Source organism: Ranitomeya imitator, chromosome 2 (genome assembly GCF_032444005.1).
Source record: "Ranitomeya imitator isolate aRanImi1 chromosome 2, aRanImi1.pri, whole genome shotgun sequence".
NCBI classification, from domain to species: domain Eukaryota; kingdom Metazoa; phylum Chordata; class Amphibia; order Anura; family Dendrobatidae; genus Ranitomeya; species Ranitomeya imitator.
This window is the reverse complement of record NC_091283.1, coordinates 333,286,031-333,358,119: the sequence shown is the minus strand read 5'-3', so window position 1 is coordinate 333,358,119 and position 72,089 is coordinate 333,286,031. Positions and strand designations below refer to the sequence as shown.

General features: G+C 45.7%; 1 protein-coding gene across 2 annotated transcripts; it reads right to left on the bottom strand.

Moving 5' to 3' along the window:
- Positions 1-14,680: 14,680 nt before the first annotated feature.
- On the bottom strand, positions 14,681-46,113 carry LOC138663594 (zinc finger protein 271-like). 2 transcript variants are annotated; one of them, XM_069749854.1, is made up of 7 exons: positions 45,968-46,113; positions 44,625-44,774; positions 44,316-44,495; positions 44,110-44,233; positions 43,929-44,026; positions 43,640-43,730; positions 14,681-17,436 (listed from the first exon to the last, which is right to left on the bottom strand). In XM_069749854.1, the coding sequence occupies exons 2-7, from the start codon at positions 44,700-44,702 to the stop codon at positions 15,509-15,511; spliced, it is 2,499 nt and encodes an 832-aa protein (XP_069605955.1). In that variant the 5' UTR covers positions 44,703-44,774; positions 45,968-46,113; the 3' UTR covers positions 14,681-15,508. The 2 variants fall into 2 exon arrangements, with proteins under 2 accessions (XP_069605955.1, XP_069605956.1); XM_069749855.1 differs by having other exon boundaries at positions 14,681-17,433; positions 45,968-46,078.
- Between the last annotated feature and the right edge of the window lie 25,976 nt (positions 46,114-72,089).

Here is a 72,089-nt window from a genome sequence, read left to right as displayed (position 1 = left end):
ACGGCTACAGGAACCCCTGTTAAACATGCACTGAGGATTAAAGCCCTGATGAAGGCATTGGAGCTACCTGTACAGATTGCGGTGATCAAGGTTAAAGCCCATGGGAAAGTTGACTTGAAGGAGACTAGAGGAAACCACTTAGCAGACCAAGCTGCCAAAGCTGCTGCCATGAAGAATGTCTCAGCAAAGTGGGAAGAGGAAGAAGCAACACCAGAAAAACTCTGCTGGAAAGACACCTCTACATCTGTGATGCCTGTACTTACCAGAGCACAAACAAAGGAACAAACCACCACGGAAGCTGCACAAGTTGAAGAAGAACAAGACTTTGAGAAGTCTGAAGCCAAGCCTGAAGCCCGGAGGAAGAAGAAAGAGCTGATAGAAGACATGGAGATGGAATACCCTGCTACCGGATCTGTCTGGAAGCCAGCCCGGCCACCTGAAGAAAGATTATGGGAAGAACAGAAGTTGATTTCCAAAGAAGAAAAACGACAGTGGGAAGCTGCAGGAGCCCTTCATGGAAATCCTAGGTTTGCCGGACAACACCTATTTCACAGACTCTACAAAGTAGATGGGAAACCCTGTCTACCCAAAAGGATGTACCCAGCCGTTGTAGCATGGGCTCATGGATCGACTCATCGAGGAAAGAACCAAGCTCTAGCTTGAATCAAGAAGCTTTATTGGGCCCCAGGAATCTCTACCACTGTTACAGCTTACTCAAGAGCCTGCCCAGTATGTGCCACCTGCAACCCAACGGCCACCGCTAAGGTGCCGCTTCAGCATCTTGCCAAACCAGACTATCCTTGGCAGAGGATCCAAGTTGATCATATTCAAATGCCCAAGTCAGGAAAGTATGAGTACGCCCTGGTGGCTGTGGATATGTTTTCTGGATGGCCTGAAGCCTACCCAGTGACCAACATGACTGCCAAGACTACAGCTAAGAAGCTCATCACTGAAATTTCGTGCAGATTTGGAATCCCTGAAGTCATTGAATCGGATCAGGGCCCAGCCTTCACTGCTAATGTCTACGAGGAACTGTGGCACATGTTAGGGACAGGTTTGGGCCTACACACCCCTTATCACCCCTCCAGTTCAGCCAAAGTTGAGAGAATGAACTCTACAATTAAGACCCAGTTGCTTAAAATGAGTCAGGACCATCCACTCCCATGGCCAGATTTGCTCCCCGTGGTCTTATACCATATCAGACACACCCCACAGGGAAAACACGGCTTGACTCCTTTTGAAATTCTTTTTGGTGCTCCGCCAAAGATAGGGGATATTAGGCCCCAAGAGTTGTCAGAGACAAATGATAAAGTTGTACAATTTGTGATTGCATTGTCTAAAGAACTGTCTAACACCCACCCTACAGTCTCTGCTTCTCTTCCAGAATCCACAGGTGACGTGGTCCATGACTTTATGCCAGGAGACCTGGTGTATGTGAAAAAGTTTGTGCGCAGAGATTGTCTTCAGCCAAGATTCGAAGGACCTCACACGGTGATCTTGGTTACCCCCACTGCTGTAAAACTTGAAGGAAAGAGCACTTGGATCCACGCTTCACACTGCAAAAGAGACCGAACCAGTGCTTAGTCACAGTGGTGGTTGAAGGGAGATGTTGCTGTTATTTTTGATTTTGAGCGTGGGGGCTATCCTTACCCCTACCTCTTCGGCCCCTATTGTAAACAAGAATACAGGTGCCACTATTCTCTGGGTAAATCTAACGGCCCCGGTAAATATCTGGAGATTTGATTTCTGTGATGTTGTCAAGTGCCCCGAGACTCAGCGGGTGGTAGAGGGAATTATCCAGTTTTATATGTGTGTTACCAGAGAAAACAATAATAATTGTCATTATTGGTCAGATGCTGCCTGGAATACGGGGGATGATTGGGGATATAGACCTAGCGAAGCCATATTCTCTAAGGATGGGATGGGTAGGAGTCTTCGTGGGAGAATGCATCTAACAGCCCTGTTACAACCACCTAGGGGCTGTACATGGGGTAGAAACTGTCACCCCCTCCTCTTAAATCTTGAAAGTCCCCAACCAGCTGACCTGCAGACGTTTGTACTGGGAAGGCATTTTCATAGTGTATTTAGTATCGGATACTATGGGAATTTAGGCCATATACAGCTCCAGGATATTAGCTTCAGACCAACCAAGGCCCCCGTTACCAGTACAGCTAAAACAGGCCCAGGTGAACGTTTGCAGAATATAGTTAACGAAGTAATCCCCATTCCAGGTCTCAGTTGGCAAGAAGTTTTCTCCATAGAAACACAAACAGGCCCAAGGAAAAATTTATGGTTAGAATGGGTAAGATACAATGTACGAGTCCAGAATATCTCTGTAGGATGTATTGCTTGTGCTGCAGCGAATACACATCTATACACACATGCATTGTTTTTTCCTGATGACAATACCACTGCCTGTGTTATGAAACTGTTGAAGGGTCTAAAGCCCACTGATTGCTCAGATTATGTCCCACTAATTCATGAAGCACCTAAACTAAAGGTCCCAGGAGGGATAACCGTATTAGCTGATAATTATACCTGCTATAATTCCCACGACACTACAGGTACACTAGTAGGGGTCTTCGAGACAGGTTTCTGTAAAGAGAACAATTCCCTGGATACTGACTTGCTAGCTAATCATACACAGTATATGTACGACATTTATTGGTTATGTGGAGATGGTAAGCTTCATCCTAGGTTGCCTAATACCTGGACAGGTCAATGCACCCTTGTTAAACTAGCTATGCAGTTTAAGATTTTACCTTGGGATCCGGAGACACCTGATGAATATACCAGAAAGAGGAGAAGTCTCGATCAGCTCCACATGAGTTATGAAGAAGATCCATTAGTATATGTCGATGGCATTGGAGTGCCAAGGGGGGTGCCTGACCAATTTAAAGCCCAGAACCAGATCTATGCTGGCTTTGCTTCTATAATCCCACAGGTGCAGATTAATAAAAATGTTGATTGGATCAATTATATATATTACAGTGAACAAAGGTTTGTCAATTTTACCTTTGATGCTTTCCAGGGTATAGTTGAGGAATTGGGCCCTAACACTAGAATGACCCTCCAGAACCGACTAGCCCTTGATATGATCTTAGCTGAGAAAGGAGGAGTCTGTGGGATGGTGGGAGAGGAATGTTGTACCTATATCCCTCAGAACTCTGGGGTAAATGGAAAGACCATGATAGCTCTCAAAAAGATAAATGGGTTAGCAGCAGAATTAAAAACTAATGCTGGAGTAGACACATCTTTCTTTTCCGGTTGGTTGGGTGGGCTCAAAGGATTCCTCCAACAAGCTTGTCTGGTACTGATTGCCCTTCTTGCAGTTGGATCGATAATCCTCTGTTGTGTTATTCCCCTGTATAAAAAGATTATCACTAAGGCAACTCCGACTGGCACCTTCCTCAACCAAGAAGTAGACCCACCAGAGTGCGATGGCACTGATCCAGGGGAGATCCCTAAGTATGTCCCTCTCAAGAAGATAGACAAAACCCCCAATTCTCAGATGATGCTAAGAGATTTGGTTTAGGGACAGCGGGAGAACTCCATGTGAAGCTAGTGAAGGGTTCAGCTGCCTGGAGGCCTCTCACAAGGGGAGAGCTTCTGAGGTGTCTGGATGAAGAAATCCACCTCCCCTTTCCCCATCACATGGACAGTCTCGAAGGATCTTTCTTTTAGGGAAAAACTTAGTGTTTAGGGGGGATTGTCAAGGTAAAAATATATGTCTTTATACTCTTTTGTACTTTTATATATTCTTATGCTGTGAAACAATAAGCTTTTCCCTTTATGTTTACTAATGCAAATTTGACTGTATTTAAGATGGCTGCCAGTATTCACCTTTGCTGCAGATTCACTTTGCTGAAGAAACAAGTTTCACATTCCAGAAGCCAAGGATCATTTCTCTGTAAACCGAAACTTAGCATTATGCCCTCGTTTTCGTTCTTGCCAAGAATCTACTTTCGTTTCTGAAGTTAAAGTATCGTCCCTGGAGAAATGGAAACTTAAAGTGACGTGGATGAAGGAGGATCTATCATATAATGTCAAGCCAACCAGAGGAACTGAATACTAGATAAATTCCCTAAACCCCGCCTAACCCTGCCCTCTGCACACCTTCCCCCAATGGACTATATAATGTTATGTATATGAAATAAACAGTTCAGTTGCTGAGACGTTACTACACTTTGTAGACATACGGGCAGGCGCTGAGTTTGAACCAGATTTTGTCTGACTCATTCTTCGCTCTGGTACCACTGCCTTTATCTTGATTTGGAATGACTGGTGAAGGAAGGGTATTGTCGTGACGACCCCGACACCAGCACCCCTGCATGGTGTCCCTTCCCCCTCCATACTGCAGCGTCCAGATGTTACTCCCATAGGGGTGGAGCTGCATATTCATCACTGTAATGGGCGGCACCACGTGACCGCACATACAGGAGAAGCTGCGGCGAGGACAGGAAGCAGCGCCAGCGAGGGAGCCGGGTAAGTATTTTATTAACAGCGGGGGGGGGGGGGAGGGAAGGAGGCGCACAGGGGGTGGGAGGGGGTTGGGGACAGGAATCTTTTTTTTAAACGCACACAAAAAAAGAGTTTTCAAATCTTCTCTCCAGCGAACGATGCTGGAGAGAAGAAATGATTAGCGGCTTCAGCACCACGCGGGGGGGCCGGCACTTACAGTAGCGCTGCACGGCACACGGACTGCACACGGACAACATTCGTGTGCGGTACGTGTTTTACACTGACCCATTGACTTTAATGGGTCCATGTAATACGTGCGCTCCCACGAACACTGACATGTCTCCGTGTTTTCAAAACGGACACACGGTCCGTGAAAACACGCTGACATGTGCAGAGACACATTGATTTTAATGTGTCTACGTGAGTCAGTGTCTCTGGTACGTGAGCCACTGACGTGTGAAACCGGTCTAAGAGAGGATGATATTCAGGAACCCAGTGAGCAGCCATTTTGTTGGTGACTGCAAAGTAAGGCCGGGATCACACATACGCGAGATACGGCCGAGTCTCGCAGGTGAAAACCCAGCTCTGGTGCCGGCACTCCGGAGCGGAGCGTGCGGCCACACAGCAATTCATGGAGCTGCACGCTCTGCTTCGGAGTGCCGCTGCCAGAACTGGGTTTTCACCTGTGAGACTCGGCCGTATCTCACGTATGTATGATCCTGGCCTTATACTGACAAGTAGACAGTCACAGAGGATGGCAGACAGCAAGGATTCTGGGACATATATGGTGGAGGGAGCAGGGTGACAGCAGCACAGAGTATTTCAGGAGAGCAGTGTGCTGGTGTATGGAGGCACCATGTTTGGTGCACGGAGCAGCCAGGGATTGTACATAGAGCGCTGTCTTTTATACACATGGATGGACCGTCTGCTCCACACAAATGCAGGAAACATTTCTGTGGATTGACGGCCTGTTCTGATACAGACATTGCATGCTAAGACCCCATTCCCCTCCTCAGCTCATCTCCTGGCGATGTGTGAAAGTGAGTTGACAGGCGTAGTCAGGGTGACGCTGAGGGGAAATGTAGCCATATAGTAATGATAAAAATGAGACCCCTCTCTTCAGCTGCCTCACCAGCCTTCCCCTGACAGCACCTAACTGAAGGTCATGCTGCCCCTCTACTACCCCAGACCCGTGTGCAGCTGCTCAACCAGAACCACCCTAGATTGGGTCCCCTTTCTGAAGATAATACTGCCATAGTGTTCTCACATAATACCGCCATATAGATCACACATAATACTGTCCTATAGTTCTCACATAATACCATCATATAGATCGCAAATAACGACGCGATAGTGTTCTCACATAATACCAACATAGAGAGCACATGTAATACCGCCATATAGAGCACACATAATACCGCCATATACTTCTCACATAATGACGCCATATAGATCTCACATAATACCGCCAGTGTTCTCACATAATACCACCATATAGATGACACATAATACTGTCCTATAGTTCTCACATAATACCATCATATAGATCACAAATAACGACGCCATAGTGTTCTCACATAATACCGACATATAGATCACACATAATATAGTTCTCACATAATACCATCATATAGATTGCAAATAACGACGCCATAGTGTTCTCACATAATACCGACATATAGAGCACACATAATACCACCATATACTTCTCACATAATAACGCCATATACTTCTCACATAATACCGCCATATAGAGCACACATAATACCGCCATATATTTCACACATAACGACGCCATATACTTCTCACATAATACCGCCATATACTTCTCACATAATGACGCCATATAGATCTCACATAATACCGCCAGTGTTCTCACATAATACCATATAGATCACACATAATACTGTCCTATAGTTCTCACATACCATCATATAGATCGCAAATAACGACGCCATAGTGTTCTCACATAATACCGACATATACTTCTCACATAATACCGCCATATACTTCTCACATAATACCGCCATATAGAGCACACATAATACCGCCATATACTTCACACATAATACCGCCATATACTTCTCACATAATGACGCCATATAGATCTCACATAATACTGCCATATAGAGCACATGAAATACCGCCATATACTTCACACATAATACCGCCATATACTTCACACATAATACCGCCATATACTTCTCACATAATGACGCCATATAGATCTCACATAATACTGCCATATAGAGCACATGAAATACCGCCATATACTTCACACATAATACCGCCATATACTTCTCACATAATACCGCCATATACTTCTCACATAATGACGCCATATAGATGTCACATAATACCGCCATATAGATCACACATAGCAGGGGGAGAGAGTAGTGCATAGGAGAGGATTAGATACATGGCTCAGCAGACTGTATCACACAGGACAGGATCAGATACTCAGCTCAGCAGTCAGTATCACACAGGAGAGGATTAGATACACGGCTCAGCAGTCAGTATCAGACAGGAGAGGATTAGATACACTGTTAGACAGTATCACACAGGATAGATTTAGCTACACGGGTCAGCAGACAGTATCACACGAGCGGATTAGATACACGGCTCAGCAGACTATCACACAGGAGAGGATTCGATACACGGCTCAGCGGTCAGTATCACACAGGAGAGGATTAGATACACGGATCAGCAGACTATCACACAGGAGAGGATTAGATACACAGCTCAGCAGTCAGTATCACACAGAATAGGATTAGGTACATGGGTTAGCAGTCAGTATCACACAGGATAGGATTAGATAGACGGGGTCGGCAGACTGTATCACACAGAATAGGATTGGGTACATGGGTCAGCAGACAGTGTCACACAGGAGAGGATTAGATGCACGGCTCAGCAGACAGCATCACACAGTGTAGGAATTGATACATCGCTCATCACAGTATCACACAGAATAGGTTTAGATACATGGCTCAGCACAGTATCACACAGTATAGGATTAGATACATGGCTCAGCACAGTATCACACAGGATAGGATTAGATACATGGCTCAGCACAGTATCACACAGTATAGGATTAGATACATGGGTTAGCAGTCAGTATCACAGTATAGGATTAGATACACGGCTCAGCACAGTATCACAGAATAGGTTTAGATACATGGCTCAGCACAGTCTGATGTCCTGATGAGGGGCTGCAGTGAGAGGCAGGACAGGAACAGCACAGAGCCTCCCCCTCCCCCCTGTTACCTCTGCAGCTCATAATAACGACATCAGACCGCAGCACTTCATCCTCTCTAGAGAATACAGCCAGCACAGCAGGCAGCATAGAAGAGGACAGGGAATGCCCGCTGATAGTGTGAAGGGGGAAACAGATAGAGCTGCCCCTCCAACAGCGCAGCTTTCACGTGGAGCTCACAGATACACAGCAATCACAGCTCCAGAAAGATGGCGCCGATCTCCTGCCTCTGCTGTGATGTGGACAGCCCAGGGGGCGTGGCCAGATCACAGCAGGGAGCAGCTCAATGATAGGTATGGGGTCGGCATCCGACCGCAGACTCCTATGCCCAGGGCAGCCGTATTTGCAGAGTGTAAGTGTCGTGCAGCTACACTTACACTCCTGCAAAGCAAAATGGCGGCTGTTATGATCTGGTGGTTTAGGAACAACATGAGACAAGCTCTGAAGGAGGTGGTATCTGTACTGACCGCAAACCCTGAACCTAGCAGCGCAACTAAAAATAGCCGTGGGGGGTACATGATGCTCCCTAGACCCCTCGGCACAGCCTAAGATCTAACTTCCCCTAAAGATGGAAACAGGAAACCTATCTTGCCTCAGAGAAAATCCCAAAGGAAAGATAGCCCTCCACAAATATTGACGGTGAGAGGAGGGGAAAATAACATACGCAGAAATGAAATCAGATTTTAGCATAGGAGGCCAGTCTAGCTTGATAGATAGGACAGGAAAGGATACTGTGCGGTCAGTATAAAAACTACAAAACAATCCACACAGAGTTTACAAAATCTCCACACCTGACTAAAGGTGTGGAGGGTAAATCTGCTTCCCAGAGCTTCCAGCTAACAGAAATAATCCATACTGACAAGCTGGACAAATATAGAATGCATAGAACAATAAGTCCACAACATGTGGACTGAAATGAGCAAAGCCAGAACTTATCTTTGCAGAACTGGTCAGGAAACCAGGAGAATCCAAGCAGAGATGTGAATCCAGCCAGGAAACATTGACAAGTGGCACAGGCTGAAGAAAGAGCCAGACTTAAATAGCGGAGCAGAAGAGACGATAAGTGGAGGCAGCTGATGACATCTAACTCCAAGGAGCAGCCATACCACTAGAAACCACAAGAGGGAGCCCAAGAGCAGAACTCACAAAAGTGCCACTTACAACCACGGGAGGGAGCCCAAGAACGGAATTCGCAACAGTACCCCCCCCCCTTGAGGAGGGGTCACCGAACCCTCACCAGAGCCCCCAGGCCGATCAGGATGAGCCAAGTGAAAAGCACGAACCAAATCGGTAGCATGGACATCGGAGGCAACAACCCAAGAATTATCCTCCTGGCCATAACCCTTCCACTTGACAAGATACTGAAGCCTCCGCCTCGAAAAACGAGAATCCAAAATCTTCTCAACCTCATATTCCAACTCTCCCTCAACCAACACCGGGGCAGGAGGGTCAACCGAGGGAACAACGGGCACCACATATCTCCGCAACAAAGATCTATGGAAAACATCATGAATGGCAAAAGAGGCAGGAAGAGCCAAACGAAAACACACCGGATTAATAATTTCAGAAATTTTATCAGGACCAATAAACCGAGGCTTAAACTTAGGAGAAGAAACCTTCATTGGAACATGACGAGAAGACAATCAAACCAAATTCCCCACACGAAGCCGGGGACCAACACGCCGACGGCGGTTAGCAAAACGTTGAGCCCTTTCTTGAGACTTCAAATTGTCCACCACATGAGTCCAAATCTGCTGCAGCCTGTCCACCACAGAATTAACACCAGGACAATCAGAAGGCTCAACCTGCCCAGAAGAAAATCGAGGATGAAAACCAAAATTACAAAAGAAGGGTGAAACCAAAGTAGCCGAACTAGCCCGATTATTAAGGGCAAACTCGGCCAACGGCAAGAAAGACACCCAATCATCCTGATCAGCAGACACAAAGCATCTCAAATAGGTCTCCAAGGTCTGATTAGTTGGCTCAGTTTGGCCATTAGTCTGAGGATGAAACGCCGAAGAAAAAGACAAATCAATGCCCATCCTAGCACAAAAGGCCCGCCAAAATCTAGAGACAAACTGAGAACCTCTGTCAGAGACAATATTCTCCGGAATGCCATGCAAACGAACCACATGCTGAAAAAACAATGGAACCAGATATGAGGAGGAAGGAAACTTAGGCAAAGGTACCAGATGGACCATTTTAGAGAACCGGTCACAAACAACCCAGATAACAGACATCTTCTGGGAAACAGGAAGATCCGAAATAAAATCCATGGAAATATGCGTCCAGGGCCTCTCAGGGACCGGCAAAGGCAAAAGCAACCCACTAGCGCGGGAACAGCAAGGCTTGGCCCAGGCGCAAGTCCCACAGGACTGCACAAAAGCACGCACATCGCGAGACAAGGAAGGCCACCAAAAGGACCTAGCAACCAAATCTCTGGTACCAAAAATCCCAGGATGACCAGCCAACACTGAATAATGAACCTCAGAAATTACCTTACTTGTCCATCTATCAGGAACAAACAGCTTCCCCACTGGACAGCGGTCAGGCCTATCAGCCTGAAATTCCTGAAGCACCCGCCGCAAATCAGGGGAGATAGCAGAAAGAATCACCCCCTCCTTAAGAATGCCAACCGGCTCCAGGACTCCAGGAGAATCAGGCGAAAAATTCCTAGAGAGGGTATCAGCCTTAACATTCTTAGATCCCGGAATGGATACGAGACCACAAAATCAAAACGGGAGAAAAACAGGGACCATCGAGCCTGTCTAGGATTCAGCCGCTTGGCCGACTCGAGGTAAATCAGATTCTTATGATCGGTCAGGACCACAACACGGTGTTTAGCTCCCTCAAGCCAATGTCGCCATTCCTCAAATGCCCACTTCATAGCCAACAACGCCCGATTGCCGACATCATAATTGCGTTCCGCAGGCGAAAACTTTCTGGAAAAAAAAGCACACGGTTTCATCAAAGAACCATCAGACTCCCTCTGAGACAAAACGGCCCCTGCCCCAATCTCAGAAGCGTCGACCTCAACCTGAAAAGGAAGAGAAACATCCGGTTGACGCAACACAGGGGCAGAAGTAAATCGGCGTTTAAGCTCCTGAAAGGCCTCAACAGCTTCAGAGGACCAATTCGTCACATCAGCGCCTTTCTTCGTCAAATCAGTAAGGGGCTTAACCACACTGGAAAAGTTGGCAATGAAACGGCGATAGAAATTAGCAAAGCCCAAAAATTTTTGAAGACCCTTCACAGATGTGGGTTGGATCCAGTCATGAATAGCTTGGACCTTAACAGGATCCATTTCTATAGACGAGGGAGAAAAAAATAAAACCCAAAAAAGAGACCTTCTGAACTCCGAATAGGCACTTAGACCCCTTCACAAATAAAGCATTATCACGAAGGATCTGGAACACCATCCTGACCTGCTTCACATGAGACTCCCAATCATTGGAAAAAATCAAAATATCATCCAAATATACGACCATGAATTTATCAAGATAATTGCGGAAAATATCATGCATGAAAGACTGGAACACAGATGGAGCATTAGAGAGCCCAAATGGCATCACAAGTTATTCAAAATGGCCTTCGCGCGTATTAAATGCAGTTTTCCATTCGTCCCCCTGTTTAATACGAACAAGATTATATGCCCCTCGGAGGTCAATCTTAGTAAACCAACTAGCCCCCTTAATCTGAGCAAACAAATCAGTAAGCAAAGGCAAGAGGTATTGGAATTTGACCGTGATCTTATTAAGAAGACGATAATCAATACAGGGTCTCAAGGAGCCATCCTTCTTAGCAACAAAAAAGAAACCCGCTCCCAATGGTGACGAAGAGGGCCGAATATGCCCTTTCTCCAAAGATTCCTTAACATAGCTCCGCATGGCGGCATGCTCTGGCACAGACAGATTGAAAAGTCGGCCCTTAGGGAACTTACAACCAGGAATCAAGTTAATAGCACAATCACAGTCCCTATGTGGAGGAAGGGAACTGGACTTGGGCTCATCAAATACATCCTGGAAATCCGACAAAAACTCAGGGACCTCAGAAGAGGGGGAAGAGGAAATTGACATCAAAGGAACGTCACTATGTACTCTTCGACAACCCCAACTAGTCACCGACATAGTTTTCCAATCCAGCACCGGATTATGTTCCTGTAACCATGGAAATCCCAGTACAACAACATCATGCAGGTTATGCAACACCAGAAAACGGCAATCTTCCTGATGTGCAGGAGCCATGTACATAGTCATCTGTGTCCAGTACTGAGGTTTATCCTTGGCCAAGGGTGTAGCATCAATGCCCCTCAAAGGAATAGGGCTCTGCAAAGGCTGCAAGGAAAAACCACAGCGCCTGGCGAATTCTAAGTCCATTAAGTTCAGGGCAGCGCCTGAATCCACAAATGCAATGACAGAAAAGGACGACAATAAGCAAATTAGGGTCACAGGTAAGAGAAATTTAGGCTGTATAGTACTAATGGTAACAGACCTAGCGACTCTCTTAGTACGCTTAGGGCAATCAGAGATAACATGAGCCGAATCACCACAGTAAAAACACAGCCTATTCTGACGTCTGAATTCCTGCCGTTCTATTCTAGTCAAAATCCTATCACATTGCATAGGTTCAGGACTATGCTCAGAGGATACTGCCATATGGTGCACAGCTTTGCGCTCGCGCAGACGCCGATCAATCTGAATGGCTAGAGACATAGATTCGCTCAAACCGGCAGGCGTAGGAAAGCCCACCATAACATCTTTAAGGGTTTCAGAAAGACCTTTTCTGAAAATAGCAGCCAGAGCCTCTTCATTCCATTTAGTGAGCACAGACCATTTTCTAAATTTCTGGCAGTATAACTCTGCCACTTCCTGACCTTGACACAAGGCCAACAGGGTTTTTCTGCATGATCCACAGAATTAGGTTCGTCATACAATAATCCGAGCGCTTGAAAAAATGCATCTACATTCAATAATGCCGGATCCCCTGTTTCAAGAGAAAAAGCCCAGTCTTGAGGGTCACCACGCAGCAAGGATATGATGATTTTCACCTGCTGAATGGGATCACCAGAAGAACGGGGTTTCAAAGCAAAAAACAATTTGCAGTTATTTTTAAAGTTCAAAAACTTGGATCTGTCCCCAAAAAACAAATCAGGAGTAGGAATTCTGGGCTCTGAAGCCGGAGTCTGGACAACATAGTCCTGGATACTCTGTACTCTTGCAGCAAGTTGATCCACACGAGAAAACAAACCCTGAACATCCATGCCAAAACATATATCCTGAACCACCCAGATATCAAGAGGAAAAAAAAAAAGACAAACCCGAGCACAGAAAAAAAAATGGTTCAGAACTTTCTTTTCCTTCTTTTGAGATACATTTAATTCATTTTTGGCCACTTGTACGGTTATGATCTGGTGGTTTAGGAACAACATGAGACTGACCGCAAACCCTGAACCTAGCAGCACAACTAAAAATAGCTGTGGGGGGTACCTGACGCTCCCTAGACCCCTTGGCACAGCCTAAGATCTAACTTCCCCTAAAGATGGAAACAGGAAACCTATCTTGCCTCAGAGAAAATCCCCAAAGGAAAGATAGCCCCCCACAAATATTGACGGTGAGAGGAGGGGAAAATAACATATGCAGAAATGAAATCAGATTTTAGCATAGGAGGCCAGTCTAGCTTGATAGATAGGACAGGAAAGGATACTGTGCGGTCAGTATAAAAACTACAAAACAATCCACACAGAGTTTACAAAATCTCCACACCTGACTAAAGGTTTGGAGAGTAAATCTGCTTCCCAGAGCTTCCAGCTAACAGAAATAATCCATACTGACAAGCTGGACAAATATAGAATGCACAGAACAATAAGTCCACAACATGTGGACTGAAATGAGCAAAGCCAGAACTTATCTTTGCAGAACAGGTCAGGAAACCAGGAGAATCCAAGCAGAGATGTGAATCCAGCCAGGAAACATTGACAAGTGGCACAGGCTGAAGAAAGAGCCAGACTTAAATAGCGGAGCAGAAGAGACGATAAGTGGAGGCAGCTGATGACAGCTAACTCCAAGGAGCAGTCATACCACTAGAAACCACAAGAGGGAGCCCAATGGCAGAACTCACAAAAGTGCCACTTACAACCACCGGAGGGAGCCCAAGAGCGGAATTCACAACAGGCGGCGCCCAGTGGCTGAAAAAATAATTAATAATAAAAAAGATATTAAAGTTAAAAAAAATTAATTTTGTATTATAAATAATTGTTTATATAAACAATCATTTTTATTGCAAAAAAACAAATTGCAGCACCTTTCCTTTAACAAACTACAAAGAGTTTGGATTGCCTCACGGCCTCTTCTTTTGATACCTACAACTTAAGCATGTATATCTAACTCAGTTTAGCGCTGCAGCGCCGGATATACTGAAAAAAATATCTACTAGATTCAATAGCAGCAGCAAAATACACGACCTGCTTAATTTCAAACGTCTATCAGAAACTCTCACTGTCTTGCATGGGAGACCATCCCCTGGCAGCTAAGGAAACAGATGTGAGGTTTATTAGTTTTGAATCCCCGATGGCTGTAGGTCTTTCGCAAACATTGTATCAAGCTCGCAAACCTATTGCACAACACTGGCCAGACGCTCAACCACCAACAGTTAATGAGTTAATAAATAAGCAAAACAATATAATTGTTTATTGGGGATCCTGGTTGAATGTTCCAGGCCTACCATCTGGAGTACTCCTGAGAGATAACATATGGCAATTTCTGGCTTCATGAACACTTGTAGTATCATCAATCCAGGTTTAATGATCTAAGTAGGATGAGTACACATGCAAACTCATTATGAAACTGAATGGCAGATATTCTAATGTATATAAAACATTAAAAAATAATAGTATGAATACAGATTTATCTGGAGTGCTATAAAGGGAGGGGGGTTGTATTAGTTTGAATGGAAAAAAAAAATCGAATCCTTGGAAGAAGATGACAACTTTATTGCATTTTCTGTATAACAATAACATATAATGATACCATGTAACATTGAAAATATATTTATTCTGCTGATGTCTCTTTGTAAAAACTATTGTCTAATTTCCTTAATAAAAATGATCTAATAAAAAAAGTATGTCTTACAGGCCAAGAAATATAGTAAGTTCTAAAGTAATTTCCCTTTCTCATTCAATTATACATCTGTCTGTTGTATGTTTTTGTACAATTTGTCAATAACATATATAGTTTCTGAGTTATTTTTGATGGTCAACAAAACACTATTTTCCAGTAATTCATTTTTCACACTTTGGGTATGATAATGTCTTCTCCTCTGTGTGGGATTTTGACTTCTCATTCCTCATGTTTGGTCCTGTCAAAATAAAAACATTTCTATAAACCTCCCATGCTGGAACAATTCCAACGGTGTCAACACTTGCATTTCGAGGGCTCAGGTTTTTATGTCATATGAGCACTGCATCCAATTAGCGGTGGCTTCACTGTTTTCACCTTCATACAAATCGAACAATAAGAGGAAGCCAAAGAGAAGTCACAGCCCTGGCTTCCTGTTCATGTTCAATACGTCTGAGGGCGGGGACAGTGAAGCTGGGGCTGATTGGGCACAGGGATTGTGTGATGCAACAACCTCATATGAGCGCCAAGAACGCGAGTGACAATACCACTGTAACAGCACCGGCGCGGAAGGTGAATATGAATTTTTTATTTTAACAATGCCAAACATGATGACAATTCCATTAAGAAAGTATCATTTCCATTTAAAACATCTCCCACATTAAGAACATGAAAAAGGCTTCTACCCTGTGTGGGTTCTCTGGTGGTTGTCAAGAACCGATTTCCGGTTAAAACATTTCCCACATTCTGAACATGAAAAAGGCTTCTCCCCTGTGTGAATTCTCTGGTGGTGATCAAGATGCTCTTTACGGGTAAAACATTTCCCACATTGTGAACATGAAAAAGGCTTCTCCCCTGTGTGGGTTCTCTGGTGGTGATCAAGATGCCCTTTCTGTTTGAAATATTTCCCACATTGTGAACAGAAAAAAGGCTTCTCCCCTGTGTGAGTTCTTTGGTGTATAACAAGAGGTGATTTCTTGTTAAAACATTTCCCACATTCTGAACATGAAAAAGGCTTCTTATCTGTGTGAGTTCTCTGGTGTGTAACAAAATATGATTTCTGGCTAAAACATTTCCCACATTCTGAACATGAAAAAGGCTTCTCCCCTGTGTGAATTCTCTGGTGCTTAAGCAAATCTGATTTCTGGTTAAAATATTTCCCACATTGTGAACAGGAAAAAGGCTTCTCTCCTGTGTGAGTTCTTTGGTGTATAACAAGAAGTGATTTCTTGTGAAAACATTTCCCACATTCTGAACAGGAAAAAGGCTTTTCCCCTGTGTGAGTTCTTTGGTGTATAACAAGAGGTGATTTCTTGTTAAAACATTTCCCACATTCTGAACAGGAAAAAGGCTTTTCCCCTGTGTGAGTTCTTTGGTGTATAACAAGATGTGATTTCTGCTTAAAACATTTTCCACATTCTGAACAGGAAAAAGGCTTCTCCCCTGTGTGAGTTCTTTGGTGCTTAAGCAAATCTGATTTATGGTTAAAACATTTCCCACATTCTGAACATGAAAAAGGCTTCTCCCCTGTGTGAGTTCTCTGGTGCTTAAGCAAATCTGATTTCTGGTTAAAACATTTCCCACATTCTGAACAGGAAAAAGGCTTCTCCCCGGTATGAGTTCTGTGGTGTATAACAAGATGTGATTTTGTGTTAAAACATTTCCCACATTCTGAACAGGAAAAAAGCTTCTCCCCTGTGTGAGTTCTTAGGTGTATAACAAGGTGTGATTTCTGATTAAAACATTTCCCACATTTTGAACAGGAAAAAGGCTTCTCCCCTGTGTGAATTGTCTGGTGCGTAAGCAAACCTGATTTATGGTAAAAACATTTCCCACATTCTGAACAGGAAAAAGGCTTCTCCCCTGTGTGAGTTTTTTGGTGTATAACAAGAGATGATTTTTTGTTAAAACATTTCCCACATTCTGAACAGGAAAAAGGCTTCTCCCCTGTGTGAGTTCTTTGGTGTATAACAAGAGGTGATTTCTTGTTAAAACATTTCCCACATTCTGAACAAGAAAAAGGCTTCTCCCCTGTATGAGTTCTTTGGTGTATAACAAGAGATGATTTCTTGTGAAAACATTTCCCACATCCTGAACAGGAAAAAGGCTTCTCCCCTGTGTGAGTTCTCTGGTGCTTAAGCAAGTCTGATTCTTTGTTAAAACATTTCCCACATTCTGAACATGAAAAAGGATTCTCCCCTATGTGAGTTCTCTGGTGTTTAACAAAATCTGATTTCTGGTTAAAACATTTCCCACATTGTGAACAAGAAAATCTATTCTCCGCTGTGTGAATTATTTTATGTTTAAGAAAAGACTTTTCAAGGGGAAAGCTATTTCCATATTCTGAAGGTGAAAACGGCTTCTTTAATTTAGGAGCAGTTCGTTTTTTAATGCTAATTTTGTGACTTTGATTTTCTTTAGTAGTTGGTAATGAATCAGAAGGCAGGACCTGTTTCAAAGGATCAGATGACAGATCTTTGCTGTGAAGGGATGATGGTATATCTGGAGTGATGGCATTCACTTCAGTTGTGACCTGTGTGATCTCAAGATCATCTGATTTAAAAAGTGAAGATGTCAGCTGTCCCTCTGATCTCCTGGTACAGTAATCTGCTAAGAATAAAATCAATTATTATTTTTCAATGAAATATCCTCAAACTTAATATTTTTGAACAGTTCTACTTAAAGTGTCATTAAAAATGGCAAGTTATGTAAAAAATTTCAATTATTCACCAACAAAGTGACAGTTCACAGTCTAATAGGAAACCTCATGGCATGAACCAGTGGAGCGTGGTGTTCAACTGTTTGTTCATTCTGCCTCCCAAATGTGGAATAAAAAGCCAAACAATGTTATGTAGACAAAAATAATACCAATGAAAAGTTCTACTCATCTTACAAAAAACAAGTCGCCCCTCAGGTCCATCATCTGTCAATGGAAAAACAGAGGTTTCTACATTATTAGTGGCCTGAAATGTAACATGGCTTCCATAAACCAATCTAGCAAAATCCACTCTCGCAAAGTCAAATTTCCCCCTCACTTCTGAGTCTTGCTGTGTGCCCAAACCACATTTAGCATCCATGTATTTGGCATTACTATAGCGAGAAGAACCTACTTAATTTATGGTGTGTCTTCTGGAGCACAATCTGGGCACTATGTGTTGGGTAATAAAATGGTATATTTTAAATTTTTACTCTCCAAAATCCACTGCGCTCTAATTACAGGAAAGTGGCTGTGGAGTCAAAATTGTCACTACTCCTATAGATTAATTCACTGACGGTTATACTATTTAAAATGGTGTCACTTTATGTGGATTTCTAGTGCTCTGGTTTTCTGACATTTTGTCATATTAGGGCTTCTACAAATGCTGTGTCCCATCATCTCAGGGATCTGCTCCTATGATGTCTGCTTATTTATTCTGTAGGCGGTGCTAGTAATGGAGGAGACATCAGAACCAGTTCTGGGGGCGCAGACTGTCGAGCCACCAAGTTTAAGTTGCCTGCAACTTGTGATACAATCCATTCTGGCAGGGTACCATCCATTCTGGCAGTTTGGATGTGCACGCTGTCCAGCTACAGTAATCTTCTCCCTACTTCAGCCAACTGGAAAGCACCGCACCCCACTAAAGCATATTGCCAGAAGCTGCAAGATACAGGCTTGTTCTCCTCTGGTTCAGTACTGTGTACTCAGCTCCCAGCTTGTATATTTGTTTCCTGTTGTGACCCTGGCCTGTTTACTGACTACTAGTGATGAACGAATATACTCGTTATTTCTCGAGCATGCACGGGGGTCCTCCGAGTATTTTTTAGTGCTCGGAGATTTAATTTTCATCGCTGCAGCTGAATGATTTACATCTGTTTGCCAGCATATGTATATGTGGGGGTTGCCAGGTTGCTAGGGAATCCCAACATGTAATCAATCTGACTAAGAGATGTAAATTATTCAGCTGAGGTGAGAAAAACTAAATCTCCGACCACTAAAAAATACTCGGAGGACCCCCGAGCATGTTCGAGAAATCTCGAGTAACGAGTATATTTGCTCATCACTACTGACTACTCTTGTGTCCTGATTTTGTATTTTCTCTTCCCTCACGGTTGTAGCCAGACTACCTGACTATTCTTCTATCAATCTCATACTACAGAAAAGCAAGTATCAATGTGGCCCAAGCCTAGGGGTCTGGGTCTAAGTCCAGATGTGAAGGGGTTAAAGAAGTTAAAGGATGATGTTCAAAACTGTAACTATATAACACATCTACTGAAATAATCAAGCTGAACAGTCTTTTTAAGTATAAAAAAAGAGTAACTAATGGTAAAACCTCTTCAGGTAATTAAAGTATGGGTCTCAGTGTCTCATAGCAATATAAACTATCGTAAAGGTCAATATTTTTTACTAGATGGTGGCCCGATTCTAACGCATCGGGTATTCTAGAATATGTATGTATGTATATAGCAGCCACATAGTATATAGCAGAGGCCACGCAGTATATAGCAAAGCATATATAGACACCTATCCATTACTAACCCCATAGTAATATTGTATAAAACACAGACACCCAGAATAAAGTCCTTTATGGAATCAAAATTCACCATACTTACTGAACGCCTAATCCCTGACTCCCTCGTCTTGTGCAAACAATCAAAAATAATATACCAACATATAATATTATCCTGTCCACCATAGTCCATTTAATACCGAGTGTCCCACGGCGATCTCACGTGTAGAACACTCACATCAGGAGATATGACTGCTCTACCCGGCCTCCGGCGATATACGGACAGGAGGTAATCGTTCCCGCAGTGTATCACTGCACTGCTGTGAGAGTTCACTGGAGTTCATCAGCTCTGATGCTCTTGCAGCGCCCCAGAGTCCTGGTCGTTGCAGTAATGTCGCTCTGCCACTAAGGGGAGCAATGTTATGTCTGATTGCAGCCTGGGAGAGCTCCAGGGAGGACCTGTCAGAACTGGGAACCTGGCAGGTACCTAGCAGAAAGGACGAATTGTTACGGGACCGCGCCAGCACTACCTTGCGGCGGTATCTCAAGAAAGGACACGAAGAGAAGGATATTGTGGAGAAGTGAGAAGTGGGATCATAGTACGAAGGAGATAGAACCAGAAGGAGTCGTGCCCCGAGATTGGCAACATCCTTCTGCGGCATCGAGGAAGTAACAGACTCCACGCATTACTTCAACAGTGGCAGGACAGTTAATTACAGGTTGGCTGTTTGACTTAAATCACCTAAAAGGACATAGGAGGCAATCGTGGGAGAGGGGCGTCGCTAGGGTCCCAGAATAACTCCAGGCCTACCTGTCATAAAGGTGCGTCCTAGCCATATTATCTGGGGGACGGAGAGAGAGAAGGAACAGATACGACAGTTGTGAGGACTATCCCATGGTGCTCATCAGGGAAGGACTACAACACACAGGCGCTAGAAGGTAGACACTGATTCCCACCTGCAAAGGGAACTCTGTATGTGCCTTCGGACCGGCCGGTCTCAGCCAGCCCCGTTAGCAGTGCTCTGACTGCGGACCCCGAAGCCTTCAGTAAAGGTAAAGAGACTACAACCCTGTGTCCTCGTTATTCCTCACACCTTGCACCACGCACCATCACCTTTCATTGGATGCCCCTTAGCAGGGTCACGGACCGGGTCTAGCCACCGTGACAACCCCAGATCGAGTACCCCGTGGCCCTGTGTCTGGGGGCGCTCCAACTTGGCGTCACGAACAGGATGTACTTAAGCCTGAAGAATCAGGTAATGTGTGCCTTGGAACTGTGATTGAACTGTGACTTATTGCAAAGACTGTGTATCGCTATTTGCCGCCAAAAATCCGCCACTGCCGCACCGTGTGGAGTTCGAAGGAAGGAGTCATAGCTTCGTGGGTGGAGCCGGCTGGAAAAGAGCGCGGAGCGGAAGACGCGGTAAGGTGCCGATCCCAGAAGAAGAGCCTCGACCCAGGCGCCGATCCCGGAAGGAGAACCCCGACAGGTTAGCAAGGGGGGAAGAACGGCCATGTCGGATCCCGGAGGAGGCGGCCACAGCTGCAGACTCGGGAGCACTTCCAGATTCCGTGGTAGACGCAGCCACGGGTCTGGTATCACCGCCGGATGCCGCGGGGCTTACCGTTCCCATCAACCAGCCGGATACTTCCGCTGCTACAACAGCCATAATGCCCTTCTCTATGCCGTACCTACCAGGAGCCGCCTGGCTCCCGCGATACTTCGGAGAAGCCCATACGTTAACTGACTTTAAAGAGGTGATTTGTAGCCTGCTCGAGTTTTATCCCTTGACGGAGCCTCAGAAAGTTCATATGATAACCGGCCAACTCTTTGGAGCGGCATTGAGGGAAGTGAAGTCCTGGCCCGTTGCAGACAAGAAAACTGCACAACAGGTATTTGCAAAGCTTAAAACCACCTTTGACACCCGCACCGCTACGGAAATTAAATTGACGTTCTATGGGTGCAAGCAGAGGCCGCAGGATAGCTTACGGGACTATGCCCTTAATCTTCAGGAGGCGCTGCGGGCCATCAAGCAAAGTGACCCAAACAGCATGCAAGATGAAGATAAACTCCTGAAGGAGCGGTTCATCGAGGGGCTCCTGTGCAGTAACCAAAGGGCCCAGCTACACTTCCTGGCCATGCAGAATCCAGACCTGACTTTTGCGCAATTCAAAGATAAAACCATCCAGGCCCTACCAGAGCGACAGCCCAGCCGCGCCACACTTCCCAGGCGTCAAGCCCTCACGTACCACCAGGAGGTGGCGCCGGACGCACCCGTCTCCGCCGAGGCCCAGATCTTGGAAGACGACTCCTCTGCAGGACTGCGCCTCCAGGTACAGGAACTGACCAGGAACGTTGCTGCCCTAGCCCGGACCATCCAGTCCCTACAGGAGGTCCCCAAGGAGAAGATCCAGCTGGCTTCCAGACCGGAAGATGTCCCCTGGCAGCGACCAAGGAGAGTTCCATCGACCAGAGGCAGAGACGACGATCGCTTTCATCGGGATGGACGACCTATCTACTGCCGCTGCCACCAGGTGGGCCATCTTGCAAGGTACTGTCAGTTAAATGAGCAACCCCTGGGGCCAAGGGCCGACCCCCAGGAGTAGAACGCCCAGGCCTGCAAAATTGGAGAGCCAAATACATCGGGGGCGACCAGTTCTCCCCATCGTGATCGACGGTATCCCCATGAACGCTTTGCTGGACACCGGTTCCCAGGTGACAACTATGCCCTACATTCTTCATAGACGTTATTGGGAGGACACCGACATTACCCGTGCCCCCGATGATTTTACCATAATAGCTAGTAATGGCCAGCCGCTGCCGCAAGTGGGGTATAAAGAGGTCACTATTAAGGTGGGGCGGGTAGAATTGGAGGCCCAGGGAATTGTCATTATTGATATTGACCGACGCGAATGTAACCCCATGATGACCATCGGTACTAATGTCATAGAAAATTGTCTTGCAGAACTTATTGTCTTGTTACAGCAAGTAGCAGAGACAGCTGGTTACAGTGAACAACGTGCCTTGCAGAAAGAAATCAGAGCCCTAATGCGGAGACAGCAGGTGGAGCTGACTGGTGGTAAAATTGGCCGGGTCACAGTGAGTGATTCGAACCCTATTGCAATACCCCCCAGGAGTGAAATGTTAATATGGTGTCGGGCAGCCATAGGCCTCGGGGGTAAAGACTATCAGGCCCTGGTAGAACCCGTGTATTCGGATAATAGGCCCACCCTCCTGACAGCCAGAGGGGTGGTTGACGTCCGCAAGGGGAGAGTGCCGGTACATGTTCTTAACTGCGGGGAGGAGGAAGTCCACCTAACCAAATATATCACACTTGCCAAGCTGTTTACTGTTAATAATAGCGTGATACAGGCACCCGGGCCCTTGGCTCCGTCCAAGTCGGCGGAGGACAACGGCTCTGCAGAGCAATCAAAACATTGGTGTCAAGAATTACATGTGGGCACTGATGCTACTCCATCTCACCAGATACAGGGGGCCTACAGGGTGGTTCACGAGTATGAGCGGGTATTCAGCAAACACCCCCTTGATTTCGGGTGGGTAAAAGGGATTCAACATCACATCCCCACAGGAGATCACCCACCCGTAAAAGAAAGATACCGTCCTGTACCCCCAGCTCATTATCAGTGTGCCAAGAACATGGTGCGAGAGATGAAGGAGGCTGGGGTAGTGAGAGACAGCTGTAGCCCCTGGGCAGCTCCATTAGTCCTCGTTAGGAAGAAAGATGGCACCATGAGGATGTGTGTGGATTATAGGCAATTAAACCGCATTACACATAATGACGCATACCCCCTGCCTAGGATAGAGGAGTCCTTGGCTGCGTTAAAGTCTGCTAATTACTTCTCTACCTTAGATCTCACCAGTGGGTATTGGCAGGTTCCCGTGGCAGAGGCGGACAAGGAAAAGACAGCCTTCACGACGCCGATGGGTCTCTGCGAGTTCAACTACATGCCCTTCGGATTGTGTAACTCCCCGGGGACGTTCCAGAGGATGATGGAGTGCTGTTTGGGACACAAGAACTTTGAGACCGTGCTGCTATATCTGGACAATGTCATTGTCTTCTCTAAGACCTATGTAGACCATTTGAAGCACCTGGCCGAGGTATTTGAAGCGCTGTTCAACTTTGGCTTAAAGGTGAAACCGTCCAAATGGCATCTGCTAAAACCCAAAGTACAGTACCTGGGTCATGTGGTGAGTGCCGAAGGAGTGGCCCCAGACCCCGACAAGGTCACGGTGATCAAGGACTGGCCGCAGCCCGGTAACCTTCATGAAGTCCGGCAGTTCCTTGGGTTGGTGGGCTACTACCGGAGGTTTATCAAGGACTTCACCAAGAAGGCCGCGCCGTTGAAAGACCTGTTGGTGGGCCAGCCCAAGAAACCCAAGGGTAAGAATACCCCTTTGGATTGGAACGACGGACTGGAAGGATCGTTCACTTGCTTAAAATCGGCACTGATGGGAGAAGAAGTGCTAGCCTATCCTGAATACGACCAACCGTTTGTATTGTATACGGATGCCAGCAACGTGGGGGTGGGAGCTGTGCTGTCCCAGGTCCAGAAGGGCAAGGAACGAGTAATCGCTTACGCCAGCTGGAAGCTTCGCCCCACTGAAAGGAACCCGGACAACTACAGTTCCTTTAAGCTGGAGTTCCTCGCCGTCGTTTGGGCCGTGACAGAGAGGTTCAAGCACTATCTGGCCTCAGCAAAATTCACCGTCTTCACGGATAATAATCCACTAACGCACTTGGACACAGCGAAACTCGGTGCCTTGGAGCAGCGGTGGATGGCCCGGTTGTCCAATTACGACTTCACAATCAAGTACCGGGCGGGGCACAAGAATGCGAATGCCGATGCATTGTCCCGAATGCCTCACCTGCCCGAAACGGAGGAAGATCCAGAAGCATTTGAAGAAGTAGAGCTGCCCGACTTCCATCGCCCCAAGGCAACTCAGTGTTCCCATCAGGTGGAGAAAAGGCGCAGAAACAAACAGGGCGCCCCGTTGAATCCCCTGCCCCACCACGGGTGGACAGAGAACCAGGATGGTGACCCTGCGGAACATCGGGTGAAAGAGCTCCTGACGCAGGCAGGTTTGCATCCCGGCCCGGATGATCCACCGGAGGCATTACAGTTGTGGAAGGAGAGGGGAAAACTGTTTATTCACGATGGCAAGCTGTGCCGAAGGAGCATCGACCCCCGCACTCACGAATTGGTATGGCAGATCGTGGTCCCAAGACAAGATGTGCCAATGGTCCTGGGAGTGTACCACGATGGGGCAGGACACTTCGGATGGAAGAAGCTGGAGAGGCTACTCCGTGGGAGGTTCTACTGGATCGGCATGAAGAAAGCCACAGAGAAGTGGTGTCAAGAGTGTGGCCCCTGTAGCCTACGCCAGAAGGATCGTGACAGCCAACGGGCTCCCTTGCAGCCCATCATCACCAAACGACCGCTCGAGATGGTCGCGCTGGATCACGTAAAGCTAACACCTAGCCGGTCAGGTTAGAGCTACGCTCTCACCATTGTGGACCACTATTCCAGATTCCTGGTAGTCGTACCAGTCAAAGGTCTAACGGCTAGACGGCTGCCAAAACCTTCCAGCAGTACTTCTGTAGACCCCATGGGTACCCAGAGAAGGTGTTGACCGATCAGGGGCCAGCATTTGAAGCGGAGGGGTTCCAGGAGTTCTGCAATTTGTACGGGTGTAAGAAGATCAGAACCACGCCATACCATCCACAGACCAACGGGATGTGTGAGAAGATGAGCCAAGTGGTGATCGACTTACTGAAGACCTTACCTGTAGAGGAGCGGAACTTGTGGCCCACAAAGTTACCAGACTTGGTAGATCTGTACAACCACATCCCGGTGAATTCCACCAACTGCACCCCAGCGTACCTGATGCGAGGAAGGTCTAGCAAGTTACCCATCGATCTGGACATGGGGGTCCTGACCCCCGAAGATATATCGCCAGATGCGGATTGGGATACCGAGAGGCAGCAAAGGTACCGCAAAGTACAGGAATGTGTAGAAAGGAATCTCGCTCAAGCCAGACAAAAGCAAGAAAGGGACTACAACCAGTATGCTCCCGCGGCTCCATTGTCACCTGGTGAGCAGGTACTAAAACGAAAGAGGAAACTACACAAGCTTGATGATCAATGGGAAGCGGAACCGTATACCATTCTGTCCTCCGATTTCGACAATACGAAGGTCTGTCTCATCAGTAAAGACGGAGGGGAGACCTCAACGGCCATATCCAGAGACCACCTGAAAATATGCCCTGATAAGCTGAAAGATGGGGAAACAGATCCCAGGACTTCTCCGCCCGTGGAAGAGGAGAAGATGATACACACTGTTCTTGGCAATGTTCCCCAGTCCTGGACTCAAATAAATCAGGCCATTGTGGTACCTGTCTTAACGTTTCGTCAACTGAGACCGCCAGAACTAAATGTGGTGCCAGGGTATCTGGACCCGCAAGCGCTGCCGACCCCACCAGAAGATGCGATGCCAACGGTCGAACCAGCAGGCCCTCCCTCTGCCATCGGTGAATCTGCCATGCCCACCACTAGTAGTGGCAGCACTGAGAATTCCAGCATGCCAGTGCTGCCCAGACTCACTAGAAGTGTAGCTAGAAGACAGTGCACTACACCAGCAATAGAAAGCGTAGCGGACCCGGTTAGGCCAATAGCCACCCCTGCACTGCGAAGGTCTACGCATAGCACCCAGAATCAGACTCCACTTCGCTATAAAACGTGGAGATATTAACAATAGTTGCTATTTGGTTGAAAATACTTGCGTAAATATTTGTGTTAAAGGTTTAAAAATGGACAATGGCGTGATGGACAGTGAATCACTCCAAAACTTTCACAGGAGCCCCTTTGTTTACCCGGGGTCCCTGCTGTTCAATGGTTGCACCTACTGAACTGGGAGTCAGGGACTGTGCATGACCAATCTTTTGCAACGTTCAAGCGTCCTTACCTTCCATAATGGAAGATGCTGTTATATTTACTTGTTCATAGTATGTACAAATTTTGTGTGTTTTCTATTAACATGTATTGTTGTTCTTCATTTCCCAGTCCGGGAGTACTGGATTTAGCCGGTAGGGGGGGGGGGGGGGGAGGGAGTGCAGCGCCCCAGAGTCCTGGTCATTGCAGTAACGTCGCTCTGCCACTAAGGGGAGCGATGTTATGTCTGATTGCACTAAAGGAGTTCACCTGACCAGGTATCACAGTCACACATTACACTTCACACTCCGGCCACCAGGGGGAGCAAAAGGCACTATGTACTAGGCCACTCCTCACACTGGTAAAACTGTGGGTTGGATAGGAAGTTAGTGAGAACGCAGCCTGGGAGAGCTTCGGGGAGGACCTGTCAGAACTGGGAACCTGGCAGGTACCTAGCAGAAAGGACGGATTGTTACGGGACCGCGCCTTCACTACCTTGCGGCGGTATCTCAAGAAAGGACACGAAGAGAAGGATATTGTGGAGAAGTGAGAAGTGGGATCATAGTACGAAGGAGATAGAACCAGAAGGAGTCGTGCCCCGAGATTGGCAACATCCTTCTGAGGCGTGTAGCCGGTGGCCGGAGCACAGAGGAAGTAACAGACTCCACGCATTACTTCAACAGTGGCAGGACAGTTAATTACAGGTTGGCTGTCTGACTTAAATCACCTAAAAGGACATAGGAGGCAATCGTGGGAGAGGGGCGTCGCTAGGGTCCCAGAATAACTCCAGGCCTACCTGTCATAAAGGTGCATCCTAGCCATATTATCTGAAGGACGGAGAGAGAGAAGGAACAGATACGACAGTTGTGAGGACTATCCCGTGGTGCTCAGCAGGGAAGGACTACAACACACAGGCGCTAGAAGGTAGACACTGATTCCCACCTGCAAAGGGAACTCTGGATGTGCCTTCGGACCGGCCGGTCTCAGCCAGCCCGTTAGCAGTGCTCTGGACTGCGGACCCCGAAGCCTTCAGTAAAGGTAAAGAGACTACAACCCTGTGTCCTCGTTATTCCTCGCACCTTGCACCACGCACCATCACCTTTCATTGGATGCCCCTTAGCAGGGTCACGGACCGGGTCTAGCCACTGTGACAACCCCGGATCAAGTACCCCGTGGCCCTGTGTCTGGGGGCGCTCCACTCTCACTTACAGAACTACCGCTGTGTGAGAACATTCGCATGCAGCAATGCCGTAAGTGAGAGCACCCGAGCTTATCAGCTGATGAACTCCATTGAACTCCACAGGGGCTCAGTGATACACTGCAAGAGTGATTACCTCCTGTCAAAAGGCATAGCCGGATGGGAGTAGTAGTCCTATCAAATGATGCCTGGGTACACACGTCGCATGAGTACACACACAGACAGACACACACACACACACACACACACACATGTTCTCCGCCCACAAACTCTTCCTCCTTCTGACATCATTTCCGTTTGACAATTTGCAGCCTTTTTGTCAGAAAACCTGCAGCAAATCCACAAATCATTCATACCTGCATTTTTGCTGCAGATTTGACTGACTCAATTGATGTCAATGAGTCAAAAACGCTCTAGAAACACAAAAAGAGTTGACATGCTGCAGAAAATAAAATGTTGCAAATACGGATGGAAATTTACTGATCATGTGCACAACATTTCAGGATTATCATTGAATTACCAAGCTTTAGTATTCTATTGCGTTTTCGGAGCATTTACGCGCGTAAGCGCTTTGTGTGCATAGCTTAACCCTTTTACCCCCAAGAGTGGTTTGCATGTTAATGACCGGGCCAATTTTTACAATTCTGACAACTGTAGTTTTATGAGGTTATACAGTGGGGCAAAAAAGTATTTAGTCAGTCAGCAATAGTGCAAGTTCCACCACTTAAAAAGATGAGAGGCGTCTGTAATTTACATCATAGGTAGACCTCAACTATGAAAGACAAACTGAGAAAAAAAAATCCAGAAAATCACATTGTCTGTTTTTTTTAACATTTTATTTGCATATTATGGTGGAAAATAAGTATTTGGTCAGAAACAAAATTTCATCTCAATACTTTGTAATATATCCTTTGTTGGCAATGACAGAGGTCAAACGTTTTCTGTAAGTCTTCACAAGGTTGCCACACACTGTTGTTGGTATGTTGGCCCATTCCTCCATGCAGATCTCCTCTAGAGCAGTGATGTTTTTGGCTTTTCGCTTGGCAACACGGACTTTCAACTCCCTCCAAAGGTTTTCTATAGGGTTGAGATCTGGAGACTGGCTAGGCCACTCCAGGACCTTGAAATGCTTCTTACGAAGCCACTCCTTTGTTGCCCTGGCGGTGTGCTTTGGATCATTGTCATGTTGAAAGACCCAGCCACGTTTCATCTTCAATGCCCTTGCTGATGGAAGGAGGTTTGCACTCAAAATCTCACGATACATGGCCCCATTCATTCTTTCATGTACCCGGATCAGTCGTCCTGGCCCCTTTGCAGAGAAACAGCCCCAAAGCATGATGTTTCCACCACCATGCTTTACAGTAGGTATGGTGTTTGATGGATGCAACTCAGTATTCTTTTTCCTCCAAACACGACAAGTTGTGTTTCTACCAAACAGTTCCAGTTTGGTTTCATCAGACCATAGGACATTCTCCCAAAACTCCTCTGGATCATCCAAATGCTCTCTAGCAAACTTCAGACGGGCCCGGACATGTACTGGCTTAAGCAGTGGCACTGCAGGATCTGAGTCCATGGTGGCGTAGTGTGTTACTTATGGTAGGCCTTGTTACATTGGTCCCAGCTCTCTTCAGTTCATTCACTAGGTCCCCCCGCGTGGTTCTGGGATTTTTGCTCACCGTTCTTGTGATCATTCTGACCCCACGGGGTGGGATTTTGCGTGGAGCCCCAGATCGAGGGAGATTATCAGTGGTCTTGTATGTCTTCCATTTTCTAATTATTGCTCCCACTGTTGATTTCTTCACTCCAAGCTGGTTGGCTATTGCAGATTCAGTCTTCCCAGCCTGGTGCAGGGCTACAATTTTGTTTCTGGTGTCCTTTGACAGCTCTTTGGTCTTCACCATAGTGGAGTTTGGAATCAGACTGTTTGAGGGTGTGCACAGGTGTCTTTTTATACTGATAACAAGTTTAAACAGGTGCCATTACTACAGGTAATGAGTGGAGGAAAGAGGAGACTCTTAAAGAAGAAGTTACAGGTCTGTGAGAGCCAGAAATCTTGATTGTTTGTTTCTGACCAAATACTTATTTTCCACCATAATATGCACATAACATGTTAAAAAAACAGACAATGTGATTTTCTGGATTTTTTTTTCTCAGTTTGTCTCCCATAGTTGAGGTCTACCTATGATGTAAATTACAGACGCCTCTCATCTTTTTAAGTGGTGGAACTTGCACTATTGCTGACTGACTAAATACTTTTTTGCCCTACTGTAACTCTGGAACGCATCAACGGATCCTGATGATTCTGACAATGTTTTCTCGTGACATATTGTACTTCAAGATAGTGGTAAAATCTCTTTGATATTACCTGCATTTATTTGTGAAAAAACGGAAATTTGGTGAATATTTCGCAATTTTCCAACTTTGAATTTTTATGCCTTAAATCACAGCGATATGTCACACAAAATTCTTAATAAGTAACATTTCCCACATGTCTACTTTACATCAGCACAATTTTGGAACCAAAATTTATTTTTTGTTAGGGAAGTATAAGGATTAAAAGTTGACCAGCAATTTCTCATTTTAACAACACCATTTTTTAGGGACCACATCACAATTGAAGTCACTTTGAAGGGTCTATATCATAGAAAATACCCAAGTGTGACACCATTCTAAAAACTGCACCCCTCAAGGTGCTCAAAACCACATTCAAGAAGTTTATTAACTGTTCAGGTGTTTCACAGGAACTTTTGGAATGTTTAAAAAAAAAATGAACATTTAACTTTTTTCACAAAAGATTTACTTCAGCTCCAATTTGTTTTATTTTACCAATGGTAACAGGAGAAATTGGACCCTAAAAGTTGTTGTAAAATTTGTCCTGATTAAGCGGATACCCCATATGTGCGCATGGCTGAGCTCTGAAGGGAAGGAGCGCCGTTTGACTTTTCAATGCAAAATTGACTTGAATTGAGATGGGACGCCATGTCGCGTTTGGAGAGCCCCTGATGTGCCTAAACATTGAAACCCCCCACAAGTGACACCATTTTGTAAAGTTGACCCCCTAAGAAACTTATCTAGATGCTTGGTGAGCACTTTGACCCACCAAGTGCTTCACAGAAGTTTATAATGTAAAGCTGTAAAAATAAAAAATCATATTTTTTCACAAAAATGATATTTTCACCCCAAATTTTTTATTTTCCCAAGGGTAACAGAAGAAACTGGACCCCAAAAGTTGTTGTGAAATTTGTCCTGAGTACGCTGATCCCCCATATGTGGGGGTAAACGACTGTTTGGGCCCATGGCAGAGCTCGGAAGGGAAGGAGTGCGATTTGACTTTTCATGCAAAATTGACTGGAATTGAGATGGGACGCCATGTCGTGTTTGGAGAGCCCCTGATGTGCCTAAACATTGAAATCCCCCACAAGTGACACCATTTTGTAAAGTAGATCTCCTAAGGAACTTATCTAGATGTGTGGTGAGCACTTTGACCCACCAAGTGCTTCACAGAAGTTTATAATGTAGAGCCGTAAAAATAAAATATATTTTTTCACAAAAATTATTTTTTCACCCGCAATTTTTTATTTCTCTCAAGGGTAACAGAAGAAATTGGACCCCAAAAGTTGTTGTAAAATTTGTCCTGAATATGCTGATACCCATTTGTGGGGGTAAACACTGTTTGAGCGCATGGCAGAGCTCGGAAGGGAAGGAGCGCCGTTTGACTTTTCAAAATTGACTGGAATTGAGATAGGACACCATGTCGCATTTGGAGAGCCCCTGATGTGCCTAAACATTGAAACCCCCCACAATTGACACCATTTTGGAAAGAAGACCCCCCTAAGGAATTTATCTAGATGTGTTGTGAGAACTTTGAACCTCCAAGTGTTTCACTACAGTTTATAACACAGAGCCGTGAAAATAAAAATTCTTTTTTTTTTCCACAAAAATTATTTTTTAGCATTTTACAAATTATTTTTGTATTTTCCCAAGGATAACAGGAGAAATTGGACCCCAAAAGTTGTTGCCAGTTTGTGCTGAGTACGCTGATACTCCATTTGTGGGGGGGAACCACCGTTTGGGCGCATGGCAGAGCTCGGAAGGGAAGGAGCTCCATTTGGAATGCAGACTTAGATGGAATGGTCTGCAGGCGTCATATTGCATTTGCAAAGCCCCTGATGTACCTAAACAGTAGAAACCCCCCATAAGTGACCCCATATTGGAAACTAAACCCCCCAAGGAACTTATCTAGATGTGTTGTGAGAACTTCGCACCCCCAAGTGTTTCACTACAGTTTATAACGCAGAGCCGTGAAAATAAAAAATCTTTTTTTTCCACAAAAATTATTTTTTAGCCCCCTGTTTTGTATTTTCCCAAGGGTAACAGGAGAATTTGGACCCCAAAAGTTGTTGTATAATTTGTCCTGAGATCGCTGATACCTCATCTGTGGGGGGGGAACCACAGTTTGGGCTCATGGCAGAGCTCGGAAGGGAAGGAGCGCCGTTTGAAATGCAGACTTAGATGGAATGGTCTGCAGGCGTCACATTGCGTTTGCAGAGCCCCTGATGTACCTAAACAGTAGAAACCCCCCACAAGTGACCCCATATTGGAAACTAGACCCCCCAAGGTAATTATCTAGATGTGTTGGAGAACTTTAAAATCCCAAGTGTCTCACTACAGTTTATAACGCAGAGCCGTGAAAACATAAAAACATTTTTTTCCACACAAATTATTTTTTATCCCCCAGTTTTGTATTTTCCCAAGGGTAACAGGAGAAATTGGACCCCAAAAGTTATTTTCCAATTTGTCCCGAGTAGGCTGATATATGGGGGGGGAACCACCGTTTGGGCGCATGGCAGAGCTCGGAAGGGAAGGAACGCCATTTGGAATGCAGACTTAGATGGATTGGTCTGCAGGCCTCACATCGCGTTTGCAGAGCCCCTGATGTACCTAAACAGTAGAAACCCCCACAAGTGACCCCATATTGGAAATTAGACCCCCCAAGGAACTTATCTAGATGTGTTGTGAGAACTTTGAACCCCCAAGTGTTTCACTACAGTTTATAACACAGAGCCGTGAAAATAAAAAATCTTTTTTTTTCCCACAAAAATTATTTTTTAGCCCCCAGTTTTGTATTTTCCCAAGGGTAACAGGTAAAAGTTGCTGTCCAATTTGTCCTAAGTACGCCGATACCCCGTATGTTGAGCTAAACCCCTGTTTGGGCTCACGGGAGAGCTCGGAAGGGAAGGAGCACTGTTTTACTTTTTCAACGCAGAATTGGCTGGAATTGAGATCGGACGCCATGTCGCATTTGGAGAGCCCCTGATGTGCCTAAACATTGGAAACCTCCCAATTCTAACTGAAACCCTAACCCAAACACACCCCTAACCCTAATCTCAACCATAACCCTAACCACACCCCTAATCCCAACCCTAATCCCAACCGTAAATGTAATCCAAACCCTAGCCTTTAGCCCCAACCCTGACCCTAACTTTAGCCCCAACCCTAACTCTAACCCTAAACGGGAAAATGGAAATAAATACATTTTGTCAAATTTAATTATTTTTCCCTAACTAAGGGAGTGATGAAGTGGGTTTGATTTACTTATATAGTGGGTTTTTTAGCGGATTTTTATGATTGGCAGCCGATACACAAAAAAAGACGCTTTTTGTTGCAAAAAATAGTTTTTGCGTCTCCACATTTTGAGAGCTATAATTTTTCCATATTTTGGTCCACAAGGTCATGTGAGGTCTTGTTTTTTGCGGGACGAGTTGACGTTTTTATTGGTACCATTTTTGGGCACATGACATTTTTTGATCGCATTTTATTCCGATTTTTGTGAAGTAGAATGAACAAAAACCAGCAATTCATGAATTTCTTTTGGGGGGCGCTTATACCGTTCCACGTTTGGTAAAATTGATAGCGTAGTTTTATTTTTCGGGTTAGAATGATTACAGCGATACCTCATTTATATCTTTTTTCATGTTTTGGCGCTTTTATACGACAAAAACTATTTCGTATAACAAATAATTATTTTTGCATCGCTTTACTCTGAGGACTATAACTTTTTAATTTTTTCGTTGATGATGTTGTATGGCAGCTTGTTTTTTGCGGGACAAGATGACGTTTTCAGCAGTACCATGGTTATTTATATCCGTATTTTTGATCACGTGTTATTCCACTATTTTTTTATAGATTTTTTTTTATTTAGGATTTTTTTTTTTTACACATATAAATATTTTTTTTTTCACTTTTTTACATTGCCCCAGGGGGGGACATCACAGTAAAGTAACAGATCGCTGATCTGACACTTTCAATGCACTGTGTCAAATCAGCGATCACACAGACACTGCAAAGAAGCTTCCCGGCGCTTGTTCTGAAAGCCACCTCTCTGCAGGACCCGGAAGGCCCCCCGTGGCCATTTTGGATCCGGGCGTGCAGGGAGTAGAAGGTAGGAGACCCTCGGAGCAACGGGATCACATCGCGTTGCTCTGAGGGTCTCAGAGAAGCACGCAGAGAAGCACGCAGGGAGCCCCCTCCCTGCACGATGCTTCCCTGTCCCGCCGCAACGCTGCGATCATCTTTGATCGCAGTGTGCTGGGGGTCAATGTGCCAGGAGCAGTCCGTGAACGCTCCTGGCACACAGTGCCGGATGTCAGCTGCGATAGTCAGCTGACACCCGGCGGTGATCGGCCGTGCTCCCCCCGTGAGATCCCGTCGGTGGTCATACGGGCCCATACCTGTTATGATCAAGTGACCTTGGAGCAGCATGAAAACTTTCACTGGAGTAGGTGGTAACTATACTGACCGCAAACCCTGATATTAACACCGCAACTAGAAGTAGCCGTGGGGTGTGCCTAACAAAACCTAGACACCTCGACACAGCCGGAGGACTAAATACCCCTATAGATGGAAATAGGAATTCTCCCTTGCCTCAGAGCAGAACCCCAAAGAATAGGCAGCCCCCCACAAATAATGACTGTGAGTAGTAGGGGAAAAGACACACGCAGGCAGGAAACAGGATTTAGCAAAAAGAGGCCACACTAGCTAAAATAGGAAAGGATAGGACAGGATACTAAGCGGTCAGTATTAAAATCCTTCCAAAAATATCCACAGCAGAAAATACAAAAAAACTCCACCATCTAACTAAAGATGTGGAGCGTATATCTGCAACTCCAGAGAATCCAACAAGACTGAGAAAACACTGACACAGTCTAAGCTGGAGAAGAGAAAACAAATGAATAGCACAGAATATAAGCACACTGCATGTGTGCCACAGAAAAAGAAACAGACACTTATCTTTGCTGAATTGGCAGCTAAGCAGGAGAAGCCAGAAAGAGATCCAACACTTCACAAGAAACATTGACAACTGGCAAGGACTAATGAATCCTGCACACCTAAATATCCCAGTCAGAACTGCAATCAGCAGATACACCTGGCCAGGACTGCGACTCAGAGACAACTGCATTCCCACCTACAACCACTGGAGGGAACCCAAAAGCAGAATTCACAACACATACCACCTCGATGGGATAGTACGTCTAATGTCAGAAAGGGGTTAATAGTGCAGAGCTGACGATCTCAAGCATTTGGAAGAGGCAATGGAGACCTTAATGACCAGAGGGATTTTTGGTTTTGCATTTTCATTTTTGCTCCCCTTCTTCTCAGAGCCATAACTTTTTTTATTTTGTGGTAAATATTGCCATGTGAGGGCTTTTTTATTTTGCCGGTTTTGTTGTACTTTTGAATAAGGGCATTGATCTTAACATATAGTGTACTGGAAAACGGGAAAAAAATTCCAAGTGCGGTGAAATTGCAAAAAAGTGCAATAACCACACTTATTTTTTGCTTAGCTTTTTTGCTAGGTTCACTAAATACTAAAACTGACCTGCAATTATGATTCTCCAGGTTATTACGAGTTCATAGACCCCAAACATGTTTAGGTTTTTTTTTATCTAAGTGCTGAAAAAAATTCCAAACTTAGTTAAAAAATAATAAATTGAGCCATTTTCCAATACCCGTAGATTCTCCATTTTTCGCGATCTTGGGTTGGGGGAGGGCTGATTTTTCTCCGCAGCGAGCTGACGTTTTTAATGATACCATTTTGGTGCAGAAACGATCTTTTAATCGCCAGTTATTGCATTTTAATGCAATATCGTGGTGAGCAAAAAAACATACCGTTTATACTCGCGTATAAGCCGAGATTTTCAGCCCTTTTTTTAGGCTGAATGTGCCCCTCTTGGCTTAAACACGAGTCATTGTCCCAGGGGGGTCGGCGGGGGAGGGGGAGCAGCAGCTGTGACATACTCACCTGCTCCCGGTGCGGTCCCTGGCAGCTTCCCTGATGGTCTTCTCCGGGCGCTGACAGCTTCTTCCAGCATTGAGCGGTCACATGGTACCGCTCATTACAGTAATGAATATGGACGCGACTCCATTCCCATAGGGGTGGAGCCACATATTCATTATTGTAATGAGCGGTACCGGTGACCTCTCAACGCTGGAAGAAGCTGTCAGCGCCCGGAGAAGACCATCAGGGAAGCTGCCAGGGACCGCAACGGGAGCAGGTGAGTATAATGGGGAGGGTGAGCAACATTGCGTGATGTACACTTGTCCTAGTTCCACCGCCAGGTGCAGCTCCATCTTCCACATCCTCTGCTGTGACGCTCAGGTCAGGTCAAATATGTGTATGTTTGATTTTTTTTTTATCGTTTTATTTTAAATAGGGCAAAAGGGGGGTGATTTGAACTTTTATTTTTTTATATTTTTAAAAACATTTTTTTTTAACTTTTGTCATGCTTCAATAGTCTGCATGTTAAATGTTGCTGTCAGCGTTTGGCAACGGCATTTAACGGGTTAATAGCCGAGGGTGGATCGCGATTTCACCCGCGACTGTTCCTTGAACAGGTCAGCTGTTTTGAACAGCTGACATGTGCCAGGAAAAATGTGGGCTCACCGCCGGAGCCCACATCAAAGGGAAGGTGTCAGACATCGGCGTACATTTACACCTGATGTTGGAAAGGGGTTAAGGACTACCATGGAGTTACAGACTCCGATAACTGAGGCAGGGCAATCCCACCACAATCAAACTATCATACAGATGAACAGGTAAAAAAGACCCCCTATTATTCTACGATACAACTCCAACAAGAACGTATGTATGAGGGGAGAGCTCAAACACTAAACCTAAGTTGCATTCATTAATGGTGGACCATTGGAGCTATTATGAGTCCTGAGCAGAAGAGTAGAGAAATTTTAATTTCCCCCATTTCAGGATAGATTCTGCTACAGATGGATCTGGATAAGTTGGAAACTTGGGCTGAAAGGTGGCAGATGAGGTTTAACAATGATAAATGTAAGGTTATACACATGGGAAGAGGGAATCAATATCACCATTACACACTGAACGGGAAACCACTGGGTAAATCTGACAGGGAGAAGGACTTGGGGATCCTAGTTAATGATAAACTTACCTGGAGCAGCCAGTGCCAGGCAGCAGCTGCCAAGGCAAACAGGATCATGGGGTGCATTAAAAGAGGTCTGGATACACATGATGAGAGCATTATACTGCCTCTGTACAAATCCCTAGTTAGACCGCACATGGAGTACTGTGTCCAGTTTTGGGCACCGGTGCTCAGGAAGGATATAATGGAACTAGAGAGAGTACAAAGGAGGGCAACAAAATTAATAAAGGGGATGGGAGAACTACAATACCCAGATAGATTAGCGAAATTAGGATTATTTAGTCTAGAAAAAAGACGACTGAGGGGCGATCTAATAACCATGTATAAGTATATAAGGGGACAATACAAATATCTCGCTGAGGATCTGTTTATACCAAGGAAGGTGACGGGCACAAGGGGGCATTCTTTGCGTCTGGAGGAGAGAAGGTTTTTCCACCAACATAGAAGAGGATTCTTTACTGTTAGGGCAGTGAGAATCTGGAATTGCTTGCCTGAGGAGGTGGTGATAGCGAACTCAGTCGAGGGGTTCAAGAGAGGCCTGGATGTCTTCCTGGAGCAGAACAATATTGTATCATACAATTATTAGGTTCTGTAGAAGGACGTAGATCTGGGGATTTATTATGATGGAATATAGGCTGAACTGGATGGACAAATGTCTTTTTTCGGCCTTACTAACTATGTTACTATGTTATGTTACAATCAGAATTCCTGAGGATTGAAAGCATAATGTAATTTATAACATAGAGTGAATCCATGAAACCAGGGCTTGAGCCAACACATCTCCTGCAGTTGTGAATAAATGTAAGTTACAGCCATCAGCCGCACAGTGGAGGCCGGGGTCACACTAGAGAGGAATATGGATGAGGGAGAGGAGTAAAAACAACGCATTGCACACGGACCAATGTTTCTCTATGGGGCAGCTCCCATCAGCCGTATATTTCTCGGCCGTATATTACAAGCTGAGAAAATCGCAGCATGCTGCATTTGTCAGCGTATGGCACAAAAAATCCCCCAATGAAAGTCTATTTGGGCGAGAAAAATACGGATTACACATGGACCATACGTGTGAAATACGCACTGGTGTCCTATAGAAAAGCCAATAATTCAGCGCGGTGTACAGTAAAATCACACTGACAGGTAAAAATAGGATACAGAAAATAAATGTCTACACATAGTATAGATGTGTGTGTGCGTGTGTGTGTGTCTGTGTGTATGTATGTATGTATGTGTGTGTGTATATGTGCGTGCGTGAATGCATGCATGCATGTATGTATGTATGTATGTATGTATGTATGTATGTATGTATGTATGTGTATGTATATATATATATCGGTCAGCACGGTGGCGCAGTGGTTAGCACTTCAGCCTTGCAGCGCTGGGGTCCTGGGTTCAAACCCCACCAAGGACAAAATCTGCAAACAGTTTGTATGTTCTCCCCGTGTTTGCGTGGGTTTCCTCCGGGCACTCCGGTTTCCTCCCACATTCCAAAGACATACTGATAGGTAATTTAGATTGTGAGCCCCATTTTTTGATGATAATGTGTGCAAAAAATGTAAAGCGCTGCGGAATATGTTAGCGCTATATAAAAATAAGGATTATTATTATAATATGTCTTGTAGATTGTGAGCCTTCGCGGGCAGGGTCCTCTCTCCTCCTGTACCAGTTGTGACTTGTATTGTTCAAGAATATTGTACTTCTTTTTATTATGTATACCCCTCCTCACATGTAAAGCGCCATGGAATAAATGCCGCTATAATAATAAATAATAATAATATGTCATTGACACACAAATATATATATATATATATTTATCTACTATATAATTGTCTAAGGGTCACTTCCGTCTTTCTGTCTGTCTGTCTTTCTGTCTGTCACGGAAATCCGAAGTCGCTGATTGGTCGTGGCCAAAAGGCCACAACCAATCAGCGACGGGCACAGTCCAGCCGCGAAATGGCCCCTCCCTACTCCCCTGCTGTCAGTGCCCGCTCCATACTCCCCTCCAGTCAGCGCTCACACAAGGGTTAATGGCAGCGTTAACGGACTGCGTTATGCCGCGGTGTAACGCACTCCGTTAACGCTGCTATTGACCCTGTGTGACCAATAGTAAAAAGATCTAATGTTAAAAATAATAAAAAGAAATAAAAAATCATTAAATAAAAAATAGTTATATACTCACCCTCTGTCGGCCCCCGGATACAGCCCAGGCCTTTCCCGCTCCTCGCGACGCTCAGGTCCATGCATTGCGGTCTCGCGATATGATGACGTAGCAGTCTCGCGAGACCGCTACGTCATCATCTCGCGAGACCGCAATGCACTCTTGGGACCGGAGCGTCGCATCGGTAAACGCTTCACCTGGATCCGGGGGCCGACGGAAGGTGAGTATATAACTATTTTTTATTTTAATTCTCTTTTTAACAGGTATATGGTGCCCACATTGCTTTATACTACGTGGGCTGTGTTATATACTACATGGCTGTGCTATATACTACATGGCTGGGCAATATACTACGTGGCTGGGCAATATACTACGTGGCTGGGCAATATACTACGTGGGCTGTGCAATATACTACGTGGCTGGACAATATACTACATGGGCTGTGCAATATACTACGTCACTGGGCAATATGCTACGTGGCTGGGCAATATACTACGTGGGCTGCGTTATACGCTACTTGGCTGTGCTATATTTCTCTGCTGTATCTGTGCATCATGAATCGTGGTATGTGTTAAAGAGGGGGGCCCACTGAGATTCTTTTGCCCAGGGCCCTCAAAAACCTGGAGCCGGACCTGGCTTCACTGATTGTCCACGCCCGCCCGCGAACAATCAGCAACAGTCGCAGTCCGCCCGCGAATTGGCGTGGAATTTTAGCCACGCTTCGCTAATTGGTCGCGGCCGGCCAAATCTTTTGTATAAATTGCATTATTCTGAAAACTTCATAAATAAACTACATACATATTCTACAATACCCGATGAGTTAGAATCGGGCTACCATCTAGTATTTAATACAGAGCTAGATAGCAAAAGACGACAATTGAATTACCGGCTTTTCTGCTATCTTCTTATCAAACCCGACAGCATATGAGACATGGTTTACATACTGTAAACCATTTCATATCCCATATATTATTACATATTCCTCACTAATAATGTTGTGTGTGCAAAATTTGGGAGTTCTAGGTGTTAAAATAAAAGGTTAACTCACGGAAAAAACTGTTGTGGGCTCCCGCGCAATTTTCTCCGCCAGAGTGGGAAAGCCAGTGGCTGAGGGCAGATATTAATAGCCTGGAGAGGGTCCATGGTTATTGGCCCCCCTGGCTGAAAACATCTGCCCCCAGCCACCCCAGAAAAGGCGCATCTGTAAGATGTGCGCCTGGCACTGGGAATGAATGGAATGCAGGGGAATGCAGCTTCGTTGACTTGCGGTGCTGCGCCCCCTAGTGGCATAAACTCATATATGAACTCTAGCGTGGGTATTTTTCTGAATATTTTCTCACCCTAGAGTTCATATGAGTTTATGCCACCAGGGGGAGCAGCACCGCAAGTCAACGAAGCTGCATTCCATTCATTCCCCAGTTTTTACAGCCAGTGGTGGCTGCATTAGCAGGCTCCTGGCTGTAAATTTATTTAACCCCTTCAGATGGATTTACAGCATGGGACATGACTGTACGAGGGACAGGTATGGGATATTGTTGCTTTTTTATATTCCTTTTTTTTCAGAAGATAGAGGGACGTCAGCTGGATTGAGCGTACAATAAAGATATTAAAACACCATGTGTATTTATTTCATTAAAATACTTTATTCATAATGTGTGTGTATTTTTAACCCTTTATTACTATTGGATTAATAATGGATAGATGTCTTATTGACATCTCTCCATTATTAACCTGGCTTAATGTCACCTTACATTATCACGGAGACATTAACCCCTTATTACCCCATATCCCACCGCTTCTCGGAGAGAAGAGAGTGGCTAAATGCCAGAATAGGCACATCTTACAGATGTGCCTTTTCTGAGGTGGCTGGGGGGCAGATGTTTTTAGCCAGGGGGGGGCCAATAACCATGGACCCTCTCCAGGCTATTAATATCTGCCCTCAGTCACTGGCTTTACTACTCTGGCGGAGAAAATTGCGTGGGAGCCCACGCCAGTTTTTTACATGATTTAACCCTTTACTTTAACACCTACAGCTAACAAATATTACACACAGACACTTCTAACATTATTAGTGAGGAATGTGTAAAAATATAATGGATATGGAATGGTTTACTTTATGTAAACCATGTCTCATATCCTGTCACGTTTGGGAAGGAGATAGCAAAAGCCGGTAATTGAATTACTGGCTATTCTACTATCTAGCTCTGTATTATATATATATATATATATATATATATATATATATATATATATATATATATATATATATATATATATATATAGATATATATGTGTCTCACTGACACTGGCCTTAGAGATATATAGTTTATCACAATCCTCCTTGAAGTTTTCGGTTTAAAAGAAATTGAAAATTTAGGATAAAGGGAAACTCTGTTGTTATTGTACAGAAATTCACACTTGGCCTCACTGCACATTTAATGCAGTCGATCATAAAAGCAAAGTTTGGCCAGAAAGACTGGACCTGGTCTTGTAGGGACCATATGATCACATTCAGCAGCACAGAAGGGAGAGAAGGGAGATTCATCCAATAAGATATCAGGGTTCTAGGAAGCCAACAGCATCATTACCCTCCGCTTTCTCTTACAGGCCCATCATGATAATTTTCTTCAAGTGATTTTCTAACTTGTCAGCACATTCTAAGTACACTGTCATTTTACTTTGTAATTTACAGATCTGGACAGGTAACGTCTCCTAATTTTAGGGGGTAGGTGGATCCTCCAAGCTGTATGTTCCATAGAAAAGGGCTTTCAATGCCAAAAGCCATTTGAAGATTTTAGGTGGAGGAGAATGTTGTGGTCGAGAGGCAAAATGGTGACCACACGATTGTGATACGACCGGACTACACTGAGTGTTTTTGGTTTTACTATTCTCTTTTGTGTCTTCAGGTTTCTTGGTGGTGTGTGAACATGTTCTTACAGACTTGTTCACTGTGCAAGTAGCCCATGTGTTCCTGTTTCCATAATTGTTCTCTTGTGTCTACAAGACTGGGGAGTTCCACCACTCCTCTTGGGCTATCTGCACAAAAGCTGTTCTACCCTGTATGCACACATGGATTTTTTCCTCTCTGAACCCTGTTCACACAGGTTATATACAGATGATCAGGTTTTTAAATACATCAGATAGGGATTGCATACATTAGTTAGGACTGCTCTGATAAGGGTATACCGTGAAGATTGGTAGAGCAGCTTAGTATACATTTTTTGCAAAAAACGTATCAACCAAATACCCTGTTTTTTACATCTTTTACTAGCACTTGCGGATTACTGCAACATTTTTTCAAACTGAGTGTTTTTGGTTTTACTATTCTCTTTTGTGTCTTCAGGTTTCTTGGTGGTGTGTGAACATGATCATACAGACTTGTTCACTGTGCAAGTAGCCCATGTGTTCCTGTTTCCATAATTGTTCTCTTGTGTCTACAAGACTGGGGAGTTCCACCACTCCTCTTGGGCTATCTGCACAAAAGCTGTTCTACCCTGTATGCACACATGGATTTTTTCCTCTCTGAACCCTGTTCACACAGGTTATATACAGATGATCAGGTTTTTAAATACATCAGATAGGGATTGCATACATTAGTTAGGACTGCTCTGATAAGGGTATACCGTGAAGATTGGTAGAGCAGCTTAGTATACATTTTTTGCAAAAAACGTATCAACCAAATACCCTGTTTTTTACATCTTTTACTAGCACTTGCGGATTACTGCAACATTTTTTCAAACTGAGTGTTTTTGGTTTTACTATTCTCTTTTGTGTCTTTATGTAAACCATGTCTCATATCCTGTCAGGTTTGGGAAGGAGATAGCAAAAGCCGGTAATTGAATTACTGGCTATTCTACTATCTAGCTCTGTATTATATATATATATATATATATATATATATACATATAGATATAGATATATATGTGTCTCACTGACACTGGCCTTAGAGATATATAGTTTATCACAATCCTCCTTGAAGTTTTCGGTTTAAAAGAAATTGAAAATTTAGGATAAAGGGAAACTCTGTTGTTATTGTACAGAAATTCACACTTGGCCTCACTGCACATTTAATGCAGTCGATCATAAAAGCAAAGTTTGGCCAGAAAGACTGGACCTGGTCTTGTAGGGACCATATGATCACATTCAGCAGCACAGAAGGGAGAGAAGGGAGATTCATCCAATAAGATATCAGGGTTCTAGGAAGCCAACAGCATCATTACCCTCCGCTTTCTCTTACAGGCCCATCATGATAATTTTCTTCAAGTGATTTTCTAACTTGTCAGCACATTCTAAGTACACTGTCATTTTACTTTGTAATTTACAGATCTGGACAGGTAACGTCTCCTAATTTTAGGGGGTAGGTGGATCCTCCAAGCTGTATGTTCCATAGAAAAGGGCTTTCAATGCCAAAAGCCATTTGAAGATTTTAGGTGGAGGAGAATGTTGTGGTCGAGAGGCAAAATGGTGACCACACGATTGTGATACGACCGGACTACACCACCGATAAATCAGCCACAACCGGTGACTGAGAAGAATCTGTGACTTCTCTGCATTTAGTGGTTGCTACTCACCTGGGTAGTCATATGTAAGAATCTCCTCTTTACACCACTCATCACCCCTCACATATGTATCTGTAGTATTAATATGGGTCAGATCTTCACCCTGAAACAAATATTGTAAAAGTCACAGACAGATGGAGAAGTCACATCTATGATCAGCTCTAATCCTACCATCTCCACTGTTCTCATTACACAAGTATAAAACATATAATACTGGTGGATAAAACAAGACTGAGCACAAGACCTTCACAGCCGTCTACACATCATAGGGGAGATCTCATGACACCTTCTCTCCATCTACCTGATGATCCTGAGGAACACTGGGATTTTCTTGTTTACAGTCCTGTGGAAGAAGAGGACGGGGAAATCTCTCTGGTGTTGTCCTCTTACTGGATAGATCTGGAGGAAACACATACAGGGACTGAATTCATTCTTTACATACAGATAATTAGATGTTGTGTGTATTTAGTCCTGTCTATTACCTGGTGATGTGAGGGGCTGGGGAACCTCCATCATGACATCCTTGTACAGATATTTGTGTCCTTCTAAATACTCCCACTCCTCCATGGAGAAATAGACAGAGACATCCTGACATCTTATAGGAACCTGACACATACAATGATATCGTCATCCCCCGATCCCTTCATAGCGTTACTGTATAATGTCCCAGCATTCCCAACAGTGTCACCTCTCCAGTCAGCAGCTCAGTCATCTTGTAGATGAGTTCTAGGATCTTCTGGTCATTGATGTCCTCATGTACCAGGGGGTCAGGTGGAGGCCCCGTGATTGGGCTCAGGGGTCTTCCCCTTCCCTCAGACACAGGGTCCTGACAGCGATCACTAGAGGTCTTCTTCACTACTGTGTAATCCTGGTAATGGAAAGACACATTAATAAATCTCACTACAGACATTTCCAGAGTCCTCACCTCTCCATTTCTGTCCATCTCTTATTCCCATAGATAAGAATGATGTAATGTGACGTCATCAGAATCTCTCACCTCTCCAGTAAGCCGGAAGAGGATCTCTAGGGTGAGGTGTATTATCCTCGCCGCCATCTTGTCTCTGTCCATATCCATCCTTGATAGTTAAATCAGGAAAATTCTCTTATATAGAAGATCTTCACTGAGAGGATCCGATATTGTAGAGACCTGAATGAGAAGAAGATGTAACATCACAAAAATCCTGTGTAATAATACTATTAATGGAGATAATAAGGGAAACATATAACGATATAGTACTTGTAGATATTGTATTCTTAGTCTTGTATAGACTGGAACATAAGTTGAATTACTGACAAAGACATCTCCTCCATGCTCCCAATCACTGGCTATGTTACTCACTGCTTCGGCAACTGATTGGCTGTAGGAATTACAAGTTTGTTAGGACTGAGCAGAAAATACAGAGACTGGTGGGGACCCAAACAGCAATGGTATTTTTGTTATTTTACAGTATTTAGTTTCCTTATATCTACTAATAAAACCTATATATTTAGGCCACAGACAACAAGCAGTTTCTTCCTCGGAGTCGGCAGCTGAATACGTTTCTCATAGACTCATCTTCCATAACGCTAATTCTCATCTCATTTACCGACACTGGAATCGGCATTAGCAATACTGCAGGAGATATTCATTACACGTGACAGGAGAAATAACTACTTCATGATGAGGACGACATCTTCATCTTCTACTACGGCTCTAGAAACAGATTTCTCCAGAGTCCGTCACTGACTCCATCACCACCGGCCGTCTATATGAAGGTTTCCCGTCTTCCCCGCACGGTCATCTTCTATCACGTTAGATCTCAGGTCTGATTCACACACAGAAGTTTGAGGCTTTTATAAGAGATTTTTTGTAAGAACCAAGACAGGAGTTATTTGATGTCAATGTCTCCATGTACAGTGTTTTGTTTTCTCTGGATATGATGTTTCTTGGGGGAATTTTCCCGTTGGCTTCCAAATGTTACATAAAAAACATTATACTGTGTAGAGGCCCCGTACTATGAGAATAATACATGTTTCCTTGGTTCTCGTCTTTCATATTTGGGTCATTTGTATCTATCAACGTAAAAGCAACAAAACCATTGTGATTCTTCTAAGGAGACAACACAAAACCCCCTAAATATAACATTTCTATAACAACCCCACAATCTGTGACTCTTCAGGGTAAATCGCTCTCTCCCCATTGGATTAGAGCTGATACTATGAAGCTAAAGGGACTAAACAGACTTTCTGTCACCTCCATAAAGGGGCACTTCTCAGTGTTTGTCAGAACTGTCCGAGGTTTATTAGAGGTGATAGCTCCCCCCAATTAGAGGGGACACCTGTGGATATTGGGGTCTTTACCTGCTACAGTCCTGGTGGGATTTACTCGGTAAAGATGATGTTAGACGAACGTCACGATCAAATAAGATCAGACTGAAGGAACATCGCTCCTCTATTCGGCTCTATGGATCTAGGACCTGTGATGAGGTCACCGGAGGGGAGGAGTCAGGGGTCACATGATCAGGGGCCTCAGTGTATGCAGGACTCTGCTGTGCTGGTTGTCATGGTGCTGGATGAGGGGAAGTTTATGTGTGGGGTCAGGAGGGGTTTACAGTGTGTATGGAGCAGAGCCGTGTGTGTACGGTTTACGGAGCGGAGCTCTGTGCGCGGAGTCCAGTGTGCGCTGACCCCTGGGTGCACGGACCCTTCTGTGTACACTGTATACACCCATATACCCCAAGCTTCAGTCGCAGACCGCTCTGTGAACGCTGTATACACCCGTATACCCCCAGCTTCAGTCGCAGACCCCTCTATGTACACTGTATACACCCATATACCCCCAGCTTCGGTCACAGACCCCTCTGTGTACACTGTATACACCCATATACCCCCAGCTTCGGTCACAGACCCCTATGTGTACACTGTATATACACGTATACACCCAGCTTCGGTCACAGACCCCTCTGTGTACACTGTATATACCCGTATACACCCAGCTTCGGTCACAGACCCTTCTGTGTACACTGCATACACCCATATACCCCCAGCTTCGGTCACAGACCCCTCTGTGTACACTGCATACACCCATATACCCCCAGCTTCGGTCACAGACCCCTCTGTGTACGCTGTGTACACCCGTATACACCCAGCTTCGGTCACAGACCCTTCTGTGTACACTGTATACACCCATATACCCCCAGCTTCGGTCACAGACCCCTCTGTGTACACTGCATACACCCATATACCCCCAGCTTCGGTCACAGACCCCTCTGTGTACACTGTATATACCCGTATACACCCAGCTTCGGTCACAGACCCTTCTGTGTACACTGCATATACCCGTATACCCCCAGCTTCGGTCACAGACCCTTCTGTGTACACTGTATACACCCATATACCCCCAGCTTCGGTCGCAGACCCCTCTATGTACACTGTATACACCTGTATACCCCCAGCTTCGGTCACAGACCCCTCTATGTACACTGTATACACCCATATACCCCCAGCTTCGGTCGCAGACCCCTCTATGTACACTGTATACACCTGTATACCCCCAGCTTCGGTCACAGACCCCTCTATGTACACTGTATACACCTGTATACTCCCAGCTTCGGTCGCAGACCCCTCTGTGTACACTGTATACATCTGTATACCCCCAGCTTTGGTCGCAGACCCCTCTGTGTACGCTGTATACACCCGTATACCCCCAGCTTCGGTCATAGACCCTTCTGTGTACACTGTATACACCCATATACCCCCAGCTTCAGTCGCAGACCCCTCTGTGTACACTGTATACATCTGTATACCCCCAGCTTCGGTCGCAGACCCCTCTGTGTATGCTGTATACACCCGTATACCCCAGCTTCGGTCACAGACCCTTCTGTGTACACTGTATACACCCATATACCCCCAGCTTCAGTCGCAGACCCCTCTGTGTACACTGTATACATCTGTATACCCCCAGCTTCGGTCGCAGACCCCTCTGTGTACGCTGTATACACCCGTATACCCCAGCTTCGGTCACAGACCCTTCTGTGTACACTGTATACACCCATATACCCCCAGCTTCAGTCGCAGACCCCTCTGTGTACACTGTATACATCTGTATACCCCCACCTTCGCTCACAAACCTCGCAGCTCTCTCTCACACTGTAGAACTGATACCGGACACACAAGGTAAAACTGCGGTCGTCGGCCTCTCGTCTCTCTCACATACAGTGGGGAGAAAAGTATTTAGTCAGCCACCAATTGTGCAGGTTCTCCCACTTAAAAAAGATGAGAGAAGCCTGTACATGACATCATAGGTAGACCACAACTATGAGAGACAAAATGAGAAAACAAATCCAGAAAATCACCTTGTCTGATTTAGCAAGGTTTATTTTGCAAATTATGGTGGAAAATAAGTATTTAGTCATTAACAAAAGTTCATCTCAATATTTTGTTATACTGTATTATAAGACGCATCGGATTATAACACGCACCCCAAATTTTGAGGAGAAAAATAGGAAAAAAACGTATTTTAATAAAATGGCGGTGCTTCTTATAATCCATTATTATTATTATTATACATTTTTATAGCGCCATTTATTCCATGGCGCTTTACATGTGAATACGGGGCAAATATAGACAAATACATTAAACATGAGCAGATAACAAGGCACACGAGTACATAAGGAGGGAGGACCCTGCCCGCGAGGGCTCACAGTCTGCAGGGGGTGGGTGAGGATACACTAGGAGAGGGAAGAGCTGGCTGTGCGGCTGTTCCATGTGCCTTATTCCATGTTCCATGTGCCTTATTGCTTACCGGGGGTGGTGGCTGGGGTGAAGCGGGGTCCCAGGGGCACTACTGACGGAGGCAAGAGTGGAGCATCGCTGCAGGCCGTAGGCTGGGATGAGGGGGTGTTTGGATGTGCTCCGCTGCCGGTATTTGGTGGTGCAGGGGCTCTTCCGACATTTTGTGAAAGCCCAAAGCCCCCGCACTTACATGGTTCACTATGCGGTGCACTCTGGGAAAATGGCTGAAATCTCCATCTGCATATGCGCCGCCCCCGGCAGCCATTTTCCCAGAGTCCACCGCATAGTAAACCATGTGAGAGCTGGGCTGTCACAAAAGAGCCCCCACACCACCTAACACCATCAGTGGCGCACATCCGATCCCAGCCTGCAGCAGCACTCCACTCTTGCCTCTTCCAGCAGCGACCATGGGACCCTGCTCCACCATGGCCGTAAAGGTATATCTGCATACTAAGACACACCCCCCATTTTCCCCAAAAAATTTTGGGGAAAAACTGCGTTTTATAATCTGAAAAATACGGTATATCCTTTGGTGACAATGACAGAGGTCAAATGTTTTCTGTAAGTCTTCACAAGGTTGGCACACCCTGTTGGTGGTATGTTGGCCCATTCCTCTTTGCAGATCTCCTCTAGAGCAGCGATGTTTTGGGCCTGTCGCTGGGCAACACAGACTTTCAACTCCCTCCAAAGGTTTTCTATGGGTTTGAGATCTGGAGACTGGCAAGGCCACTACAGGACCTTCATATGCTTCTTTCAAAGCCACTCCTTCGTTGTCCTGGCGGTGAGCTTGAGATCATTATCATGCTGAAAGACCCAGCCATGTTTCATCCTCAATGCCCTTGCTGATGGAAGGAGGTTTGCACTCAAAATCTCACTATACATGGCCCCATTCATTCTTTAATGTACACAAACCAGTCGTCCTGGTCCCTTTGCAGAGAAATGGCTCCAAAGCATGATGTTGCCACCCCAATGCTTCACAGTAGGTATGGTCATCTTTGTATGCAACTCAGCATTCTGTCTCCCCCCAACACGATGACTTTTGTTTCTACCAAACAGTTCTACTTTGGTTTCATCAGACCATATGACATTCTCCCAATACTCCTCTAGATAATCCAAATGCTCTCTAGAAAACTTCAGACGAGCCCGGACATGCACTGGCTTAAGCAGGGGGACACGTCTGGCACTGCAGGATCTGAGTCCCTGGTGGCATAGTATGTTACTGATGGTAGCTTTTGTTACTGTGGTCCCAGCTCTATGCAGATCATTCACTAGGTCCCCCCATCTGGTTCTGGGATTTTTCTCACTGTTCTTGTGATCATTTTGACCCCACGGGATGAGATCTTGCATGGAGCCCAGATTGAGGGAGATTATTATTAGTCTTGTATGTCTTCCATTTTTTTTTGCTCCCACAGTTGATTTCATCACACCAAGCTGCTTGCCTATTGCAGATTCAGTCTTCCCAGCCTGGTGCAGGGCTACAATTTTGTTTCTGGTGTCCTTCAACAGCTATTTGGTCTTCACCATAGTGGAATTTGGAGTGTGACTGTTTGAGGTTGTGGACAGGTGTCTTTTATACTGATAACAAGTAAAAACAGGTGCCATTACTACAAGTAATGAGTGGAGGACAGAGGAGCCTCTTAAAGAAGAAATTATAGGTCTGTGAGAGCCAGAAATCTTGCATGCTTTAGGTGACCAAATACAGTATTTTCCAGCATAATATGCAAAATAAATCTTGCCAAATCAGACAAGAAGATTTTTTGGATTTGTTTTCTCATTTTAACTCTCATAGTTGTGGTCTACCTATGATGTCAATTATAGGCCTCTCTCATCTTTTTAAGTGGGAGAACATGCACAATTGGTGGCTGACTAAATACTTTTCTTTCTCCACTGTATACTGATAACATAAGATGGAGTCAGACGAACCCTCCTACAAAACGTGCGAACAAAGTCATTACTACAGGACTGTATGAGAAAAGGAATTATTCTACAAGAAACTCTGGGGCCACAAATAAGAGAATCTGGGTCCTGTGGCTGGATACTCCGTGCCCCCAGGGTGTTAAGTCCAGACGGGGTCTTTTGTCCCTGTAGCTTCTCTAATCGGTATAACGAGACTCTGATTTTGGTCATATAAAGAGGGTTGCCGTAAAATAGAAACTGCCTGAATATGAGACCTTCTCTGATCTCTGTGTCCTGTGTAAGAATTATGGAGATAGCGCTATTCTTCTGTATAATGGGGCATGGTGCTGGGGCCTGAATATGAGACCTTGTCTGATCTCTGTGTCCTATGTAAGAACTATGGACATAGCGCTATTCTTCTGTATAATGGGGCATGGTGCTGGGGCCTGAATATGAGACCTTGTCTGATCTCTGTGTCCTGTGTAAGAACTATGGAGATAGCGCTATTCTTCTGTATAATGGGGCATGGCGCTGGGGCCTGAATATGAGACCTTGTCTGATCTCTGTGTCCTCTGTAAGAACTATGGAGATCGCGCTATTCTTCTGTATAATGGGGCATGGTGCTGGGGCCTGAATATGAGACCTTGTCTGATCTCTGTGTCCTGTGTAAGAACTATGGAGATAGCGCTATTCTTCTGTATAATGGGGCATGGCGCTGGGGCCTGAATATGAGACCTTGTCTGATCTCTGTGTCCTCTGTAAGAACTATGGAGATCGCGCTATTCTTCTGTATAATGGGGCATGGCGCTGGGGCCTGAATATGAGACCTTGTCTGATCTCTGTGTCCTCTGTAAGAACTATGGAGATAGCGCTATTCTTCTGTATAATGGGGCATGGCGCTGGGGCCTGAATATGAGACCTTGTCTGATCTCTGTGTCCTGTGTAAGAACTATGGAGATCACGTTATTCTTCTGTATAATGGGGCATGGCGCTGGGGCCTGAATATGAGACCTTGTCTGATCTCTGTGTCCTATGTAAGAACTATGGAGATAGCGCTATTCTTCTGTATAATGGGGCATGGCGCTGGGGCCTGAATATGAGACCTTGTCTGATCTCTGTGTCCTCTGTAAGAACTATGGAGATAGCGCTATTCTTCTGTATAATGGGGCATGGCGCTGGGGCCTGAATATGAGACTTTGTCTGATCTCTGTGTCCTATGTAAGAACTATGGAGATAGCGCTATTCTTCTGTATAATGGGGCATGGCGCTGGGGCCTGAATATGAGACCTTGTCTGATCTCTGTGTCCTATGTAAGAACTATGGAGATAGCGCTATTCTTCTGTATAATGGGGCATGGCGCTGGGGCCTGAATATGAGACCTTGTCTGATCTCTGTGTCCTATGTAAGAACTATGGAGATAGCGCTATTCTTCTGTATAATGGGGCATGGCGCTGGGGCCTGAATATGAGACCTTGTCTGATCTCTGTGTCCTGTGTAAGAACTATGGAGATCGCGCTATTCTTCTGTATAATGGGGCATGGCGCTGGGGCCTGAATATGAGACCTTGTCTGATCTCTGTGTCCTGTGTAAGAACTATGGAGATCGCGCTATTCTTCTGTATAATGGGGCATGGCGCTGGGGCCTGAATATGAGACCTTGTCTGATCTCTGTGTCCTGTGTAAGAACTATGGAGATAGCGCTATTCTTCTGTATAATGGGGCATGGCGCTGGGGCCTGAATATGAGACCTTGTCTGATCTCTGTGTCCTGTGTAAGAACTATGGAGATCGCGCTATTCTTCTGTATAATGGGGCATGGCGCTGGGGCCTGAATATGAGACCTTGTCTGATCTCTGTGTCCTGTGTAAGAACTATGGAGATCGCGCTATTCTTCTGTATAATGGGGCATGGCGCTGGGGCCTGAATATGAGACCTTGTCTGATCTCTGTGTCCTGTGTAAGAACTATGGAGATCGCGCTATTCTTCTGTATAATGGGGCATGGCGCTGGGGCCTGAATATGAGACCTTGTCTGATCTCTGTGTCCTGTGTAAGAACTATGGAGATCGCGCTATTCTTCTGTATAATGGGGCATGGCGCTGGGGCCTGAATATGAGACCTTGTCTGATCTCTGTGTCCTGTGTAAGAACTATGGAGATCGCGCTATTCTCCTGTATAATGGGGCATGGTGCTGGGGCCTGAATATGAGACCTTGTCTGATCTCTGTGTCCTGTGTAAGAACTATGGAGATAGCGCTATTCTCCTGTATAATGGGGCATGGTGCTGGGGTCTGAATATGAGACCTTGTCTGATCTCTGTGTCCTGTGTAAGAACTATGGAGATCGCGCTATTCTTCTGTATAATGGGGCATGGCGCTGGGGCCTGAATATGAGACCTTGTCTGATCTCTGTGTCCTGTGTAAGAACTATGGACATAGCGCTATTCTTCTGTATAATGGGGCATGGCGCTGGGGCCCGAATATGAGACCTTGTCTGATCTCTGTGTCCTGTGTAAGAACTATGGAGATCGCGCTATTCTTCTGTATAATGGGGCATGGCGCTGGGGCCTGAATATGAGACCTTGTCTGATCTCTGTGTCCTGTGTAAGAACTATGGAGATAGCGCTATTCTTCTGTATAATGGGGCATGGTGCTGGGGCCTGAATATGAGACCTTGTCTGATCTCTGTGTCCTGTGTAAGAACTATGGAGATAGTGCTATTCTTCTGTATAATGGGGCATGGCTCTGGGGCCTGAATATGAGACCTTGTCTGATCTCTGTGTCCTGTGTAAGAACTATGGAGATCGCGCTATTCTTCTGTATAATGGGGCATGGTGCTGGGGCCTGAATATGAGACCTTGTCTGATCTCTGTGTCCTGTGTAAGAACTATGGAGATAGCGCTATTCTTCTGTATAATGGGGCATGGAGCTGGGGCCTGAATATGAGACCTTGTCTGATCTGTGTGTCCTGTGTAAGAACTATGGAGATCGCGCTATTCTTCTGTATAATGGGGCATGGTGCTGGGGCCTGAATATGAGACCTTGTCTGATCTCTGTGTCCTGTGTAAGAACTATGGAGATCGCGCTATTCTTCTGTATAATGGGGTATGGTGCTGGGGCCTGAATATGAGACCTTGTCTGATCTCTGTGTCCTGTGTAAGAACTATGGAGATCGCGCTATTCTTCTGTATAATGGAGCATGGCTCTGGGGCCTGAATATGAGACCTTGTCTTATCTCTGTGTCCTGTGTGAGAACTATGGAGATCGCGCTATTCTTCTGTATAATGGGGTATGGTGCTGAGCCCTGAATATGAGACCTTGTCTGATCTCTGTGTCCTGTGTAAGAACTATGGAGATCGCGTTATTCTTCTGTATAATGGGGCATGGCGCTGGGGCCTGAATATGAGACCTTGTCTGATCTCTGTGTCCTGTGTAAGAACTATGGAGATCGCGCTATTCTTCTGTATAATGGGGCATGGCGCTGGGGCCTGAATATGAGACCTTGTCTGATCTCTGTGTCATGTGTAAGAACTATGGAGATAGCGCTATTCTTCTGTATAATGGGGCATGGTGCTGGGGCCTGAATATGAGACCTTGTCTGATCTCTGTGTCCTGTGTAAGAACTATGGAGATAGTTCTATTCTTCTGTATAATGGGGCATGGTGCTGGGGCCTGAATATGAGACCTTGTCTGATCTCTGTGTCCTGTGTAAGAACTATGGAGATCGCGCTATTCTTCTGCATAATGGAGCATGGCTCTGGGGCCTGAATATGAGACCTTGTCTGATCTCTGTGTCCTGTGTAAGAACTATGGAGATAGCGCTATTCTTCTGTATAATGGAGCATGGCGCTGGGGCCTGAATATGAGACCTTGTCTTATCTCTGTGTCCTGTGTGAGAACTATGGAGATCGCGCTATTCTTCTGTATAATGGGGCATGGCGCTGAGCCCTGAATATGAGACCTTGTCTGATCTCTGTGTCCTGTGTAAGAACTATGGAGATCGCGTTATTCTTCTGTATAATGGGGCATGGCGCTGGGGCCTGAATATGAGACCTTGTCTGATCTCTGTGTCCTGTGTAAGAACTATGGAGATCGCGCTATTCTTCTGTATAATGGGGCATGGCGCTGGGGCCTGAATATGAGACCTTGTCTGATCTCTGTGTCATGTGTAAGAACTATGGAGATCGCGCTATTCTTCTGTCTAATGGGACATGGCGCTGGGGCCTGAATATGAGACCTTGTCTGATCTCTGTGTCCTGTGTAAGAACTATGGAGATCGCGCTATTCTTCTGTATAATGGGGCATGGCTCTGGGGCCTGAATATGAGACCTTGTCTGATCTCTGTGTCCTGTGTAAGAACTATGGAGATAGTTCTATTCTTCTGTATAATGGGGCATGGTGCTGGGGCCTGAATATGAGACCTTGTCTGATCTCTGTGTCCTGTGTAAGAACTATGGAGATCGCGTTATTCTTCTTTATAATGGGGCATGGCGCTGGGGCCTGAATATGAGACCTTGTCTGATCTCTGTGTCCTGTGTAAGAACTATGGAGATAGCGCTATTCTTCTGTATAATGGAGCATGGCTCTGGGGCCTGAATATGAGACCTTGTCTGATCTCTGTGTCCTGTGTAAGAACTGTGGAGATAGCGCTATTCTTCTGTATAATGGGGCATGGCGCTGGGGCCTGAATATGAGACCTTGTCTTATCTCTGTGTCCTGTGTAAGAACTATGGAGATCGCGCTATTCTTCTGTATAATGGGGCATGACGCTGAGCCCTGAATATGAGACCTTGTCTGATCTCTGTGTCCTGTGTAAGAACTATGGAGATCGCACTATTCTTCTGTATAATGGGGCATGGTGCTTGGGCCTGAATATGAGATCTTGTCTGATCCCTGTGTTCTGTGTAAGAACTATGGAGATCGCGCTATTCTTCTGTATAATGGGGTATGGTGCTGGGGCCTGAATATGAGACCTTCTCTGATCTCTGTGTCCTGTGTAAGAACTATGGAGATAGCGCTATTCTTCTGTATAATGGAGCATGGCTCTGGGGCCTGAATATGAGACCTTGTCTGATCTCTGTGTCCTGTGTAAGAACTATGGAGATAGCGCTATTCTCCTGTATAATGGGGCATGGTGCTGGGGCCTGAATATGAGACCTTCTCTGATCTCTGTGTCCTGTGTAAGAACTATGGAGATCGCGCTATTCTTCTGTATAATGGGGCATGGCGCTGAGCCCTGAATATGAGACCTTGTCTGATCTCTGTGTCCTGTGTAAGAACTATGGAGATCGCGTTATTCTTCTGTATAATGGGGCATGGCGCTGGGGCCTGAATATGAGACCTTGTCTGATCTCTGTGTCCTGTGTAAGAACTATGGAGATAGCGCTATTCTTCTGTATAATGGAGCATGGCTCTGGGGCCTGAATATGAGACCTTGTCTGATCTCTGTGTCCTGTGTAAGAACTGTGGAGATAGCGCTATTCTTCTGTATAATGGGGCATGGCTCTGGGGCCTGAATATGAGACCTTGTCTTATCTCTGTGTCCTGTGTAAGAACTATGGAGATCGCGCTATTCTTCTGTATAATGGGGCATGGCGCTGAGCCCTGAATATGAGACCTTGTCTGATCTCTGTGTCCTGTGTAAGAACTATGGAGATCGCGCTATTCTTCTGTATAATGGGGCATGGTGCTTGGGCCTGAATATGAGATCTTGTCTGATCTCTGTGTTCTGTGTAAGAACTATGGAGATAGCGCTATTCTTCTGTATAATGGGGCATGGTGCTGGGGCCTGAATATGAGACCTTCTCTGATCTCTGTGTCCTGTGTAAGAACTATGGAGATCGCGCTATTCTTCTGTATAATGGAGCATGGCTCTGGGGCCTGAATATGAGACCTTGTCTGATCTCTGTGTCCTGTGTAAGAACTATGGAGATAGCGCTATTCTTCTGTATAATGGAGCATGGCGCTGGGGCCTGAATATGAGACCTTGTCTTATCTCTGTGTCCTGTGTGAGAACTATGGAGATTCGGCTATTCTTCTGTATAATGGGGCATGGCGCTGAGCCCTGAATATGAGACCTTGTCTGATCTCTGTGTCCTGTGTAAGAACTATGGAGATCGCTTTATTCTTCTGTATAATGGGGCATGGCGCTGGGGCCTGAATATGAGACCTTGTCTGATCTCTGTGTCCTGTGTAAGAACTATGGAGATCGCGCTATTCTTCTGTATAATGGGGCATGGCGCTGGGGCCTGAATATGAGACCTTGTCTGATCTCTGTGTCATGTGTAAGAACTATGGAGATCGCGCTATTCTTCTGTATAATGGGGCATGGCGCTGGGGCCTGAATATGAGACCTTGTCTGATCTCTGTGTCCTGTGTAAGAACTATGGAGATAGCGCTATTCTTCTGTATAATGGGGCATGGCGCTGGGGCCTGAATATGAGACCTTGTCTGATCTCTGTGTCCTGTGTAAGAACTATGGAGATAGTTCTATTCTTCTGTATAATGGGGCATGGTGCTGGGGCCTGAATATGAGACCTTGTCTGATCTCTGTGTCCTGTGTAAGAACTATGGAGATCGCGCTATTCTTCTGTATAATGGGGCATGGCGCTGGGGCCTGAATATGAGACCTTGTCTGATCTCTGTGTCCTGTGTAAGAACTATGGAGCTCGCGCTATTCTTCTGTATAATGGGGCATGGCGCTGGGGCCTGAATATGAGACCTTGTCTGATCTCTGTGTCCTGTGTAAGAACTATGGAGATAGCGCTATTCTTCTGTATAATGGGGCATGGCGCTGGGGCCTGAATATGAGACCTTGTCTGATCTCTGTGTCCTGTGTAAGAACTATGGAGATAGCGCTATTCTTCTGTATAATGGAGCATGGCTCTGGGGCCTGAATATGAGACCTTGTCTGATCTCTGTGTCCTGTGTAAGAACTGTGGAGATAGCGCTATTCTTCTGTATAATGGGGCATGGCGCTGGGGCCTGAATATGAGACCTTGTCTGATCTCTGTGTCCTGTGTAAGAACTGTGGAGATAGCGCTATTCTTCTGTATAATGGGGCATGGCGCTGAGCCCTGAATATGAGACCTTGTCTGATCTCTGTGTCCTGTGTAAGAACTATGGAGATCGCGTTATTCTTCTGTATAATGGGGCATGGCGCTGGGGCCTGAATATGAGACCTTGTCTGATCTCTGTGTCCTGTGTAAGAACTATGGAGATAGCGCTATTCTTCTGTATAATGGGGCATGGCACTGGGGCCTGAATATGAGACCTTGTCTGATCTCTGTGTCCTGTGTAAGAACTATGGAGATAGCGCTATTCTTCTGTATAATGGAGCATGGCTCTGGGGCCTGAATATGAGACCTTGTCTGATCTCTGTGTCCTGTGTAAGAACTGTGGAGATAGCGCTATTCTTCTGTATAATGGGGCATGGCGCTGGGGCCTGAATATGAGACCTTGTCTGATCTCTGTGTCCTGTGTAAGAACTGTGGAGATAGCGCTATTCTTCTGTATAATGGGGCATGGCGCTGAGCCCTGAATATGAGACCTTGTCTGATCTCTGTGTCCTGTGTAAGAACTATGGAGATCGCGTTATTCTTCTGTATAATGGGGCATGGTGCTGGGGCCTGAATATGAGACCTTGTCTGATCTCTGTGTCCTGTGTAAGAACTATGGAGATCGCGCTATTCTTCTGTATAATGGAGCATGGCTCTGGGGCCTGAATATGAGACCTTGTCTGATCTCTGTGTCCTGTGTAAGAACTGTGGAGATAGCGCTATTCTTCTGTATAATGGGGCATGGCGCTGGGGCCTGAATATGAGCCTTGTCTTATCTCTGTGTCCTGTGTAAGAACTATGGAGATCGCGCTATTCTTCTGTATAATGGGGCATGGCGCTGAGCCCTGAATATGAGACCTTGTCTGATCTCTGTGTCCTGTGTAAGAACTATGGAGATCGCGCTATTCTTCTGTATAATGGGGCATGGTGCTGGGGCCTGAATATGAGACCTTGTCTGATCTCTGTGTCCTGTGTAAGAACTATGGAGATCGCGCTATTCTTCTGTATAATGGGGTATGGTGCTGGGGCCTGAATATGAGACCTTCTCTGATCTCTGTGTCCTGTGTAAGAACTATGGAGATAGCGCTATTCTTCTGTATAATGGAGCATGGCTCTGGGGCCTGAATATGAGACCTTGTCTGATCTCTGTGTCCTGTGTAAGAACTATGGAGATAGCGCTATTCTTCTGTATAATGGAGCATGGCGCTGGGGCCTGAATATGAGACCTTGTCTTATCTCTGTGTCCTGTGTAAGAAGTATGGAGATCGCGCTATTCTTCTGTATAATGGGGCATGGTGCTGGGGCCTGAATATGAGACCTTGTCTGATCTGTGTCCTGTGTAAGAACTATGGAGATCGCACTATTCTTTTGTATAATGGGGCATGGTGCTGGGGCCTGAATATGAGATCTTGTCTGATCTGTGTGTCCTGTGTAAGAACTATGGAGATAGCGCTATTCTTCTGTATAATGGGGCATGGTGCTGGGGCCTGAATATGAGATCTTGTCTGATCTCTGTGTTCTGTGTAAGAACTATGGAGATCGCGCTATTCTTCTGTATAATGGGGCATGGTGCTGGGGCCTGAATATGAGAACTTGTCTGATCTCTGTGTCCTGTGTAAGAACTATGGAGATAGTGCTATTCTTCTGTATAATGGGGCATGGCTCTGGGTCCTGAATATGAGACCTTGTCTGATCTGTGTGTCCTGTGTAAGAACTATGGAGATAGCGCTATTCTTCTGTATAATGGGGCATGGTGCTGGGGCCTGAATATGAGATCTTGTCTGATCTCTGTGTTCTGTGTAAGAACTATGGAGATAGCGCTATTCTTCTGTTTAATGGGGCATGGCGCTGGGGCCTGAATATGAAACCTTGTCTGATCTCTGTGTCCTGTGTAAGAACTATGGAGATCGCGCTATTCTTCTGTATAATGGGGCATGGTGCTGGGGCCTGAATATGAGACCTTGTCTGATCTCTGTGTCCTGTGTAAGAACTATGGAGATCGCACTATTCTTCTGTATAATGGGGCATGGCGCTGGGGCCTGAATATGAAACCTTGTCTGCTCTCTGTGTCCTGTGTAAGAACTATGGAGATCGCGCTATTCTTCTGTATAATGGGGCAGGATGCTGGGGCCTGAATATGAGACCTTGTCTGATCTCTGTGTCCTGTGTAAGAACTATGGAGATAGCACTATTCTTCTCTATAATGGGGCATGGTGCTGGGGCCTGAATATGAGACCTTGTCTGATCTCTGTGTCCTGTGTAAGAACTATGGAGATCGCGCTATTCTTCTGTATAATGGGGCTTGGCGCTGGGGCCTGAATATGAGACCTTGTCTGATCTCTGTGTCCTGTGTAAGAACTATGGAGATCGCGGTATTCTTCTGTATAATGGGGCATGGCGCTGGAGCCTGAATATGAGACCTTCTCTGATCTCTGTGTCCTGTGTAAGAACTATGGAGATAGCGCTATTCTTCTGTATAATGGGGCATGGTGCTGGGGTCTGAATATGAGACCTTGTCTGATCTCTGTGTCCTGTGTAAGAACTATGGAGATCGCGCTATTCTTCTGTATAATGGGGCATGGCGCTGGGGCCTGAATATGAGACCTTGTCTGATCTCTGTGTCCTGTGTAAGAACTATGGAGATCGCGCTATTCTTCTGTATAATGGGGCATGGCGCTGGGGCCTGAATATGAGACCTTGTCTGATCTCTGTGTCCTGTGTAAGAACTATGGAGATCGCGCTATTCTTCTGTATAATGGGGCATGGCGCTGGGGCCTGAATATGAGACCTTGTCTGATCTCTGTGTCCTGTGTAAGAACTATGGAGATCGCGCTATTCTCCTGTATAATGGGGCATGGTGCTGGGGCCTGAATATGAGACCTTGTCTGATCTCTGTGTCCTGTGTAAGAACTATGGAGATAGCGCTATTCTCCTGTATAATGGGGCATGGTGCTGGGGTCTGAATATGAGACCTTGTCTGATCTCTGTGTCCTGTGTAAGAACTATGGAGATCGCGCTATTCTTCTGTATAATGGGGCATGGCGCTGGGGCCTGAATATGAGACCTTGTCTGATCTCTGTGTCCTGTGTAAGAACTATGGACATAGCGCTATTCTTCTGTATAATGGGGCATGGCGCTGGGGCCCGAATATGAGACCTTGTCTGATCTCTGTGTCCTGTGTAAGAACTATGGAGATCGCGCTATTCTTCTGTATAATGGGGCATGGCGCTGGGGCCTGAATATGAGACCTTGTCTGATCTCTGTGTCCTGTGTAAGAACTATGGAGATAGCGCTATTCTTCTGTATAATGGGGCATGGTGCTGGGGCCTGAATATGAGACCTTGTCTGATCTCTGTGTCCTGTGTAAGAACTATGGAGATAGTGCTATTCTTCTGTATAATGGGGCATGGCTCTGGGGCCTGAATATGAGACCTTGTCTGATCTCTGTGTCCTGTGTAAGAACTATGGAGATCGCGCTATTCTTCTGTATAATGGGGCATGGTGCTGGGGCCTGAATATGAGACCTTGTCTGATCTCTGTGTCCTGTGTAAGAACTATGGAGATAGCGCTATTCTTCTGTATAATGGGGCATGGAGCTGGGGCCTGAATATGAGACCTTGTCTGATCTGTGTGTCCTGTGTAAGAACTATGGAGATCGCGCTATTCTTCTGTATAATGGGGCATGGTGCTGGGGCCTGAATATGAGACCTTGTCTGATCTCTGTGTCCTGTGTAAGAACTATGGAGATCGCGCTATTCTTCTGTATAATGGGGTATGGTGCTGGGGCCTGAATATGAGACCTTGTCTGATCTCTGTGTCCTGTGTAAGAACTATGGAGATCGCGCTATTCTTCTGTATAATGGAGCATGGCTCTGGGGCCTGAATATGAGACCTTGTCTGATCTCTGTGTCCTGTGTAAGAACTATGGAGATCGCGCTATTCTTCTGTATAATGGAGCATGGCGCTGGGGCCTGAATATGAGACCTTGTCTTATCTCTGTGTCCTGTGTGAGAACTATGGAGATCGCGCTATTCTTCTGTATAATGGGGTATGGTGCTGAGCCCTGAATATGAGACCTTGTCTGATCTCTGTGTCCTGTGTAAGAACTATGGAGATCGCGCTATTCTTCTGTATAATGGGGCATGGCGCTGGGGCCTGAATATGAGACCTTGTCTGATCTCTGTGTCCTGTGTAAGAACTATGGAGATCGCGCTATTCTTCTGTATAATGGGGCATGGCGCTGGGGCCTGAATATGAGACCTTGTCTGATCTCTGTGTCATGTGTAAGAACTATGGAGATAGCGCTATTCTTCTGTATAATGGGGCATGGTGCTGGGGCCTGAATATGAGACCTTGTCTGATCTCTGTGTCCTGTGTAAGAACTATGGAGATAGTTCTATTCTTCTGTATAATGGGGCATGGTGCTGGGGCCTGAATATGAGACCTTGTCTGATCTCTGTGTCCTGTGTAAGAACTATGGAGATCGCGCTATTCTTCTGTATAATGGAGCATGGCTCTGGGGCCTGAATATGAGACCTTGTCTGATCTCTGTGTCCTGTGTAAGAACTATGGAGATAGCGCTATTCTTCTGTATAATGGAGCATGGCGCTGGGGCCTGAATATGAGACCTTGTCTTATCTCTGTGTCCTGTGTGAGAACTATGGAGATCGCGCTATTCTTCTGTATAATGGGGCATGGCGCTGAGCCCTGAATATGAGACCTTGTCTGATCTCTGTGTCCTGTGTAAGAACTATGGAGATCGCGTTATTCTTCTGTATAATGGGGCATGGCGCTGGGGCCTGAATATGAGACCTTGTCTGATCTCTGTGTCCTGTGTAAGAACTATGGAGATCGCGCTATTCTTCTGTATAATGGGGCATGGCGCTGGGGCCTGAATATGAGACCTTGTCTGATCTCTGTGTCATGTGTAAGAACTATGGAGATCGCGCTATTCTTCTGTATAATGGGGCATGGCGCTGGGGCCTGAATATGAGACCTTGTCTGATCTCTGTGTCCTGTGTAAGAACTATGGAGATCGCGCTATTCTTCTGTATAATGGGGCATGGCGCTGAGCCCTGAATATGAGACCTTGTCTGATCTCTGTGTCCTGTGTAAGAACTATGGAGATCGCGTTATTCTTCTGTATAATGGGGCATGGCGCTGGGGCCTGAATATGAGACCTTGTCTGATCTCTGTGTCCTGTGTAAGAACTATGGAGATAGCGCTATTCTTCTGTATAATGGAGCATGGCTCTGGGGCCTGAATATGAGACCTTGTCTGATCTCTGTGTCCTGTGTAAGAACTGTGGAGATAGCGCTATTCTTTTGTATAATGGGGCATGGCGCTGGGGCCTGAATATGAGACCTTGTCTTATCTCTGTGTCCTGTGTAAGAACTATGGAGATCGCGCTATTCTTCTGTATAATGGGGCATGGCGCTGAGCCCTGAATATGAGACCTTGTCTGATCTCTGTGTCCTGTGTAAGAACTATGGAGATCGCACTATTCTTCTGTATAATGGGGCATGGTGCTTGGGCCTGAATATGAGATCTTGTCTGATCTCTGTGTTCTGTGTAAGAACTATGGAGATCGCGCTATTCTTCTGTATAATGGGGTATGGTGCTGGGGCCTGAATATGAGACCTTCTCTGATCTCTGTGTCCTGTGTAAGAACTATGGAGATAGCGCTATTCTTCTGTATAATGGAGCATGGCTCTGGGGCCTGAATATGAGACCTTGTCTGATCTCTGTGTCCTGTGTAAGAACTATGGAGATAGCGCTATTCTCCTGTATAATGGGGCATGGTGCTGGGGCCTGAATATGAGACCTTCTCTGATCTCTGTGTCCTGTGTAAGAACTATGGAGATCGCGCTATTCTTCTGTATAATGGGGCATGGCGCTGAGCCCTGAATATGAGACCTTGTCTGATCTCTGTGTCCTGTGTAAGAACTATGGAGATCGCGTTATTCTTCTGTATAATGGGGCATGGCGCTGGGGCCTGAATATGAGACCTTGTCTGATCTCTGTGTCCTGTGTAAGAACTATGGAGATAGCGCTATTCTTCTGTATAATGGAGCATGGCTCTGGGGCCTGAATATGAGACCTTGTCTGATCTCTGTGTCCTGTGTAAGAACTGTGGAGATAGCGCTATTCTTCTGTATAATGGGGCATGGCGCTGGGGCCTGAATATGAGACCTTGTCTTATCTCTGTGTCCTGTGTAAGAACTATGGAGATCGCGCTATTCTTCTGTATAATGGGGCATGGCGCTGAGCCCTGAATATGAGACCTTGTCTGATCTCTGTGTCCTGTGTAAGAACTATGGAGATCGCGCTATTCTTCTGTATAATGGGGCATGGTGCTTAGCCCTGAATATGAGACCTTGTCTGATCTCTGTGTCCTGTGTAAGAACTATGGAGATCGCGTTATTCTTCTGTATAATGGGGCATGGCGCTGGGGCCTGAATATGAGACCTTGTCTGATCTCTGTGTCCTGTGTAAGAACTATGGAGATCGCGCTATTCTTCTGTATAATGGGGCATGGCGCTGGGGCCTGAATATGAGACCTTGTCTGATCTCTGTGTCATGTGTAAGAACTATGGAGATCGCGCTATTCTTCTGTATAATGGGGCATGGCGCTGGGGCCTGAATATGAGACCTTGTCTGATCTCTGTGTCCTGTGTAAGAACTATGGAGATAGTTCTATTCTTCTGTATAATGGGGCATGGTGCTGGGGCCTGAATATGAGACCTTCTCTGATCTCTGTGTCCTGTGTAAGAACTATGGAGATCGCGCTATTCTTCTGTATAATGGGGCATGGCGCTGAGCCCTGAATATGAGACCTTGTCTGATCTCTGTGTCCTGTGTAAGAACTATGGAGATCGCGTTATTCTTCTGTATAATGGGGCATGGCGCTGGGGCCTGAATATGAGACCTTGTCTGATCTCTGTGTCCTGTGTAAGAACTATGGAGATAGCGCTATTCTTCTGTATAATGGAGCATGGCTCTGGGGCCTGAATATGAGACCTTGTCTGATCTCTGTGTCCTGTGTAAGAACTGTGGAGATAGCGCTATTCTTCTGTATAATGGGGCATGGCGCTGGGGCCTGAATATGAGACCTTGTCTTATCTCTGTGTCCTGTGTAAGAACTATGGAGATCGCGCTATTCTTCTGTATAATGGGGCATGGCGCTGAGCCCTGAATATGAGACCTTGTCTGATCTCTGTGTCCTGTGTAAGAACTATGGAGATCGCACTATTCTTCTGTATAATGGGGCATGGTGCTTGGGCCTGAATATGAGATCTTGTCTGATCTCTGTGTCCTGTGTAAGAACTATGGAGATCGCGCTATTCTTCTGTATAATGGGGCATGGCGCTGGGGCCTGAATATGAGACCTTGTCTGATCTCTGTGTCCTGTGTAAGAACTATGGAGATCGCGGTATTCTTCTGTATAATGGGGCATGGCGCTGGAGCCTGAATATGAGACCTTCTCTGATCTCTGTGTCCTGTGTAAGAACTATGGAGATAGCGCTATTCTTCTGTATAATGGGGCATGGTGCTGGGGTCTGAATATGAGACCTTGTCTGATCTCTGTGTCCTGTGTAAGAACTATGGAGATCGCGCTATTTTTCTGTATTATGGGGCAGGGTGCTGGGGCCTGAATATGAGACCTTGTCTGATCTCTGTGTCTTGTGTAAGAACTATGGAGATCGCGCTATTCTTCTGTATAATGGGGCATGGCGCTGGGGCCTGAATATGAGACCTTGTCTGATCTCTGTGTCCTGTGTAAGAACTATGGAGATCGCGCTATTCTTCTGTATAATGGGGCATGGCGCTGGGGCCTGAATATGAGACCTTGTCTGATCTCTGTGTCCTGTGTAAGAACTATGGAGATCGCGCTATTCTTCTGTATAATGGGGCATGGCGCTGGGGCCTGAATATGAGACCTTGTCTGATCTCTGTGTCCTGTGTAAGAACTATGGAGATCGCGCTATTCTCCTGTATAATGGGGCATGGTGCTGGGGCCTGAATATGAGACCTTGTCTGATCTCTGTGTCCTGTGTAAGAACTATGGAGATAGCGCTATTCTCCTGTATAATGGGGCATGGTGCTGGGTTCTGAATATGAGACCTTGTCTGATCTCTGTGTCCTGTGTAAGAACTATGGAGATCGCGCTATTCTTCTGTATAATGGGGCATGGCGCTGGGGCCTGAATATGAGACCTTGTCTGATCTCTGTGTCCTGTGTAAGAACTATGGACATAGCGCTATTCTTCTGTATAATGGGGCATGGCGCTGGGGCCCGAATATGAGACCTTGTCTGATCTCTGTGTCCTGTGTAAGAACTATGGAGATCGCGCTATTCTTCTGTATAATGGGGCATGGCGCTGGGGCCTGAATATGAGACCTTGTCTGATCTCTGTGTCCTGTGTAAGAACTATGGAGATAGCGCTATTCTTCTGTATAATGGGGCATGGTGCTGGGGCCTGAATATGAGACCTTGTCTGATCTCTGTGTCCTGTGTAAGAACTATGGAGATAGTGCTATTCTTCTGTATAATGGGGCATGGCTCTGGGGCCTGAATATGAGACCTTGTCTGATCTCTGTGTCCTGTGTAAGAACTATGGAGATCGCGCTATTCTTCTGTATAATGGGGCATGGTGCTGGGGCCTGAATATGAGACCTTGTCTGATCTCTGTGTCCTGTGTAAGAACTATGGAGATCGCGCTATTCTTCTGTATAATGGGGTATGGTGCTGGGGCCTGAATATGAGACCTTGTCTGATCTCTGTGTCCTGTGTAAGAACTATGGAGATCGCGCTATTCTTCTGTATAATGGAGCATGGCTCTGGGGCCTGAATATGAGACCTTGTCTGATCTCTGTGTCCTGTGTAAGAACTATGGAGATAGCGCTATTCTTCTGTATAATGGAGCATGGCGCTGGGGCCTGAATATGAGACCTTGTCTTATCTCTGTGTCCTGTGTGAGAACTATGGAGATCGCGCTATTCTTCTGTATAATGGGGTATGGTGCTGAGCCCTGAATATGAGACCTTGTCTGATCTCTGTGTCCTGTGTAAGAACTATGGAGATCGCGTTATTCTTCTGTATAATGGGGCATGGCGCTGAGGCCTGAATATGAGACCTTGTCTGATCTCTGTGTCCTGTGTAAGAACTATGGAGATCGCGCTATTCTTCTGTATAATGGGGCATGGCGCTGGGGCCTGAATATGAGACCTTGTCTGATCTCTGTGTCATGTGTAAGAACTATGGAGATAGCGCTATTCTTCTGTATAATGGGGCATGGTGCTGGGGCCTGAATATGAGACCTTGTCTGATCTCTGTGTCCTGTGTAAGAACTATGGAGATAGTTCTATTCTTCTGTATAATGGGGCATGGTGCTGGGGCCTGAATATGAGACCTTGTCTGATCTCTGTGTCCTGTGTAAGAACTATGGAGATCGCGCTATTCTTCTGTATAATGGAGCATGGCTCTGGGGCCTGAATATGAGACCTTGTCTGATCTCTGTGTCCTGTGTAAGAACTATGGAGATAGCGCAATTCTTCTGTATAATGGAGCATGGCGCTGGGGCCTGAATATGAGACCTTGTCTTATCTCTGTGTCCTGTGTGAGAACTATGGAGATCGCGCTATTCTTCTGTATAATGGGGCATGGCGCTGAGCCCTGAATATGAGACCTTGTCTGATCTCTGTGTCCTGTGTAAGAACTATGGAGATCGCGCTATTCTTCTGTATAATGGGGCATGGCGCTGAGCCCTGAATATGAGACCTTGTCTGATCTCTGTGTCCTGTGTAAGAACTATGGAGATCGCGTTATTCTTCTGTATAATGGGGCATGGCGCTGGGGCCTGAATATGAGACCTTGTCTGATCTCTGTGTCCTGTGTAAGAACTATGGAGATAGCGCTATTCTTCTGTATAATGGAGCATGGCTCTGGGGCCTGAATATGAGACCTTGTCTGATCTCTGTGTCCTGTGTAAGAACTGTGGAGATAGCGCTATTCTTTTGTATAATGGGGCATGGCGCTGGGGCCTGAATATGAGACCTTGTCTTATCTCTGTGTCCTGTGTAAGAACTATGGAGATCGCGCTATTCTTCTGTATAATGGGGCATGGCGCTGAGCCCTGAATATGAGACCTTGTCTGATCTCTGTGTCCTGTGTAAGAACTATGGAGATCGCACTATTCTTCTGTATAATGGGGCATGGTGCTTGGGCCTGAATATGAGATCTTGTCTGATCTCTGTGTTCTGTGTAAGAACTATGGAGATCGCGCTATTCTTCTGTATAATGGGGTATGGTGCTGGGGCCTGAATAAGAGACCTTTTCTGATCTCTGTGTCCTGTGTAAGAACTATGGAGATAGCGCTATTCTTCTGTATAATGGAGCATGGCTCTGGGGCCTGAATATGAGACCTTGTCTGATCTCTGTGTCCTGTGTAAGAACTATGGAGATAGCGCTATTCTCCTGTATAATGGGGCATGGTGCTGGGGCCTGAATATGAGACCTTCTCTGATCTCTGTGTCCTGTGTAAGAACTATGGAGATCGCGCTATTCTTCTGTATAATGGGGCATGGCGCTGAGCCCTGAATATGAGACCTTGTCTGATCTCTGTGTCCTGTGTAAGAACTATGGAGATCGCGTTATTCTTCTGTATAATGGGGCATGGCGCTGGGGCCTGAATATGAGACCTTGTCTGATCTCTGTGTCCTGTGTAAGAACTATGGAGATAGCGCTATTCTTCTGTATAATGGAGCATGGCTCTGGGGCCTGAATATGAGACCTTGTCTGATCTCTGTGTCCTGTGTAAGAACTGTGGAGATAGCGCTATTCTTCTGTATAATGGGGCATGGCGCTGGGGCCTGAATATGAGACCTTGTCTTATCTCTGTGTCCTGTGTAAGAACTATGGAGATCGCGCTATTCTTCTGTATAATGGGGCATGGCGCTGAGCCCTGAATATGAGACCTTGTCTGATCTCTGTGTCCTGTGTAAGAACTATGGAGATCGCGCTATTCTTCTGTATAATGGGGCATGGTGCTTAGCCCTGAATATGAGACCTTGTCTGATCTCTGTGTCCTGTGTAAGAACTATGGAGATCGCGTTATTCTTCTGTATAATGGGGCATGGCGCTGGGGCCTGAATATGAGACCTTGTCTGATCTCTGTGTCCTGTGTAAGAACTATGGAGATCGCGCTATTCTTCTGTATAATGGGGCATGGCGCTGGGGCCTGAATATGAGACCTTGTCTGATCTCTGTGTCATGTGTAAGAACTATGGAGATCGCGCTATTCTTCTGTATAATGGGGCATGGCGCTGGGGCCTGAATATGAGACCTTGTCTGATCTCTGTGTCCTGTGTAAGAACTATGGAGATAGTTCTATTCTTCTGTATAATGGGGCATGGTGCTGGGGCCTGAATATGAGACCTTCTCTGATCTCTGTGTCCTGTGTAAGAACTATGGAGATCGCGCTATTCTTCTGTATAATGGGGCATGGCGCTGAGCCCTGAATATGAGACCTTGTCTGATCTCTGTGTCCTGTGTAAGAACTATGGAGATCGCGTTATTCTTCTGTATAATGGGGCATGGCGCTGGGGCCTGAATATGAGACCTTGTCTGATCTCTGTGTCCTGTGTAAGAACTATGGAGATAGCGCTATTCTTCTGTATAATGGAGCATGGCTCTGGGGCCTGAATATGAGACCTTGTCTGATCTCTGTGTCCTGTGTAAGAACTGTGGAGATAGCGCTATTCTTCTGTATAATGGGGCATGGCGCTGGGGCCTGAATATGAGACCTTGTCTTATCTCTGTGTCCTGTGTAAGAACTATGGAGATCGCGCTATTCTTCTGTATAATGGGGCATGGCGCTGAGCCCTGAATATGAGACCTTGTCTGATCTCTGTGTCCTGTGTAAGAACTATGGAGATCGCACTATTCTTCTGTATAATGGGGCATGGTGCTTGGGCCTGAATATGAGATCTTGTCTGATCTCTGTGTTCTGTGTAAGAACTATGGAGATCGCGCTATTCTTCTGTATAATGGGGTATGGTGCTGGGGCCTGAATATGAGACCTTCTCTGATCTCTGTGTCCTGTGTAAGAACTATGGAGATAGCGCTATTCTTCTGTATAATGGAGCATGGCTCTGGGGCCTGAATATGAGACCTTGTCTGATCTCTGTGTCCTGTGTAAGAACTATGGAGATAGCGCTATTCTCCTGTATAATGGGGCATGGTGCTGGGGCCTGAATATGAGACCTTCTCTGATCTCTGTGTCCTGTGTAAGAACTATGGAGATCGCGCTATTCTTCTGTATAATGGGGCATGGCGCTGAGCCCTGAATATGAGACCTTGTCTGATCTCTGTGTCCTGTGTAAGAACTATGGAGATCGCGTTATTCTTCTGTATAATGGGGCATGGCGCTGGGGCCTGAATATGAGACCTTGTCTGATCTCTGTGTCCTGTGTAAGAACTATGGAGATAGCGCTATTCTTCTGTATAATGGTGCATGGCGCTGGGGCCTGAATATGAGACCTTGTCTTATCTCTGTGTCCTGTGTAAGAACTATGGAGATAGCGCTATTCTTCTGTATAATGGAGCATGGCTCTGGGGCCTGAATATGAGACCTTGTCTGATCTCTGTGTCCTGTGTAAGAACTGTGGAGATAGCGCTATTCTTCTGTATAATGGGGCATGGCGCTGGGGCCTGAATATGAGACCTTGTCTTATCTCTGTGTCCTGTGTAAGAACTATGGAGATCGCGCTATTCTTCTGTATAATGGGGCATGGCGCTGAGCCCTGAATATGAGACCTTGTCTGATCTCTGTGTCCTGTGTAAGAACTATGGAGATCGCGCTATTCTTCTGTATAATGGGGCATGGTGCTTGGGCCTGAATATGAGATCTTGTCTGATCTCTGTGTTCTGTGTAAGAACTATGGAGATAGCGCTATTCTTCTATATAATGGGGCATGGTGCTGGGGCCTGAATATGAGACCTTCTCTGATCTCTGTGTCCTGTGTAAGAACTATGGAGATCGCGCTATTCTTCTGTATAATGGAGCATGGCTCTGGGGCCTGAATATGAGACCTTGTCTGATCTCTGTGTCCTGTGTAAGAACTATGGAGATAGCGCTATTCTTCTGTATAATGGAGCATGGCGCTGGGGCCTGAATATGAGACCTTGTCTTATCTCTGTGTCCTGTGTGAGAACTATGGAGATCGCGCTATTCTTCTGTATAATGGGGCATGGCGCTGAGCCCTGAATATGAGACCTTGTCTGATCTCTGTGTCCTGTGTAAGAACTATGGAGATCGCTTTATTCTTCTGTATAATGGGGCATGGCGCTGGGGCCTGAATATGAGACCTTGTCTGATCTCTGTGTCCTGTGTAAGAACTATGGAGATCGCGCTATTCTTCTGTATAATGGGGCATGGCGCTGGGGCCTGAATATGAGACCTTGTCTGATCTCTGTGTCATGTGTAAGAACTATGGAGATCGCGCTATTCTTCTGTATAATGGGGCATGGCGCTGGGGCCTGAATATGAGACCTTGTCTGATCTCTGTGTCCTGTGTAAGAACTATGGAGATAGTTCTATTCTTCTGTATAATGGGGCATGGTGCTGGGGCCTGAATATGAGACCTTGTCTGATCTCTGTGTCCTGTGTAAGAACTATGGAGATCGCGCTATTCTTCTGTATAATGGGGCATGGCGCTGGGGCCTGAATATGAGACCTTGTCTGATCTCTGTGTCCTGTGTAAGAACTATGGAGATAGCGCTATTCTTCTGTATAATGGAGCATGGCTCTGGGGCCTGAATATGAGACCTTGTCTGATCTCTGTGTCCTGTGTAAGAACTATGGAGATAGCGCTATTCTTCTGTATAATGGGGCATGGCGCTGGGGCCTGAATATGAGACCTTGTCTGATCTCTGTGTCCTGTGTAAGAACTGTGGAGATAGCGCTATTCTTCTGTATAATGGGGCATGGCGCTGAGCCCTGAATATGAGACCTTGTCTGATCTCTGTGTCCTGTGTAAGAACTATGGAGATCGCGTTATTCTTCTGTATAATGGGGCATGGCGCTGGGGCCTGAATATGAGACCTTGTCTGATCTCTGTGTCCTGTGTAAGAACTATGGAGATAGCGCTATTCTTCTGTATAATGGGGCATGGCACTGGGGCCTGAATATGAGACCTTGTCTGATCTCTGTGTCCTGTGTAAGAACTATGGAGATAGCGCCATTCTTCTGTATAATGGAGCATGGCTCTGGGGCCTGAATATGAGACCTTGTCTGATCTCTGTGTCCTGTGTAAGAACTGTGGAGATAGCGCTATTCTTCTGTATAATGGGGCATGGCGCTGGGGCCTGAATATGAGACCTTGTCTGATCTCTGTGTCCTGTGTAAGAACTGTGGAGATAGCGCTATTCTTCTGTATAATGGGGCATGGCGCTGAGCCCTGAATATGAGACCTTGTCTGATCTCTGTGTCCTGTGTAAGAACTATGGAGATCGCGTTATTCTTCTGTATAATGGGGCATGGTGCTGGGGCCTGAATATGAGACCTTGTCTGATCTCTGTGTCCTGTGTAAGAACTATGGAGATCGCGCTATTCTTCTGTATAATGGGGCATGGCGCTGGGGCCTGAATATGAGACCTTGTCTGATCTCTGTGTCCTGTGTAAGAACTATGGAGATAGTGCTATTCTTCTGTATAATGGGACATGGCTCTGGGGCCTGAAT

What these genes read in the sequence shown, in the direction of transcription:
- LOC138663594 (XM_069749854.1), bottom strand. Translation starts at nt 44,702, where the DNA reads ATGGATATGGACAGAGACAAGATGGCGGCGAGGATAATACACCTCACC. An exon ending in TCTTCCGGCTTACTGGAGAG is followed by an intron (nt 44,496 to 44,624) that starts GTGAGAGATTCT and finishes TTCCATTACCAG; the next exon opens with GATTACACAGTAGTGAAGAA. An exon ending in TCTTACATATGACTACCCAG is followed by an intron (nt 17,437 to 43,639) that starts GTGAGTAGCAAC and finishes TTTTATTCTTAG; the next exon opens with CAGATTACTGTACCAGGAGA.